We start from the raw sequence: 72,089 nt of genomic DNA on the forward strand, positions 1-72,089 counted from the left end.
TGGTAGGAGGTCACCGTGCCCATCTGATGCAGCATGCGAGGATGTCAGTGGCATCATACATACTACAGGCACACAGATGTGATTGCTACCTGACTTCAAGGGGTTAAATGAAGCATGGATCAGTGGTATAGTCTGCAGAAAGAGAGCAGACTAAGCAACTGAAGGAGTTTCAGAAGCCCCTCCTGAGAGGTCGGTCATGTCTGGGGAATCTGAACTTTCTCTCAACCAAGTGAAGGTTGAAGGAAACCAGCAGGAGTCTGTTGGCTTTGCACGCTAAATCCTGTGGAAATATTTCAGCAAACTGAAGTAACCTAGGCCATGCATTCGAACTATCCAGTGTAATAAACACAAAAACACCAGTGACCAATGAGGTCACAATCAGAATTAAGGTAGCTATTCCAAAGTGGAAAATGCTTATCTATGTTTAAGAATACTACATCAGCTGCCCCCCCCCCCCCCCACCGCATCACCCTATCCCCTCTCAAGGGATATTTCCTTCTCTGCTATCTATGCTGCATAAACAAGTTGGCTATTTAGATTCTCAGTCACTCAAAACTGTCCTCTACAAACAGTCCCTTGGTGTCGCTCATATTGATTACAGAGTCAGTGTCAAAATGAGTACGGACATGGGAATGTAAGAACACAAACTGTTTATATAAACCATAAGGGCAGCAGAGCTCTTAGAAAGGTGCTTTTTATCATTCTTGATCTAAATAAATATATCACTAATTTGGCAAAGGGAAGAAAACCGAAGCCAAGGTTTGTTTCAGTGAGGTAGTTTATTTAGTGTTGTTTTACAGACTTCTGTAAGCGATTCTCCCTTTTAGAAAATCATTTGTGCCATGTTGTGTGCTTTCAAAGCCAGACAGAATGAACCCTCTTTGCAGACCCAGCAGACAGCCAGCATGATGAATCTGTCCTTCAGTGGGAGGCGAGGCAGTCAAAGTTAACATTAAAACGATCATCCACTGCTTCTGCACTAGCATCCTATTCCAGGCACAAATTGTTTGGGCTCTCTGCAAACTCAGGAGGTTCCAGAGCCTGTCCCACTTGTGTTCGGAAAGCTTTCTTCAAAGGCTCAAAATCCAGAGATTCCCTTTAAAAAGAGACAATACGAACAATGACAGTACAAGGGCACAGAAAGCAAGCTATGCTGGCTTTTAAGATAACTGTCTTCACCTAGTAGACTTGTATCAGCCCCGTTAGACAAGCAATGTTGCATATTCTTCAAATTCCACACAGACCTTTGCAGCTTTTTCTGACAACAGAGATATTTGGGTGTCTTTGGTTGGTTTGGTTTTTAGTAAAATTTGTGTGGGTGACAACAAAATGGGGTGGGGTGAGGCAAGCACCGCAGGAGCTGTTCTGCTCTGTGCTCTTGCAGCCTGCAGGAAGAGTTCTGTGTGGGCAAGGGAAGGGAGTGGAGCTTGGCTGCAGTGTGAATGCAGAGGAGGAGGTGGGAGATGGAGCATGATGGGAACATGGGGAAAGCAGTGTGCGTCCTCAGCTGTGTGCAATGATCCCATGGTAGATGGCCTAATAAGGAATGTAGGCACATCTTTAAGTTAAGGGCAGACAGGGTCTACTCAGTGCTTTACTCAGCAGAGAGTCTTTGTTTAGCAAATCTGCAGGCATTTCATTCAGCCTGCAGTGAGTGCTCAGGGCACACAGTCACACCGTGCCTGCGTTTGACTGCATTCTGCACTGAAACATAATGAGGGATGTCTTGGGAGACCAGGAGTTTAGCTGCACTAAAAAGCAGACCAATCCTGGCCATTTGTACAAATGAGAACAGTGAAATTGTAAGAACTGAGCTCACAGAACTGCACACAGCATGCTTTTGTAGGCCTGCTGTAGCACTGTGCACAGCTCAGCCTGTGCTACGCCTTCAGTCCCTTTGTTTCAGAAGCTTCTTCTGAGTGATGTTTCTCAAACCAGGTGCAATGCTAACCTACATCTCTTTGGTACGATCTGCCTTTTGCCCTTGAACATTTTTCTTCCTTGTGCCACCCTTTCTTTCTGCTTTTCTTTTTACATGACCAAGTAAAAATAAGGAGAGCTGGAGTGTGAGTAGATGAGACAAACCCTTCTCTCTCCCAGCTGCCCCTCAGCTCTTCTCGACAAAGGTTTAATAGCAATGACGCTGTGTCACAGTGCTGCTGTCACCTGCCATAGCTCCAGCCTGCAAAGAACAGGAAGGAGCACCGGGAAAGGCTGCAGGCTGCGTTGCAGAGCAGCAGCAGAAGAGCCTGGGAGCAGCTGGGTGAGGACAGGAGCATGCTGAGGGGACAGCGGGCCCTGTGCTCTGTGACTGTGTGCTCCCAGCACAGCAAGGTGTGCTCAAGGACATCTGTGCCTCCACAGCATAAATTCCTCCTAAAGCTCCATCTGGGGCCTTTGCAAAATGGCAGCAAGCCATTTTTGTACAGCGCGAGGAGCAGAGCAAGCAATCCAGTCAGGGCTTCTCATCCCCTCAAACGCTGCTCAGGGAAAGAACTCAGCCTTAACCCTCCGCTTTGTCCGCTTCACCCTGTAAGGATTTAGGAGCAGAACACATTTGCGAGAGAGGAGCGGCTGTAGATGGAGGAGCCTGACTGCCCCCAGGGCTGCTTGCAGCTACGGGAAGCCTCCCAGAGTCACCGGGCTGCTGCTTGGGGAGAGGGGGAAGCGGAGCCGGAGCCCTGGGGAGGAGGCGAGGCGGAGGGCGGGGCTGCGTCGGGAGCGACCGTTACAGCACCGGGCCGAGGCGGGGGGGCAGAGCTGCGGTGAGGGAGGAGGAGGAGGAGGAGGAGGAGGAGGAGGACTGGAGGGATGTGACGCCAGGCAGCGCTCGGCATTGTGGGAGCGCGCCGCCAGCCCGTCCAGCCGTTCCCGTTGGCCCCGCGGGCGGAGCGCAGGCAGCGGGAGCGGGGCCGCCGCCGCCGGGAGACATCTTGGTGCCGCCGCCGGGAGACGCGCTGTAAGTGGGCGCCGCCCGCCTTCCGCAGCGGCCGTTCCCCGTGCTGAGAGCTGAGCGGGGCGGGGGGCGCTGAGGGGAGAGGGGTCCCGGCTGCCGCCTGGCTGAGGGAAAGGCGGAGCGGAGGGAGCTGTCTGCCTTTTTATTTTATTTTTTTATTTTTTTGTCGTAGTGGCAGCGGGGTGTTGTTTGTGCTCGGAGTGTGCGGCGAGGGGTTGGAAGGAAGCCCGAGAGCGGCCGGCTCCTGCAGCCAGCCTGCCTGCCTTCCTCCTGGCGGGGAGCAGCGGGGTGCGCTGTCAGCGCGGCGCCCAAGTTCGTGCCAGACGGTAAACGGCTCCGGGAAACAAAGCCCGACGGCGGGTTGAGAGCCGTTGGCAGAGCTGTCCGAAGCATCCTGGGATGGTGGAGATGAGCTTTTAAAAAAAAGAAAAGAAAAGAAAAGGGAGGGGAGGGGGTCTTGGTTGTGGCAGAGCTGTCAGCCTGCGGTGTGTCTGCCTGCAGGGCCGGGGACAGCCGTAGTGCAGGGCGGGGGATGCGGTGTCCTCCAGCTGTGGGCAGGCAAACACGGCTGTGCCGGCAGGAGAGGCGCTAAGGGAGCCTCTGCTTCTGTAACTCGTCCCGTCTGGAGTCCTTGGGATCCCGTGTATCTTCAGGAGCCAGGGGCAGAAGGCTGCATCTGGAGTTGGCGTGGTAGCAGAGGTGCTTTGCTGGTGTTGGTGGAAGGAGACGCTGCTGTGAGGTGTCTGCAAGAGGCTTGTTTATTTCTTGACTGCAGAAGTGAATGATCGTCTTTCCCCCAGAACTGTGAGGCTGTGACTTAGCAACAGGTCTGTGGGGAACTTTGCGGATCCGCCACCTCTCCCCCAGTCCTAAGAGTCAAAAGAAATAAATAAACTGAGGAGTAGGGAGGCAATTATTGAAAGCAGAACCTGGGATTGTAAGCACAACAGGGAGCAGAAAGAATTAGGCATAAGCAAGACCGCTACAATTGCTTTGACAAACATGAGTGCTGTTGATTGATGTATTTTGTATCGAGCAGCCTTTAGCCAAGCCCTGGTTGTATCTTTAGAAGTTGTCTGAAAGAGTTATACTGTGTTTTTCCCAGGCAGCAGCTTCAGGTTGTTCTGATGCAGTGTTGTTGTTTTTGTTTGTTGTTTTTTTTCCAGGTAGTGTTGGAGGCTGTTTTGCTGTGTTATGTGTCATAATCTATCACACCAATGTTTTCTTGACCCATTATGGTCCTACAGAGTAACTCTGTTTTGTTACTGAGAGTTGTTTTGTTGCAGAACTGAGGCATACACTTCTGATCACCCGTGAAACCAGTGCATAACTCTTGATACCCATAAATGATTTAAATTCATAGCTAAGACTAGAATTTGGCTTAATGACAGTAAGACAGGAAGAGTACTTAAGCACTGCTTATTTCATAAATCAGCATTAACGGAAAGAAAAACCCCAACTGCAAACTCGCAAGGTAGGGATAAAGGAGCAGGAAGATGTAATTGATGCCACGGGAGAAAAAGGAGCCTCTAGAGAGAGCCTCCCTTGGGAGAAAGGTTATTGACCCAGCAGCCAGTTCAGGGAGCATCAGTTTTGTCAGCTCCTTGCTTCCTTGAGGTAGATTTGGGGCAAAAGTGTGCTAGATGCAGTATATGTAGGAAAGTGCACAGAGGGGATGCATGCAGAGAGGCTTGGGTGCCTTACCTAGAAGAGATGATGTTCAGGATTCAGCTTGTACTACTTTACTTGTTCCTAAAACAGCAATGCAGTGATGCTCAAAGCACATCATTCAAGGCAGCGGGCTGAGTTCTTGCACTCTCTTCCATCAGCAGTACAACATCCATACTACACTTCTGAATTTTCCATTGGAAACATCTGCCTGAATTCTTTGTATTTTTGCTGTTGTCCAAAATGTCAAGCAGAAAACAAGTTCTCAAAGTGTTCTTTGAAACAGTTTTTCTTCTGAATTTATAAAACAGGCTAGTGGCTTGTATCGAATCCTGTGCTTCCTACCTAACGTACAGAAAGCTGCAACACACAAATGTGTTATTTTCATGCTAGTGCTCCCAACTGATCAGCAAAGACAACTGTATTTACATTTTCCTGTCTATTGGTGGCAGGGTGCCCAGCTAAAACTTTTGTCATCTCCCATCACTGTTCATAGTGGGGGCTTGCACATTAAGGAGGTATTTGTTTCAGAGTTTTGGTCCCATTGTGGGAGGAAGGGACTTCTGCCAGCTGAATAAAATTGGGCAATAGTATCCTCTTCTGCACATGGGTTTGATGAAAATATTATTTCTCTTTTCACATTGCCATGATGGGAGTTCTAGTCTCCCTCACCTTCACTAAAAAGGACATCTGTAAGGCATTTGTAGATGAGGAATATTCTTTGATTTGTTGGAGTGAAAATAAATGTATACTGCTGCCTTTCCAGATAAGAAATCAATGCAGTGCCAGAGCAGCTGGTTTGCAACCAGTTTCACTCCTCTTTTTCAGACCACAAAGAATTACTGCCTTGATAAAGTGCTTAAGCTAAAACTTGAAATCACACCAGACCAAATGATTGCTGAGTTGCTCTTCTTGTATTACTGTAATACCTGGAAACCACGGTCACAGACTGAGACACTGTTGTGTTGGACAGGCGTTAATAAAGACCGTTTTATGCTGACTCTGTAAGCAGTGCACTCTATAAATATGTCAAACTAGTTTCTGATCGGCCAAGAAGAGAGCAAATGAGTTGTCAAAGCAAATTCAAGCGCATCTTTTCAAAATGAGTTCAGTGAGCAGCTATTATTATGGTACATAAATAGATTTTAGATGGAGTGGCAGCTCTTGCTTGTTAATCTTTTGGAGCAGTGAAAAGAAAATAGCATTGCTGGTAAGCTCCTGTGATACAAAAGTGAACTTTTCAGCTTAGTCTTCCTCCTGGAAAGAGGAGGAAAGGAATTGCTCAGTGTTAGCATTTTTCCTATTGTAGTAATGGTGTACTGCATTCCACTGTACTTACAGATGTGATCTTGTAGATCTAAGTGCAGTTAATGCACTCAGGTAACCGTGGTGAGAGCAACCCCTACCTGACAGCAGTAGAACTTTCAGTAATTTGTTGAGTCGTTAAGAATCGGTACCTGAAAGCTGTTAGTATTGTTGTTTTTAATTATTACTACTGTTTGATAAGAGTCACACTGACTGAGCTAATGAAGTGCTGGCATTTGAGCTATTGGAGATGAGATATTTTACCAGGATGTGTGGTCAAGGACTCCAGAGCTATATGATGTTAAGCTTTTCAGAAGAGCAGATGCCTATGATCACTTTAGGAAAATGGCATTTGAAAGTAGAGTATCTATCTTTGTACAGAAAACTGTGGCCAACAGCCAATTTCAACCAGGAAAATATCAATTATGTTGATTTCGTTGCTATACCTGATCATTATTTTGTTTCTTGGAATACCTATTTCTGGCTTGCAAAGATCTGACAGCAGGCCTTGTAGTTTGAATCTTCACTGTGAGTGAATATACCATGGCATTCTCATTTCTGTGAATCTGGGAGCGTCAGAAAGCAGTGTGAATCTTGCTGCAGTCCTGGAGGGCTTTTCAAAAGGCCACGAATCTGGTGCTGCAGATAGGGCAATCTGTGGCCCAGCACATACATATGCAAAGTGTGTGTGTGTGTGTATATATATATATACACACATACATATGCACTTTTAAATACACTGAGAGTATTTTTCAGTAATTTTCTTGCCAAGGCAAGAGAGGAGTAAGAAAGAAAAAGACGGACTGTGATTTTCTTTTTGTTTTGTTTTACCTCCTGCCCGAATCCAGTCTGAACTATGGTAGATGTGATAAAGTTCCCTTTGGTGAGCACTGCCTTCCTCATCTGCAGGCTTGCAGTGACTCAGCAGACAGCTCTGGTTCATTAACATTGGCCGTGATCCAGAGTTTCTGGTGTTACAAAGATAAACCATTCGAGAACATGTAAGGCACACAGTTTTCTTTGGGTTTTGATCTGTTGCCATGCTCTTTACATCTAACTTCAATACATTTCTTTGTGTCTGCTGCAAGTGACATCTATGTTCTTTCTGTACTTTTTGCCGTGTAGAGAACCAGAACTAAAGAAGACACTGAGAGCTCCTTGGGCCATCCAACCCTTTCTCAAAGGCAGGACAGGCAGGTTCTCTAAAGTAATGATCCTGAATCCATAGTTAAACCCCAAGAACTCCCATTCCAGGTTTTCTTTGCCCCTTCTCAGTAAGGTGATCAGCAAAATGAAAAGCGATACTTAAAACCTAATTAGACTTCCCTCCTTCCCCCCAGCATCTAAATTTCTGTGTGTTATAAGAATGGGATCCTCGAGACAGGAAGCCCTGAAACACATTTTATCACATTTACTCGTTGCGTTAAAGTTGCAGAAGTGCTTGCTTTGTTCAACATTTGAGACTCCACCTTTCTGGTTTAGATAAGTTTTCCCTCATAAATAAGATAAACGTGACAAGCAGTACGAAATAAAGGGGGGAAATGGACCTCTTAGACATTGCAGAAGTGGTAAAGTAAGCTTATGTGAAAATCCACCCTTCTATATACAGTGGTGTGAGATAATTCCAGATGACAGAAGGTTTGAAGTTATCCATTGGAAGGCAGTATGTTAAAGGGAAGAACATCTCCCGAGCGCCAAATCAAAGATGCTGCAAAGGAACAGCCAAGTTTGTGCTGATAAGGGAGGATGGTTGGTTGAGCAAGGCCACAGCAATAGGCAGCGTGTCAACAGCAGAGCTAGCACTGCTTTGTGATACAAAGCCAGAGACAGTGATACACAGTACCTGTTTGTTTCTGCAGATGAAGGAACCATTTCCCTTACTGCACTGTGAACAGCCGCTTCCTTGGGACTAAAAATAAAAGGGCAATGCTCTTTCGTCTCTTTCTGTTATCAGCTACAGCACGGCCATTCCATTTGGGCCTTTAGATTGGCAAGCTGTATTTACTTTTCAAAGCTTCTTTGGTAATGATTCTGCATTGCCACATATTTTACTCATGCTTTGATCCAAATGCTGTAGCAGAATACGGCTTTCCTGGAGGGGAATAAAAACAGTCAGGAGATAAGAACTTCCATATTCTCTTCCATCTGTTCTGACCATTCCATATTCAGTGACCTGGATTTCATGGGTGATGACCACAGCTATCTGCAGAGGTGTTTTGTGGGAGCTCAGAGCTGCACTGCTCCCAAGGAGAGCTTGATCCAGCAAGGTGTTCCATGGGCTCTCTTCCCCCTTCCCTTTGACTGCGTTGCCCAGCATGGGGAAGCAGGGATGGGCTTAGAACTTTTCCAGGGAATTTCAAAGTTATTTACTTCCCTTTCCTACTCTACTCTTATCTTCCTTTGACGTGGAATGTGCAACTTTGTGTTCTGACTTTGTAGAAAAATGCAGCCCAGAATGAATACAGTCCCATTTGAACAGTTCTCCTGAATATAATCATTTCTTCCCTTTTTTTTTCTTTCTTCCTTTTTGCTGGGAGTGCAGGTAGTCTGTTGAATTGCTCCCATCCCAATGATTAGACTCAAACCAGTTAGAAGGTAAGATCTGTAATTAACACAGAGCATCCAGTTTCAACTTTTGGTTCCCCACACCATCCTGCTCAGCATCAGTATCCTTGCTACAGCTGCGGAAAGTAAATTGATTTTCATGGGGAATTAATTACCTGCTTTTGGAAGTGTTGTGTATTACAAAATGCACCTTATTGTGACAGTTAAAATCCAGTTTTTGTCTTATAGAAACACTTCATTATGAAATGCTTAATTTAGCATTCATTGTAACGCACTTGATATGAGGATTACTAAGATTTCTCCGTATCAATAAAGAACCTGATTTTTTTTTTTTTCCTATTAATGAAGTTTGCAAGCTACCTGAGATTCTCACAAGTTGCTATTTATATATGCTAGCATAGAGCAATGAAGGTGTATCTGAATGTGACTTGCATTCTGGCTTACATGGCATCCAAAAAGAGAGCCTTGACCATTTAGGCAAACAGTTCATACAATTCTACCATTTAAGTGTTGCAGGTTTTCCATGGAAAAAAATCTGGTTTTCGTCATTCTGATCAGTTACACAACAGAGGAATGAAGGGGGAAGCTAGAAGCATGGATATTTCTTGTGTGTGCTCTCGTGCTTAAATTCAGTGAACTTCTTAATGAGATTAAACATCTGTGGCAATGATGACAATGGAGTGCAGCCTATGAGAATATTTGCAGGCAGAAAGCCCATAGCCAATTGAAAACCACACCCAGCCATCTTCCTAACGGTGACAGAGCTCAGATGGAAGGCTGGAGCTAAATTGGAGGGTTTTAAAATCAGTTGTGCCTTTCATTTCCTCAAGGGAGGAAAGTGGGCATTTGTCTTCTTCACAGTGTGGCTGCAGAGCTGAGCTCACAGCGAGGAGAGGGAAAGCAGTGCTTTCAGTGGCTCCCCTTCCAATTTCCTGTCTGTTTGTTGATATCACTTTCATAAACGTGGTCTGACTTTTGTCTGGCTAAAAAAAAACTGGGATTGTTTTGTTTACCTGTAACAATCAATAAGCCAGCTGACATTCTTTCACTTAACGAGTTATGCACTTACAGAATGTTTGATGAGCAGAGAATGGAAGTGGAAAGGAAAAGAAATGGCTGTTTTTTGAGTTTCTTTAGTTATCCTGTATGGTCCTCATTTGATAGTTACATAGTCTGTATCTCAGTGACTCATTGGGGTTTAAAAGATGTCAGGACACGTCGGTGCAGATCAGAAGTTAGAGCAGAAGTTGTAAAAGTAGAGTTGGTGAACCTGTTTGGCCTAATTCTGAGCTCACTCAGTCATAGAATCAGGTGTTAATAAACACAGTCAAGTTCATAAGGAGAAGGAGAGAATTCAGTATGGACATGAGAGAAAGATAAAAGTGAAACGGAGAACTGGTATGATGGGAAATGAAGCTTAAAGAGCTTCTGTTGAGGAGTGTATAATCACATTAATGACTTTGCATTCTCCTCAGTTAGGGTTTAGACATGTAGAAAAGTGCTAGGATGTACCAGTGATGCATACCTCTGGTTTCTCTGGAGCTCAGACATGATGAAGGGAGGGAAGGGAACATTTGGACAGTCTCCTTTCCCCCAAGTTAATTTCAAAACCCAGTGCATGATGCTGAAAGCCTGCAAACTCTCTTCCTCTTTGGATTTGCCAGCTTGTATTTACAGCCTAAGTAGAAATCAAAGAGAAAAAAATCTATTTAACAGCTGAATTAGCAGGAGGTTTTTTCACGGAGATGAACAGAGATACAATCATCTGAGGGCTGCAGGATGTTTAGACCACTGTTATGTCATGGAAGGGTTGAAGGCTTCTGATGGGCTTCAGTGTGAGCAGAGCTGGCTGCTGGCAGGTTCAAATTGCAGGGGGTTCATTTCGCTTCCTTTTGAAAGACACATTTAGTGTACAGGAGATGTAGTTTACCTTACGTAGGTCTGTGTTCTGTAAATTCATTCACACTTGAAAATCCAGATGCTTAAGGGAGAGTAATGTACAAAAGCTCTAGTGACTTCAGTGCAGAAAGCAGGCTCTGCTTTCATGCTGAAACTCTTGTTTTACGTGTTAAGTAGTTACCACACTTGACTCCACTAATGGTGCCAGTTTTAACATGTTAGGAATTCCAGATTAGTAATTTCAAAGCAGATCTATATAAAATTACTTCCCCTATTACCACTTGAAATTATTTAAATGCTGTACTCCTTACTGATTAAATTTTTGTCTTTGTTTTTCTCCCTAATATACAGAGTGCTGTTCCAGACCCAATACAGACAAAATGTCCAGTAGGGGAGGGAAGAAGAAGTCAACCAAGACTTCACGCTCTGCAAAAGCTGGGGTTATATTCCCTGTTGGAAGAATGCTCCGTTACATTAAGAAAGGCCATCCGAAGTACAGAATTGGTGTTGGTGCTCCAGTGTACATGGCTGCTGTACTGGAATATCTGACTGGTAGGTATTGCAGAACAACATGAAACAGCAACAGCAATAGAAATAAGACAAACTGAATTTGCACAGTGGAAAAGCTGTAGAACGTCCTTTGATTTATAGGAGGCTTTTGAATGAATAAAGAAGTTATGGCTTAAGTAACTGCTGTTGTTGACACATCTGAGCCAAAAGTAATATGCAGCCATCTCCACTCTTGCCTCAGATAGCTTTTGTGTAGTTCAGTATTTGATTTGCTCTGACTCTTTCCATATAGGCAGTCAGAAGGATTCTTACATCAGTGAGTATGGCTGGATCTCACATCACTGAGCAGTAGGTTTTTTTACCGTGCGTTTGTTATGTCGGTGTTCGGTTGCAGCAGATGCAAATGTGCCCAGGGAACAGTGATCTTTAAGCCGTGATCCTGAGCTGATTCTCTGAGGAAGAATTGAAGTTCAGTCTTCTATTTTCTCAATTTGAGGACAAAGTAGCAAAGCACGTGGTTTAACAAGTGCCCTGATTGACAACTATGATTATAGGCATTGAAGGCTATTTTAGATACAACTCATAATAGATATTGACAAGGAAGGACAGAAATAGGCTGTTCTATTTTTTTTTTTTTTTTTTTTTTCCTATAAACCTTCCACCCCTAAAAATGAAGATTGGTAACAGAGAATAATTAAGTGCTTAATTTCTGTGAGGTACTCCTATTACATAGCTGAATTTTCTGAGCCATTAAACTTCATTATTTTCATTTGTTCATATTCACAGTTTTCCTTATTTGAACCTTTTCTTTAAAAGAATGCTTTTAAACTTCATAGATGGCCTTAAAAATTAACATTTCCTTCAGCTGGGTTTCCTGCTTAGAGCAATAACAACTCAAATAAAATGCCTCTTGACTGAATGGGGCTTTGAATGCTGCCCTTTTCAAGAAACAGAACAATACAGGTGAGCTCAAGATGCTGCTAATGAGCAGCACGTGTTGTTGGTTTACTGACTTAAAGGTTTTCTGAGGTAGTGACAGTTTAGGCACAAAGTATAGGCTTGGGAAATAAGTGCTCCTTTAACTAACATGGATCCAAATGTACTGGTTCAGATATATTTTTTTTTAATGAATAATTGCACACACTGCTACTTTAAGAAATAGTAAAAGAGGTGCAAAGGGGAGAAGGATGAAGGAGAGCTTAGGAGGAAAAGCATCTTTACCTCTCAGAATACCTGTAAAGCTTTTGTGTTGTTTTTTTTTCCCCCTCTGTATGTTGGTTAGCCCTCATGACGTGTAAGTCAAGATTATCTTTATGAAGATAAATATGTCCCAAAAACAAAGATACTCTTTTCCTTCCCTTACTTAGTTTTGTTCTATGACTTTTTCAGCCTGATGACTTTTTTCTCCACTTTTCTGTAAGTTTTCTTGCACTCTCTATAGCAGAGGTTTTTTTAATAATTAATGATTAATATATTTTCTCAACTTCAAGTTTCTTTGTTTTTCAGTATGATTCAGAAATCTCCTGGAATGGGAAGCAGAGAGATTTTTGTTCTGTGTGGGTTTTTTTTTATCCTGTTGGCAGTTATTACATTACAAAATTGAAGTCCTGATTTATTTCTTGAGGCTCTTAAATATGTTCACATCTGAGACTAAGTGAAGTTTGAGCCATCTGAAAAAGCAAAGCAGGAACATGACATAATGGAGATATGATGATGATAAACTGCATAAGTCAGAAAGCATCCAGGGAGGGGAGGAGAAAAGTAAAATACGAAACACAGTTACAGGAAAGAAAGTCTTCAGAAAAAAAACTGAGATGAAATGGCAGAAATGTGAGCTAATGGGAAGGAACCTACTAAGGTTTGAAAACTAGTTCATGTGTGTGCAGTCCTTTGGAAGATGAAGTGCTAAATTTTGCTGGCCTTTGTGAAAGTTCAACTCTGGATGTAAATCTGAAATTAGGCCATAACGTGATCAGATCTGGGATTTTTGATTTAGCTTGGGATTTAAACTTGCATAATGCTTCCAGCTGTTCAGACTTGCAATTCAGTTTTGGGTCCATCTGTAGTTATGACTTTATCTGCTTTTACTTTGAAGGTACCTGTTAAGATGTATGTGCTCATCAAAAAGTGAAAATTCTCTAACTACTTACAAATGGGCACATATGCTATAATTTAAGCTCTTCTTCAGTCCGTGCTCAACAAAGTTCTTTTCAATTTACATTTGTGTTCTTCCCATGCTTTTCTATTGGGTTGTGTATCTGCTCTTAGCTCCAAGAGCAGGAACATAGGTGGTTTTAGCACACAGGTTACTCTGGCTGCTTCAGTTGCTGTGAACTAAATGCTGTGTGCATTTGCTGTGCTGATTTTCGTTCTCTTGGCTTCTGATGGCTTCTTCTGTAGGAGCCAGAATACATCTTCCCTGTGCTCTTTATTGTAATGACTCTAAAAGTAATAATAAAACTTCCCATAATATTAGCAGCCAATAAAGTGATTTTCCTTATCTCACATTTCATCCTATTTTGGTACTAAAGAGTTGCAAATTTCTGTTATTACCTGTAAAAATATTGTAATTCTCTCAACAGCACACCAAGTGTTCACAATTTGCTTTCTTTAGGCATATCACCTGCTTATTCTTTCCTTCTTTTTATCTAAGGAAATCATATGCATCATCCACTGTAAACAGGGTGCAAGTGTTTGTGCAGAAGATATCACTGTGTTTTACCAATAATGAAGCAGTGGGTATACTTTCTGCTCTCTGGAGGAATAGCGTGGATGAGGAAGAACTGTAATTTATGGGTCTTATTTCTCTTGATTAATATCTGTTTAGCTGCAGAACTAATTTTAGGCATTATTAACTAGTTGGAGCTGTCAAGAAGTTTGATGTTACTAATTCCTTCTGTCATCTTTCCTTATTGTGGCTCTTTTGTTACAGTAATTTATTGCTTGTCTTCACGTGAGTGGAAAGCTACCCTCCTCATTTCGTCTGCAACAATGTGCATCAGGATCAGTTTGTATCAAATAAAATACAAAGTCAGGCAACAAGGTTGCCTTTGGCTGGGGCATTGCAGCCACTCGGATGGCCTTGCGTGGTTTGCATTTGTCCAAACCCATCCAGCTGTATTTGTAAACAGTTGTTGTCTCTTTTGATCTGCAGCTTGCATAGGTTACAGTATGGTCCTTTGGTTACAGTGTTTGCCCTTGGAAAACACTTGCCTTTGGAAAGCCCTTGCCTTCATATATACATAAAAATCTCCTGAAGTGTGTTTAGAGGCAGCAAGAACCAGGCCTGCAAGCAATATCTGTTCCCCCTGCCCCCGTCATCTTCTCTGTGTTGTAAACCAGTTTCAATTGCTAAAATGTCATAGCAAATGAGGGAAATGGGAAGTTTACAGAACAGGAATATGGAAGAAATAAGGCTTTGATTTATTCTTGTTCTGTACTTACTGAAGTAAGGTAGGAAAAAAAATGTCTGTTTTCTCCATTAGGGTTTTTCTTTTCCCCCAGTGAGATTTTATTGCCCATTGTGTACTGTTGACCATGTATTTTGTTAAAATGTGCAGTAAGCACCTCTTCAATCCTAGGGCTAGAACTGCACTTGGGGCACTCTGCTGCTCACCTTAGGTTTTGTTCTCAGGCTTTCTGATGTCACCAGAATCCCTTAATGGAGGTTCACGTGCCAGAGTTCAGTTCATTGCGTTTTCACCTTGATTAATTTTCGATGTGGAAAACTTTCTCAAGCCAGCTGCTGATTGGCTGCAAAAGAGAAGTCCTTCCTGAAGGCGCTGCGTTTAACCGCTCGCTTCAGATGCTCACTTTCCAAAGTGCAAACTGATCAACTTGAACTGCTGCTCACCTCTCGTGTTCTGCCTGCTGCTGAAAAATTTTACAGGGTCACAGAGGAAAACAATGATTTGCCCTGTTTGTAGAAGCAGAAGTACTGCTGAGCTTCTGCTTTGAGGCAGAGGGGTAGCTGAGAGGTCCACAATAAAAAAAGCATTAGGTTAAAAGCAGATTGAAGTTCCAGGCGTTCTGAGACTGCCATAAATAATGATCCTCGGGGAATAATGAAATTTAAGAAGAGAATTAATTGATAGTATCTTTTTGATACAGTTGAGACGTATTCACTACTGTGATACGTTCCTTCTATTTAAGCAGACAGCTTCAGAAACACTAATCCCTATTACAGTGTTATGCCACAAACTGTGTCCCAGAAGAGGTTTAAGGTAAATTAAAGGGCTTGTAGGGCCCATGCCTTATTAAAGCAAGCATGAAACTACCTCTTCAGCTCCAGTGTGCTTTTAAAATGGATTAATACCGGGCCTAAAACACATCACAGTTGTTTATGCAGTAGCCTTGCAGGCAGAAGCCTTTAAAAAATAGCATCATAGCAAAGCACTTTTGTAACGTTCTTCTTTTACATAAGGCTTCAGTCTTTTCCTTAACAGAAGTGAGATTGTCACAGCTAGAAATTGCAACTCTTTAAGAAGTGGCAACTTAGATTTGAAACTTGGCATCATTATAAGTTGAGTGGCTAACATTCTTTGCGAATTAACACCGGCATGAATCAGTGTGCTTCAAATGTATGTAAATGAAGAGCTCTCTTTCATCGATTAGCCCTTCCTTGGCTCCTACCCTGTAAACCCTTAAGTGTGTTCCTGTCTTAACTTGTTGTCCCATGAACTTCAGTGCAGCCCTCCTAGTTACAAACGCTAAGCTAATCAAAGCAACTTGCCAGATTGGCGCTCTGCTGTATTCTGCAAGCCACGCAGATCAGGTCTGATGAAAAACAGTAGAAGTGAAAGCATTTTCACATGATAAAAGCCCTCACAACACATACTGGTTGGTCTTTATCGATACCTACTTCAGAGGGGTACTTTTGTATCAAAATTTGCATTTGTGCCATTCTGAGATAATGTACAAAATGAGACGTTAGGGTTGTTGGTGCTTATTTGATTTTTGTTTTTACATCTTGATTATCAAATTATTGTCTCCCACTGACAGCTGCTAAATTCAAGTTATATTTTAATACTTTTAATATAGAATTGTGTTTCCTCTTTATTCTGGTAACGTTCCATCTCTGCTTGCCTAATTTACAAGTAAGCAACGACTTCTGTTATAAGTTGCTGTTCAATTTAATAGTCTTGAAAGTTTGGCTTAAAGGTCAATAATTATTAAGGGGAACAGCATTTCAGTAAATACACGATAGAGTGAAGGATAGAGTAGCAGTTCTTTGTGAGGGCTGCTATTCAGGTATTAGGTTCATAAAATATCTTAGGGCTGTGCTTCATCACTGAATATCGTAGGCAATTTAAGCATCTGTTGGACTTTTTTCTCTGAGAAATATGTATTGTTGTTTAGGTGAAAATCACTTGGGTTAAATCCCATGGTCCCATTAGATGAGAGAGCTGCTAGCATGATGGGTCACTGCTACAGGCCTTACTGCTCTCTCATAATAACCCTATTATCCCTGCCTTGCAGAACATGTGAAAGAATGCAGGACATCACTGGGGTAAGTTAGCAGTAATGGCACACTGTGGAAATATCAAACGTGGTGTTTTTAACATTTCAGACACTGCAGCCCATGCGTGTAAATGCTTTCATTACTTCAAATTATCAAATATTTTATCCTGTCCTCGGACTGAGGGCTGCATTTGTATTGTGTTCTTAAATGTCCATGGCCTGTAATAGTGTTTCAATTGCAAGCAGGCCTGGTCTGCTTGCATGGGATTTGTATGGGGGGTTCTCCAGCAATTTGAAGTGATCCTGGCTCAGTGCTGCCAAAACAAATTTTCCACAATGTGTAGCAACAGGCTTTTATGAATTTTGATGGAGAGTTTAAAAGAGTAATATTAATTCTCACTTTAATATGTCAGATCTGTGCTTTGGGGAGGTTGTGTTTTTTTATGACATCACTGATAAGAGCCAGTTTCTTTCCTCACATTTTGTCTGACATGAAGGGAAGAAAGCATTCTAACAGTGCTTTCCTTTATGCCATAAGGTTTGCTTAGGAATGCTTGAATTCTGGTTATGCAGTGTGTTTGCATTGGATCTTCAGTCTTTTTTTTTTTTTTTTTTTTTTTTTTTTTTTCGCACTCTACATTTATCCCTGATTTTCTTTCAAGGGTGAAATTCCACACGGATTTTTAGGTGCAGCAGGATGAAATGCTTCATCCTCAATGTAAACTTCAATGGGGAAGAAATAAATTGAGGGGACATGCAGTGAAACACAATATTCTTAAAATAAATAGGCAGTACTTTTCCTCCATTACAAAAATGTCTGGGTTGCAGTGACACTTGTTGCAAGATACGGGTTCCAGAAATTAGAGTAACTTCAGAAAACTATTTTGCGCATCCACAGAAATAAAATCCATTGGGAGGCTAAATGGAAAGATGGCATTTCTAGCTTCAAAAGCCAGTCCGTAAGTTTCAAGTGGCTGGAATCGGAGGGAGTACTCTGGAAAAGCAGCATTTTAAGTACTAGGAAGAGTATTTCAAGCAGTAATCCTCTGGAATGCTTGTTGTTGGGCATCGGTTGGGGACAGAATATCAGTTAAAACGTGGTTTTTTGCTCTGATGAAATTGTAGCTACTCTTTAAATTAGACTACTGCTGAATACCCAAAATAATAGAACTTCTTGCACGGTGTGTTCTGCAGACAGATTTTAAACTAAAGCAAAAAGTGCTGAATGTCTACTAGCCTCTCCATAACTGCCTCTGTAAAGTAGCAGTTTGTATTTGTAAATACATTTACAAAATTCTTTGTAAAAATGTTTCTAAATGTTTTTCTTCTAAACAATAACAATTGTGTTTGCCTACAGACACCTGTATTTATTATGGCTTCCGTTGCAATCTTTGTGCTAAAAAGGACTCGGAGTTGTAGAAAGACTTAAAGACAACAGTAATTTAATGAGTCATGATGTTTTCAGCAATAAATTCGGAATCCTGCTTGCTTTGCTGTCAGAGGTGGTAGCTAATAAAACCATTATTGCCATCTGCCAGATCTTTAGAAATGAGCGTGCTACAAAAACGAGAGCACAGCGTGCATGGATTGTGCATGGATTGCATCAGGTCATTGTTCAGCAAAGGCTGTGCTGTAACCTGTGTGCTTTGCTTCTCTCTACATGGGCATGGCTGCAATGTCCTTGAGATACACCTCTATTTCCTCTTTCTGCCCAAGGTTTGGAGTCACTTCAGCAAACTGTAGAATTTCAGTACGAAGTCATCTCCTCGTTTTCCTTGGTTAATGATGTTATGAATGTTTACTGAGTTTCAGTAGATGATTGGCATCTGCCACTTGACTTGTTTGATGTTTGGACATGCAAGTTTCTAACGTGCCTACAGAGGTCAAAGACTGAGTAGGACAAGTCAAAGGACATCAGCAGTCTCCTGCCCTCTGTAACAGCCAGACCAAAGCACACATGCTGCACTTGATCAAGTAATGTCTGGCAGCAGTTAAATTAATCATGTCAGAGTGTATTTCTAAAGCATATGTAAACTGTTAGGAGTAAGAGCAGAGTGTAAACTGCTGGGTAGGGAAAGCTCCAAAGGAAGAGAAGAAAACAGGCAGAGTTAGATGGGAGTCTTTAAGTCAGTGGAGGAGAAATAGGGGATCACTTTTGAAATTAGTACTCACAGTGTGACTGTGGTAATAAGTAACATTTTAGATTTCAGAAAGTTCCCTCTTAAGTGTCACCATGAAGTGAATTCATATACATTTTATTGACAACATTTAACCTGAAAATTTACCCAAAAAATAGTACGTTAAATAGCATTGCATCTCCTACAAGGAAAGGAGAAACAAAAAAAGCAAAAAGTTTCGTATGAAGTGTGGAAATATAAAAGGAGGAAATGAAAAAAGAGCTGAAGAGCAGTGTGAGTCAGATCAGAAGGCTCTAAGTGGAAGTGGCTTTTGTGGCCTGAACTCGAATTCTATGTAAACAGCAGTCTGTCATCTGCCTCACAGAAACACAAAACTTAGAATAACTTGGCAAAGCCCGCAGTTTCTCCTCTAAGGGGCCTAGTTTTGATACAGCTCAGAGACTGAAGCCTGAAAGTTTTTTATCGCATCCTAAGAGAATGATTGCCCTGCTGAGAGTTGAGGTTTCACCAAAGCTTGTTCATGGCAGTAAAATATCTTGAATTGATTTTCACTGCATCGAATTTCCATGACTTTGAACCAGGGCTGAGAACTGTTTTACTGGAATGCATAAGAGGGAAAGTGCTGTTAAATGATTCTGCTTCCACTGCTGGGACGGTGGATTCCGGGGGGATTGGGTGGAATACACAGAAAGAAGAATGCAGGAAGCTCGTAATAATCTTTGATGATTGGGGTTGATTGGGTTAAAACCTTCCGGAATGGTGCAAGATGATTCTGAAGTCAATAAATTGCTGATGGAAGGTTGATTAATTTAAAATACAATGAATAGACTCCTTGTCATATAGCTGGCTCTGTAGCCAATACGCTTTTTCTCAATGGAATTGTGTCAGCATTCATTTTTCTTTCATTTCTGGATATTGTTCTCCAATATTTTATTGTGAGGAGAGGCTTTGAAATTTCTTTTGGGAAAAGTTCCTTGTTGGAGCTCCAGCCTTCAGAAGTTGGCTTCATGTCAACGCATCACCTGTTAGTTGTTAAGAGTTTAATTTTCAAAGCTATGATTTCATCTCCCTGAAGAGAAGGCAGACAAAAGGATTCAATGCAACAGCAGATTTTTAGTTTGAGACATAAACAACAAGAAAAAAAAACAAAACCAAACTCAAAGCACTTTTGGGATGAACTCAGCCATGATTAAATCGAATATTTACATTTAGAAAGTACGACAGCCTGAATGCATGCTAAGCTAAAGGCTTTGTCATTTAAGCTCTAAAGGAGTTTTAGTCAATAATGACCGGTAATACTTCGTTAGGGTAAATGAGCTGGTGGGAGTGGGAGAAACACACACTTAATTTTGTTTATATCCAGGTCTATAGTTACTACTGTGCCTGATTTGCTTATGTCCAATAGTGATTTGTTTTATTTGAACCTCGGTGCTGAGTTCTTGTTTCAAAATCTGCAAGTGTTATGAAATACCCAAGGCCTGGTACTCAATGAGCAGCAGTGAAATAAATGCAAGTAATGGAACTGGGAACTTTGTAGGGTGTCCAAGAGAGGATCAGAGCAGAGAGGTCTCTGCAAGTGAAGGATGAGGAACTTACTCTGGCAGCTTGCTCCAGGATGAGGTTTCTGTAGAGGCTTCTAACAATTTTTGATAGTGTTTGAATAGGAAAAGCCTCGAGAGCAGCCTTTCCTGTGGTCTTATCTCAGGCTTAAGTACAAAGATATACAACCTGTTTTCTCTTTTTAAAATGTTGAACTGAACTTTAGAAACCTCAAGAGGGACAAAAAATAAAAACTAACCAAAAAAAAAAAAAAACCCTGGTGCTTTTCTTTGAGCGCTGAGAACAGGCTTAGACCAGTTTTCATTACCAATATCCATTTGCCTAGTTGCAAGCATTGCAAAGGATTTTTTCACTTGTATAAATTCAATGAAACTGTTAAGAAAAGTTAAGAAAAAATTTCCCAACTTAAGACTTTCTTAAATTGTGTATTTTGAAATCAATGTGTTCTTGCTGTAGTCTGACTCCTAACACACCCACTGCTACAGAAAGTAGTTCATACATCAGTGTATCACATGCAGGCATTCCTATTTAGTTTTTTCTTTCACAATTGTTTGCTTTCTTCCACTTTTTACTGGTAATGTGTGTTGTTCTTGTTTTTTGTTTGTTTGTTTGGTTGGTTGGTTTTTTGTCATTTGAAATGCATTTAAAAGCACGGGGAAAATCATAAGCCAACCAGAAAGAGCATCTCTTCCTGGTAACCTAAATTCCAATATACAAAAATTGAAGAATTATGTCTTTGAAAGCTTGTCATGATGAACAACTTGTATACTTCCCTCATGTTCAAAAAAAAAAAAAAAAACATTAAAAAAGCTCCTTTTATAAAGTATGTCTCATAGTTGCCTTTGCCTGAGTGGTGGCCATGGAATTATTCTCTAGGGTGGAAATAACTTGGGTAAATATATGGCAGAAGCGGAGCAGGCATTATGCAACCTACTTTCCTCCTTTCTGTGAGCCCTCATTTTTGCAAAGTGATCTTGCTTTGTTCTTCTGGCTGGATATATGTGCCTGGTGAGTCTGATATGGAAGCTCATAGGACTTTATTTATTTTGCCTCAGCCAAAGTGAAGCTTTACATCTTGATTCTGTTGAATTGCATGGATATTCCTGAACATTCATTTGATGAGAGCTCTCATAGATGATCGTTATTTATTTACTTGTTCACATACTCAGGCAGACTTTGATTGCTTTGTGTTCATAAATGAAAAATTTAGATATAATTAAATCATCAAACCTTTTACAGTATTAAAAAACAAAAAAAGTATGTATCTGTGCATTAGGCCCTTCATTTGGTTGCCTGTGTTCCAGCTCCTTGGTGCTCTCTGTAGGGATGCTGCACATCATTAGAACGTTACCTTTAATGAAGCAGAGCTTTTCGGTGACTCAGCCCCTTGAAGCTGATAGATGGGTGCTTCCAACATTGCCCCAAAGAAGGATCTGACTGCAGAATGGGGATCAAACCACAGTTTTAATTACCTTTTCCCACCTACTGCTCTTTCACCACGTGCCTAAATTCGGAGAGATTGTTCTGGAAGTGTGAATCGGCTCCCTTACTGACAAGGCTGGATTTTGCCTTTAAGATCAGCTTAAAACATGGGATGAAACACTCTTTAAATCTTGTAGATTCAGGGTAGGATAAAACAGCTATGAAAGGGAAGATGGCTGCAAGCAGAATCCAGCCACGTATTTTGGATCCCATCCGGATCCAGAAGGTCTCCATTTCCAGGAAGATATGTAAGGGCTCTGATCTGCTGGCTTTGGATTGGGTTTGTCTCTGTCAGTTCTAAATCAAGAAGTTGTTCTCTGTATTGGCCCCATCCCCTTTGAGGGTCCCCTCTTTCTGGCCCTGTGCGCACAGCAGGGTTGTGCAGCTCCCTGTGCTGCAGGCTCTCTGCATGCACAAGCAATGCCCCATTATGGCTGGAGCTGTTAGGAGAAGGTCAAAAGAAAAAACCCACCCTCCATGCCCTCCTCCTCTCCCTGAGCTCCTCTTTTGAGGTCCTCAGCAGCAGTGCAAAGCGTTCTGTTCCCAAAAAGGAAGCGGGGTACCTCAACTTCCCTAAAGGACCATTAGAAAACTGTAATTTCAAAATGAGTTTCCTGTCCAAGGAAGAGGGCTTAGCACTTGCAAGAACAGTTCTCCACTGTACAGGGCAGACATTTGAGTTTTATGAGGAACAAATAAAACATTCCTCTGTGCTTTACAGGCATAACACTTTCTTAGACTCTTTAGTTACAAAATGACCTGCCTGCATAGCTATGCCGATGGGTTGCAGAGAATAACACGGCCCAACTGTTCAGCAGTGCCTGACGCAGTAAAGGAGCGGAGGTGGGGGAAGTTTGTTTTTTTGGCAAACCAAAAAGCAGCCTGCTGCTTGCAGCCGTGCTTTTCAGCCAGTAGTAAACTCTGAGATACAAACCAAATGATTCCTGCTCTGGAGAGGTGGAGGTGGTGGCATTGCAGTGCCGAAGAATCTTATTGAGGTCAGTGGGAATGCGCAGGGTGTAACCAAGAGCACAGCTTGCCCTTTGGAATGTGATACAGGTCCTCTGTCACAACAGGCAAGGCAGGCTAAACCACAAATGTCTGAGCTGTGGCTTATGAGAAGTATGTGGAATGGATTATGCCAGCTTAATTCTGTTCTTTGGAGGTGTGGAAAGCATAGCCAGGTTGACCTTACCCCGCTAATCCTGCTTTAAAAATAAATTAATTGTTGTCAGCATGAGATGTTATAAGAATTCCTTTCCAGGGCTTAAACTTTGTGTTCTGTCTTGCCCTATAAAAAAGTAAATTGCCCACTTTAAAGAACACAAAAGTGGTGAAAGTCCACCAAAATCCTTGATGAAACTTCACTGCGGAAGCAGCTGTACGTTTTCCTGTGGATGTCATTGTTAGCTCCTTATGGGGCTTGTGATGAAAAATGATGGAGAATCACGTTCAGTCTAATGAAAAGCCAGTCTGTGCTATGTGATATTGCTTAACAGTTACTGTGTGCTACAGTAAAGGCATGTGGTCACGCGACCCTTGATTTTGATCTTTTTCATGTTAGGATTACAATCTTAATTTACTTCTATTTGCCTCTAAAGCAAGTTTATGGGAGGGCTTTCTTGATATAGTTTCTCATTAAATAGGAAAGTACTCTGATACACAGGTTCTAATGTTAAATTTTAGCATGTTTTCTTGTTCTAGGTGTATAAAAGGCAATTTTTTTTGTTTCCCTCCTAACACTTCCAGGTTTTAGAGAAGGTAGTGTTCCAAAAGCAGTATGAAACAGTCTGTGCACAGGGAGCTGAAAGTTTGGATAATGAAAGTATGGATAATGAAGACAGTCATAGCTTGTAACTGCAAAATCAGATAAACATATTATGTCTTTTTTTCTTGTTCCCCTGGCATTGTTTTAATTTATGATGTTCTTTGCCTAAGGCTTGTTGAGAGGAAGACAGAGAAGTTAGCAGGTAATGCTCCTGCCCTGCACTTCATGGATGTTTATAGGAAAGCAAGTTAATCTTTCCTAATTCCAATAAAGGTCATCATAGGCACAGCTGTTAAGTGTAATTTGTAAGGGCTGGAAATTTCTTTCAAGAGGATGATCTACCAGGAGCAAACAAACATCATTTATCAGTTACCTTTTCTGGCCAACTTCTTAAAGAGACAAAAAAAAAAAATCATTAAGTGTAGCATCTGCATAGCTTGTATTTGCAGAATCCTAACTTGGATGTGTGCTTATATGCTTCCATAGCATTACAGGTAAGGAACTGAGAACAGCAGTTTCTCTAGTAATTAAAAAAGTGGAAGCCATGCAAACCAGAAATAGTATTTGTGACAGGTTTTAGAAAAATCTACCTTTGTGCATCTGGTCCTGTGCCACCTTATAGAAAAGGGAACTGGGGGAAATAAACAGACAATAAACTTGAGAAGGACACAGAAAAGTTGAGAACTTTATAAGGACGACAAAGTAAATATAGTTTAGACCGCAGGTCTTCAAATGTGCATTCTGCCTTTAGTGACTGCACCTAGGAAAGCATATAGTGATTTTAGGCATAGATGTTGAGGTTGTATGACAACAGTCAGGAATAACATCGTAGTGTTCACATTTATTTATTTATATATATTTTAATGGATGCTAAATAATACGTTGTGGTCATTAAGAACAATCACTATGTAATTAAAAGGGGCTTACTTTTTTTTCCCAGCGGAAATTCTGGAGCTGGCTGGAAATGCAGCAAGGGACAACAAGAAGGGTCGAGTCACTCCGAGACACATCCTGTTGGCTGTAGCAAATGATGAGGAATTAAATCAGGTAAGAAAAAACCCCACGGTGTGAGGGCCAGGATTTCCTTCAGGACTTTTAAAATTGTCTTTCCATATAGCTGAACTGTAATTCAAGACCTCTGCTTCTTGAACAGCCCACCACGAAACAACCAATTCGCTCACCAGCACACTGGCTGTGTAACAAAAAGCACTCAGCTTAATTATGTATTTCAGGATACTTCCAATGTGTGAAAATACACAGGAAATGTGGTGTGACATTTGCTTGCACTGTTGCAGTCACTTCTGTTGAAGACAAGAGCATTATCACAAACTCTCAGAGGGCTTTTTTGTTTTTTGTCTTCCCCCTTAACCAGCTTAGGACTCCATGGGACTTATCCTGTTCCCATCAAAGTCTGTCTTGGCAACCCCAGCATGAAGAGCTCTGGAACTCTTGCAAGTCTGTGTCCTTTACAGATTTCAAGATGTCTAATTTAGCAAAAAAATAATTGGGCATTGTTATTACAGTGTTGTGGTTGTCAGCCAGAGGCACTGGCCACAGTTAACGTCCCTTTTTTGGAGGTGCTGTAAAACAACATCTGATAAGATATTGTTCCAACCCTGTGTGTTGTGATAGAGCCGAAAAGAAATCATCCTCCTGTTTTTGTGTGGAAGTAAATAATGCTTTCCTTTTTAATAATATCTCCTTTTGTAAGCTGAGAGTCCCGCTGGGTTGTGGTTGGGGAGCAGTAAATGTGAATCAGAAGGTGGGAAATACCTGAGAGACTTTGATGTCACTGTTTCTATCTTCCCTAATACTTAATTAGTCCCAGTAAGATGTTAGGAAAAAATAAAAGGTTTAAGTGGCTTTAAATACAGACCACAATTTTTTTCACCTCTGCTTTTAAAGGCTTGAATGAACTGCACACTTTTGAATATTGATCTGCTTTTCTTCAACTACATACAGATTTTTCTGAAGAAAGACTTCCAGGTATAGAGATTTGTACAGATGTTACCCTCCATTTGAAGTTCCTTTTTCTAAGAAATAATTTCTGTTTAAAAAAATGCCTGCCGATGGAAATTCAGCAATGGAGACGCAAGTTGTGTCTCACATAGGTGGTAATTATTGCAGTCCTGTATCATAGACTTTAGGGTCCCGTTCCTCGAAAAACAAAGAATCCCCAGCCACAGACATGAGGGCTTTGCAGGGCAGCCTGGTTTCTGGCAGCTGGGTAGCAGCCTTCATTGCATGGCTTCACAGCTCAATGAAGAAACAGCTCTTGTGAGAGCTCAAGTGACATTCACAGTAAAAACGTATGTGCAAGAAGAATACGTACTCCCTTTACACTCACACCTCAGTATATGATTAACTTCAGATCTTTCTTGTGCTTCGTGTTGTCTTATTCAAGATAGATGTTGAAAAACATAGCAGAATCAGTTAAAACTCAAGACAGTGTATGAAGTTTGCATTTTCAGTGTATGAAGAAGCATTTTCTATTGTTGGTGTGTAAATGCTGGAATTTGTCATCTGCAACTTTTATTTTTCTTATTAGCTGTTGAAAGGGGTCACCATAGCCAGTGGTGGAGTGTTGCCCAATATTCACCCAGAGCTGTTGGCAAAGAAGCGGGGCTCAAAAGGAAAACTGGAAGCCATCATCACTCCACCTCCAGCAAAGAAGGCAAAGTCTCCATCACAGAAAAAAACTGTATCAAAGAAAACAGGTGGAAAGAAAGGAGCAAGGAAATCCAAGGTAGAGTAATCCATTTATTTTCAACCCAAACAAGCTGTAGGGAACATCACCTAGGGAAGTTTAGCATGTGGTTAAAGATAGTGATTTCAGTACAAGCACGAGCAAATTCTGAGGGAAGAGTGCTGCCCAGTCCCTGCAGTATGTGAAAGAAGTGGCAGGTAGGCAAGTGATGAGTGCTTTAGTCTTCATCAGATTGTTGGGTGAGCACTGCTGGAGGCACCAGCAGGCAGAAGTGGGATCTCACATAGCAACTGTAGGGATCCCTTTGCTGTGATTGCACAAGTGTCTGCATTGCATTAGACAGAGTCAACTTGGTTGGACTTTGAGTATATTCTACAGTTGTAAATGCTGAAGAAAAACAGTACTCTAGGTCACTTGCCTTGTAATAATGTCAGCAGCCATTAACGTGTCCGTCGGGTTTTCAGATGTTGTTTTTTTGTGTGGTTTCTGGATTAATCTTTTTGCTCCAGGTTAATATAAGACTCCTCTTACTGCAGTTCATTTGCTGAAATTCAGACAGGGTGAAATAGTCTTTCTGAAGTAGGATGCAATTCTCCTGGAGCAGGTAGTTCAGGCTTCTGCAGCATCAGAGAAATTGCATTAATTGTGGTCACACACGGTTTCTTTGGCTCAGCTGAAGACTCACAGTGTCCACCTGTTAGTATGTTATAAATGAGATTCTTCCATGTTTACACTTAGTGTTTTACCAATGAATTTAATTTAAGAAATTAACTCAAAAGGAAGGTGGAGGAAGGTTGAGGGGAAGAACAAGAGGTCCAAAATATGATTTTCTTATGCTAGGAAGCCAAGAAAAACATTTAGCTGCCTTTTTTCCAAGTTTAGTTTCAGTTTGCAGGAGCAGGGAGTCTTTCTAATGTGTGCGTGTGCAACCAAGGAAGTTTTTTTCTGCAAAATAACCATTGTAAATCAATAGATAATGGAAGTAGGAGGAAAAGTACGCACACACATTTTCCTGAAATAGACAGTGCATTTGAAAATGTTCCTTTCTGAGTCAAACAGAGCTTCTGTATTCATCCTGTGTGTCTCTCTTGTTTACTTGGTCACTGTCTTTACCATTTCACTGTGTTTTGAACTGCTGAATTTAATTCTCCCTATTAGAACACCTACTAGCTGACATTTCAAGTGCAATGCTTCTTATAACTGTGCACTAATAATTTTTCTAAATCTGGGTTGTTTTTTCTGCTTGATTACAAAAGCAGGAAGTCTGTTGCAGGTTTCTGTTTTTCTTCCACACAATAAATTGTATGGTCTCCTTTCTATATTGGTATTCAGTTAACAGTAAACTCTAGGGGAACTGAAATGGGACCCATGAAAATGTAATTTTCAAAACATTTGTGTAAAGAAAAGCATGGCAACAGCTTCTGGAAGCACAAATACACCTTTGTATCAGTCGTCTTAGTTGTTCAGCTGCAGATTTAGTTTATATGCTTTGGGAAGGAGTGATAGGAGAAAGGTGGCTGCCTAGTGTTCCACGTGTGCTTTCAGCTTCAGCATTTGTAGTGCTGAGGCAACAAAGATTTAAATGAGCTCACAAGTAGTAATTCAGTTACAATATGAAATGATTCTTGGTACCAGTTGAGTCGATAGCTGCAGCAGTCAATTCACTGTCCTCATGAAGCATCCTTTTCAAAGTGTTCTTAATTCTCTTTTTTTATTCAGTAAGTCAATTATGTCCTGCAACTTATCCTTTTACTTCAGTCATATAATTGAAAGGAAGGAATAGTGACTGAGGAAACTGCCCCTCCACAGTTTTACTGGAGCTGAAAAAAAATGACCAGACAAAGACAAGTTCAGCCTATTCCTTATGGGTATGCAGGCAGAAAGCACGATGCATTTCTCTGCACTGTCCCTAAGGGAAGATGCATTTCAAAACAGTATTTCTAAAAGGTCTCCTGAAACCTTTGATGACAGTCCTTCACAGAGACAAAATGTGCTCTCTGACAAGCCAGTTTTTACCTTAAAATGAATGTCTGCCTACACATCAATAGAAACAGAATTTTTGCACACAAACCATTAGAAAGCTATTAAAAGTTCATTTTATCTTTCATCATTTAATGCATTCGTCCCCTCAATTGTGTGCAATCATAGGCAAAAGAAGAACATAAAGATATGCAGACATTGAGGTCATTTTTGCTGTGATTCTTTCAGCTTTTATCAGCCACTGCAGACTCACAGATAAAATCCAAACGCCAATGTTTGTAGTAGCTGGGAAGCATTTGTGTGTGTCATATTTGTTAGTGTTATTAAACGCTGTTTTACCCTGAGTCTTGAGTTAATTAATTAACTTTGTTTTTGGAAGAAGAAGCAGGGAGAAGTGAGCAAATCAGCCAGTGCTGACAGCACAACAGAGGGAACTCCTGCAGATGGCTTCACGGTCCTGTCTACAAAAAGTCTGTTTCTTGGCCAGAAGGTATGCTCATGCATTTGTGTAGATGAATTCTTATTTGTCTGTGCTGCTTAGGGAACAGCCCTCCCACCACCCCCTACCCCCAGAACATCCAGGTACAATTGACATTTCTCCACTGTGCGTGTGGAGGTGTATGAAATCAGTTTACAAACACAGAAATTCTCTGAAACAACTTCTAGAACGTTTTAAAAATACATAAACGAGTCTTCATAAGCCTACACAATTAAATATTCAAATAGAAAGAAAGCCTGTGTGCTTGTAATCTATCATGCCTTACCCACAGACAGCACAATTGCCACAGCTAAGCTTTTGCCAAAGACAAAATTACTGTCAGAATAAAATGGCTTTTCTGAAGGGCATCCCACCTCATTGCTGATGTGGAGGATGTGCAGTTCTTAATCAAAACCTCTTTTAGACCTTTGTTTATAATAGATGCCTCATGTTCTGTTCTATTTTTTTTTATTTTTTGCGATAGTTAATGCTGTGTAATAATGAATGATGCTTTTATGAAAAGCTGGAAGTCCATGATCTTTTTTTCTCTGTGAATATGCTTTGGGACATGGGGTGGTTTGATACAAACACATCTGTTTAAAAAGACAATTCATTTGAAGAGACAGTTGAATAAGTTAATTTGGTCTTTTATCTTGGAACCTGCCTTTAGTTTGCAATACTAAATTTTATTAAGTAAAACTGCATCTTTCTTCTATCATTCAGTAATCAGATCATTGTGTTGTAAGTCATAAAAGATGAACCATTATTGTCCATTGTGGGATGTATCCTCTGACCCGTTTTTATTTCATGTTGAGGATGTTCTCCATTTATCCTTCCACAATTTGTTCGCTAATTTTAACGTGCATGAAAGTAACATTATTTCTTGTAAGACTTGTTTTCCACTGTTAATTGTACACTGAGAGCCAGATTATGAGATCAGTAGGGTTTTTTTTGTTAGGTTTTTTGTTCTTTGACTACCTCTAGGGGAGTGGTTTACAGTGTAATTTTAAAGACTTGCAGATGACTGAATTAGAACCCAAAACTTACAGACTAAGTTGCTGTATGAAGAAGGCTAAGAGTGTAAGGCTTTTGGGTCTGACTCTGAGCTCCTTGTAGTTACCATCAGAAATCTGTAATAGGAAGTGATGTCGTGTTCTAACAAGACTGGCCCTGCAGATCAAGGGGGCTTTGTGACTGGGCTCAGAGGAAGAGAGTTGTGAACTCCAGAACTGCTTTAAAGCAGTGATGAGCAAAGCCTCTGTCTGTTGTGGACTTTCCAGCAGTACCTTGTATGGGAAATGGGCTTTTTGGCTTGCTCGTACTCTTGTGAATGCAGCTCCAGATCACTGGTGCTTTGTATCCATCCTCACACTGGTTCTTCACCTGTTAGTGCTGCATTTTTTACCATTGACACTTCTAACAAATATAAGAATGGTCAGTATCTTGTTATGTGTCACTGCAGAATGAAGCTCTTTGATGCTCTGATGTACCCCCAAAATAGCACGTTTAGACCAACCTGAATTCTTTCAAACACTCTTGTTAAGAATGAAAAAGAGAGAGCCTAGAATACAAAATCTTTGCCCTGTGGTGATCAGACATCTTATTTAGCACACAAACCAAAAGACATTCCTATTACGCTGGCTTATTCCTAGAAATATTTTCAAAGTATTCTACAGAATACTGTGCACGACAATAATAATTTGGAAAATTATTCTCCACAGATGCATTTTCCATATGATCAAAATATTTGTTTTCTAGTGATTTTAAAAAAGAGCAAAGATAAAATATTCAGCCATGGAATCAGTGGGACTTCAGTGCTCCCTGTCCCCTAAACTTGGGCTGGGCCAGAGCATCTGCTGCCATGCAGGTCTGGCGGCCTGGGGTCTCACTGCCAGTTGTGGGGCTTTATAATTATTTCTGAAGTGGAAATCCCAGATAATTGCTTATTTATTTTGGAAATTTAGAAATGAAATGTAGCAATTATCTTTAAAAACAGCCGTGACATTGAATCAATTAAATGCTTCTATGTAGCCACTGCTATATGCAGCTGATGTTTAAAAAGATAACATTGACTTTAAAATGCCTTCAATTAATGCCACATGATATTCATAAGCGTAACGACAAGAATTTTCCTCAATAGCTGTTGTAGACAACAGTGCTGTGGTTTGATTCCTTAGGCTCCTGCATGGTGCTTATTTTGGGAGCGTGTGAGGACAACAGGTGACTGCCTGGTTGCAGGATGACCTTTCTTCCACTCAACATAACCTCACTGCTAAAAAGCATTTTGAGGGAGGGAAAAGCTTCTGGCCTCTCTGGGGTCCAGAAGACACCAGGTGGTTCAGATCAAGGCCTGGGATATAGGAGTCCTGGCTTCTGGATTTGGTCAGCTAAGAGACACAGTGAATCACCTCTTCTCTCCCTGTTGCTTTCCCCATTTATGGAATGGAGATACACCTACACTCCTGACACGGATGGTAGAAAAGCTTAATGTGTTAAAACATTTTGAGCTGTTCAATTTGAAAGTAAAAATATTCCTACTGATCATAGCTGGTTAATTAGTCTTGTATTTCTGTTCTGTGTGTTCTTAATGGAAAAGTGAGCTACAGCGCGAAGTGTCAGACCTCAAGCCTGAGCATCAGAGCTTGGGCTTTCAGAAAAACAGCAGCATGTTGGGCTGCAAAATCCATCCTCACTTTGCACTATGAAACTCATCCTAGGAAAACTTCCAGTCATTTGAAAGTTGCACATGGATGTGCAAGTAGGTTTTTTTCAGGGTGGCCCTTTAGAGATTCGTTTCTTCTGTCTCAAATAAATGCTTCATACTGTTAAAAAGTAAAATTAAGCAATTGCTCTGTTTAGTTCTATGGGAAAAGTTTAATTTGTGCTGTACTGTTTGACAATCAGCTAACATTGCATTGAACAGCACGTGCAGAATTGAAGAAATAACACTTAGCTGCCGACACGAGTCATCAATAATGGGCAGCTTTGTAAGCATTTCATTGTTCCTGTTAAGTTGAAACTTTAAGTAGCAGCTGGTTGCTCTGTAAATCCCTTCTGTAAGTAGGTGCAGAGATAATTTAAGGTCTGAAACCAGCACACTGCACAGCTGATAAACCTGGGGTACAAAAATTTGTAGAACTTGATTAGGGATCAAAAAGATTCACCTATAAAATGGATGAAATGTGCTTAGGAACATACTAAAATCTCCACAAAACAGTCTTTTGGTGTGTGCATGTATTTTGTTTTTGGATATTTTTTATTATTACGATTTCAAAATTCATAGTTTATTTAATATTTTGGTTTGGTTTTATTTGACTTCCTTTTCTTTTTTTTTTTTTTTCTAAACAGCAGTTGCTTGTAGTCAAACTCAAGACTCAAACTCCAGTATGAATAACTCACCAGGTGTGAAGTATTAAAGGACTCTCAGCTATTTGGAAAGCAAGCTTGCTTCGATTTTTATTACAGACTCCCAGACAGACCCATACTTAAAACAGGGCTGAATTACACTCATTTTTAACCAGAATCACCCTATTTTGAGGGAATGCAGTTTACTCAGCGAACATATGCAAATTATATCAAATTGCTGACTTTTAAAAAGAGAAAGAAGGTCAATTCATACAATCACATGAATGAAACGGAAATGTTTTCTTCAGAAAACTTAAATGGATGAATGTTGGCCTCCTTGAACGACCCATTCATTTGTATTGGTTTCATGAATTGATTCGTGTTCCCTATTAATAAAATCACAGACGTGGAGAAGACACAAAGAGTTAAGTTTACAGAATGAGGGTTACAAACCAAGAGATGAAATTTGGTTTTTGATGAGATTAATTGCCATGTTTGACTGTATGTCTTATGTTTCATATGTTGAGGATGTGGGCTTTGGGTTAGAAGGAAAGCCTCCCTTAATTTCAGTTGGCTTGAAGAGTTGCATAAATGAATGAGAACTTATTTTTCGTAATTGCTTTCCATATGCCCCAATTAGCTGGCAAAGCAATCATTTTAAAGGTGTATACATATTGTAGACATAAGTTATGATGCAGTTGTTCTATTTGACGTAACAGTGCCTGTTTACAGTACTGGATCAGGATGGCACCAGCAGAACTGTGTGTGAAAGCCAAAGTGAGTGCAAGGCAGGAGATGGTGACAGGAGCATGGAAAGAAAAAAGAAGTGCAGCCTTTTATTAGGGTGGAGCTGTCTCTAAAGACAAGTGCCTCCTTTCCTAAAGACGTGCTCAGGCTCACTGGCTTCAGTAAAGAGAAGCTGTGCCTTTCATCCAGTTTGAGTGCTGAACAGCCATGGCACATCCCTGCAATGGGTGCATGAGAGATGATCAGGGTGTCTTTCATCTGTCCTCCAAGAAGAGACAAATACCTTTTTTATGATGCTGAAATAAGAACCTCCAATAGAACTCAGCACAAAGCCAAAATAGGGCCTTGTTGGTAGGTACATTTATTTCCTTACAGTGTCAACAGTGTTTGAGTCTTGGGCTTGATGTTTTCAATTGTTTAATTATTTTTTTTTATAACAGCCCTCCTTTATGACTTGCCTTTTATTTTGCATATTTGTTTGCAGTGATGCTATCTCCATCTGTGTTGCAAAGCTCACTTTTCTGCAGCTTCTCTGTGATTTCCCAGCTGTCCTGTTATTTCCCACCTCATGCTTTTCTTTTCAGCTGAACCTTATTCACAGTGAAATCAGTAATTTAGCCGGCTTCGAGGTGGAGGCCATTATCAATCCTACCAATGCTGACATTGACCTTAAAGATGACCTAGGTAAATGGGGCATGGGTTGACACAACTAATGGTCACATGGAAATTATGGAACCCAGAATTTACTCTCTAGGGCTTCGTTCATGAAATAAGAGCCAAAATTCTAATCTTCCAGGTTCTTTCTTGCTGAAGAACTGTATTCAAAAGACATTTTCACCAAATCTGAAAACTTGCAACAACTGCTAGCCTTCAAGTTGAATTCAATTTAAAAAATCATTTAAATTCTTTTCCATAATGATCATATGTGACTGTTAGCTATTCTGGGGGGTTTTTATGTGGCTTCTTTGAGGACTAAGATACTTTTTTTGTCAGGTTGTTTTCAAAATAAGCAGTTTCTCCATTCTGACTGCAATCTCTGGTGTTATTTCTTTTTCTGATACTCAGAGTAGGCATAACGCTTCTCAAAGAGGAATGATTAAACTAGACCCAAATTTTCTGTATCTTAATTTCATGTGTGATTCAGTCAAATTATTTGTTTCAATTCTGTTTAGGTTGCTCCCCATCACAATCACATTCAGCTGAAAACAAAAACTGATAGTATACCAGTGCTGAACTTGCAGATACTATCACTGATGTTGTATTGCTTTTAAACCTCCTCCTGTTCCAGATTCATCAACTGTCTGTTCTTCAGCAAGCATAAAAGAAAAATTGACTTTCCACACATTATGTACTGCACTCTACTGTTATTTGATTATACCTGCTGTTGTTTTTTAAATGGAATGCAACCCATAATTCTGCTGCTGCATTTCCTGTATGTAATTTAACAAGAAAAAGATTCAAGAAGGGTCATTTAAAACCAGTCTTTCTCAGGTACATGTATGTTTTCACACCTGTGTCTCATCCTTTGCAACACATAATTCGAAAATAGGCTTTACCTTTAAAACATAAACTCAATCATTTACACATTTTAAATCAAATTCAGTAAAATCCTGCCATACATTGCTTCCTACATATGAAGGAAAACGTCGGTTTTAGCAACCAAGTAATGAATTGCTATGCATATGAAGATGAGTTCCTGTCAGCTTATTGATGCTGACAAAATGGAGAAACTAGTTATTTTGTTTGGCTTGACAATCATGAATTTCTTTTTTTAAACAGATTCCATATTTTAGTGTCATGCTCTGTGGGGAACTAGTTGTTCTAGGATGCTGCCAAGTGAAATGGGGTGTTAGCTGATCTTAAATCTTTGGAAATGATCTCGTGTGATTGCTCTGACTTGTCATTTTAACATCTATTTGATCATGTCGTACTCAATATTCCTCCTCCTGTTCCCTACACCCCTTTCTCTACACACACCTGCACACACCACTCAGCATTACTCCTTTGGCGCAAGGTTTGGAGATGTGAAGGTAGGAAAATAATGGACGTTGGTACATGTGTAAATGTAGAGCCTGTGCTGGGTCTCTGTCCAACGTGGTTGATATACATCTGTTTACCTGTTGTAGTTGCAAGTTGTACAGGCTGACATTGCCACGATCGACAGTGATGCTGTCGTTCACCCGACAAACTCTGACTTCTACACCGGTGGTGAAGTAGGTAATGGAAAGTTCAGTGCTGCGGAGTTTGTATGTGTGTGCATGGTCAATCAGCAGCCACAAGCTTGTTGTAGCTATGCAGATTTGCATTTATTTCTCACTTCCAGCAGTCCTGACTGATAACAAAAAGCAATGAGTTGTTGCAAACTCAGTAGGCATTCCTGATTTTTATCACCAAATCAGACTTTCAAAAGTAACGATAGAACGCACTGCCAAAATTTGAAGTGCAAGAACAGCATATGTACAATGCAGGCATGCGACCAAGGAAAATGAACTACAACACTGTATGACATGGAATACAGCTTATGCTTTGATCTTTAGAATTCTGGCCAGTTCCAGTACACTCTCTCCATGCCAAGTTTCAGATGTTCACATCTGACATGCTGGATCTAGCCCACCTTATTTTCTGAGCACTTTTATGATGGATTTGCTTTTTCATGTTTTAACTCGTGGACCAATTAGCTTGTAGCCCTGCTCAGTGGTTGCCTGTGTCACCGGCATGTGGATAGGCACACCAGACACATTTTTCATAGTTAGTCATCTAAGCTGCACTGATGAGTTAAGGTGTTACATATTACAGACGTCTTCAGTAGTTATCTCTGCTTTGCCCTGAGTAACTCCTCTCTTGGTTATACCTTTAACTGAAGGATGTTACAAACAGGTAGCCATGCTTTACCTGATCTGCCTTAGTAATTTGAGAAGGCAAAATCAGAATTGGGCTGAATGTGGAAGTTGCTGATTAGGGCGATGACACCATACTTAAATAAATCAACTGCACGATCCCAGCCTCTTACATTTCCATCAGCCTCATCATCACTGCACAAAGGGTCTCCCCTGTGGAGGCCCCTTGTCCCACTGCAGGTCAGCAAGCCTTGCAACACCCACTGTTTCTTAAGGAGCTCCGTTCTGAGTAAGGCACAGAAGAACGCAGCCCTTTGTGGCCTGTTAGAGCGGGAACAGCTGCGACTTGGCTGGCTAAACGTTATGCAGAGACATGAAAAGAAGAGTGTCATAACTCCCTTTATCTGAAGAATACGCTTCTAAAGCCTGTCAGGCTCATTTAGACAAGGTGCTCGTGTCCTGCCCTTTGGCAGAGAAACGCTCAAGAAGCTGCTCTACAAAGACAATTTTCTCTCAGAGCTGCGCTGCTCGTACCTTAGCGTAGGTTCCTGTTGCCTCTGACTGCTGTAAGAAAGAATAGAAGTGCACAAATGCCTAGCTTCCAGTGATTAACTTTTACCCATCTAAATTCATTTATTTTTTAATTATTTTTTTTGTTGTTGTTGTTTTTTTTCCCCTAACAATGTAAGTGTACTGGGGGCTTACCCTGAGAATTTTAGAGCCTAAATTTCTGCTAACGCTGTTTTCAACACTGATACCAATGCCTGCTTCAAAAGCATGAGATAATGACCTTATTCTCATGGGAGTGGCACATATTTATGCCTGTGAGCAAATAAGCTACTAACCTTGAAGCTCTGAAGCGAGACTTCCGTTCCAGAAAGTTGCTAATGTAGTGGAAAATGATTCAAGGCAGTGTATTCTTTCCCATTGACAACATAGTCCTGAAATATCATTTCAATATAGAATGAAAGATGATTTCAGTATAAATCCTCACTATTAATCGGAAGCACGTAACTGAGAAGTAAGTGCAGAAAACACCACTGATAGCACATATGTTCTTCTTTCAACCATATCTGCAGGAGCTCAGTGAGATGAGCTGACAGGGTTGTTCGTTGCTTTTAATTATAAATTAATTCCCAGTAGAAGGGAAAAAGCTGATCCTTTTAGATTGAATTAGGAAAAACTAGGCTAAATTCCATTAAATGTACAACAGCTTTGCAATGGCAAAGAGATGACCCAGTTAATAGATCTTTTCTGTTCCTAGGTTCTGTTCAAGGCTTAATTATGTTTCCCCTTGAAACAAGAAAATCTAAGGATTATGAATGTCATGGGTTTAAGGACTGATCTGAGTTCATGGACTCGAGGGGAATATAACTGGAATGCATATACAGATCTGAGCAGAAGGGATGAAATACATACAGCAGAAATGCAACTAGAATGGAAAACTCTTTCCCTCCCTATCCCTTCCCTGTCAGAGGGGTTTTACAGATCGCTCATGTCAGCCACATCAGGTAAATGGGTTCAGCCACGGCTGCTGTAAAGGCAGTGCTCCTCTGAGCCACCAGTCCTGGCCACAGCTCTCTTCATAGCCTGCTCTCCTAGGACACCTTGCTGCTGCAGAGGAGCCATTGCTGTCTCATCTAAGAGATTTGCTAGATGGTGCCTTGTACACAATTGCACAGCTAACTGAATTTCATAAAAGTCTTAGTATGGAGTTTGTCTAAAGCTTAGACCAAAGTATTTACATAAAAAAGCTTAACTGAGTCCAAGGAGCAAAATTACACTCTGACTTACCCAGTCTGATCTTGCAATTCTGAATTAGTTATGAAAAAAGCAAAACATGAGACGTACACTTCTAAATTATGCTCAGCTTTTGTATCCCAAAAGCAACAAACCAATAGGAAAATAGAGGCAGGGTCAGTTTTTGAATGAGCAAACAAACGCCTTCTTGTTTTCAAGAAACTTCTAATAGTCATTTTGGAAGAAATTTAGCAATGGGGTCGAAACGAAAGCATCTGGCAGTCCTCTTAGTTCTCAGAGCTGTAACTCTTATTTATTAAGCTGAACCTTGGAGGAGGGGCTCTGCTTCATGGAGCATACAGTATGTGCACTTCCATCAGAAAAATGAGTTTTTTTCTTTCTCCATCAGTGAAAGTAAGGGGCTTCACTAAATAAAAGCCTAAATCTTTAGAGATCCTAGTTCTGAATTTTTGGAAATCAGTTTTGGAAGTAATATGTGAAATCAGAGCCTTTATGATACCACTGCTTTTTACTTACCTGCCTTAATAATTAATATGCACAGCGCAGAATTATTTGGGATGCTTATGTAGTTAGGAAACTGCTTTCTTGGGCTGTTATTTTCTTATACATATATTTATACCTAAAACTAGAGCTGCAAAATAAGATCTAAACCATTTAGTGATGGACTGCCTTTGGTAAAAGCATACCTTTTGGTTGCCTTGAAACACTGCACAGCTCTTCTCCTCCCAAAATGACTTTGTCCAGCTCCTTAGCTGTAGTCAGAGAAGTTCATTGGAGGAATATGTTCCTTAGAGATTCTCCTTATTTCTGAGGCTCTTCCTCTTGGTTAAAGGTGGCTCAACAAGCTGGGCAGTTACCAAGTAAAGCAGCCCGCTGCACTCACGAGACTGTTTCATTCCTGGTGCCACCTGTTGGGGTCAGGGACCAAGATCAGGTGAGTTTCAAATTCTTATTGTGGCAAATGGCTCTTTAAAAACATTTATAAGAGAGAGGGGAAATGAATCTTAAGGGAAGGAATTATGGAACTTCAATCACTTTTGAGCTAGCACATTCTTCTGCAGCATTTCACATTGACAGATGCTCATGATAAGGAAGGAGACAGGGATGTCATGTCAGATGTTTTGACATTAAAATCAGTCTGAGGATGTTAGCAAGGGATACAGATGGAAGGTTTTGGGGTTCTTAGGATTGTCTTTTTGTTGTTGTTTTTTTTTCGTTGTTGTTGTTGTTATCATTGTTGTTTTTAATGAATAGCTAACTCTGAAGTCCCAAAAGGTTTAGATCTTACTTTGCAGTCCCCAAAAAAAATGTTTGGGCAGAAATACGTAGAGCGATGTAATCACAAATAATGATAAGTCTTCTCTGCTGTGGGAACCTGAGATGAGAGGAATAAAATAACAATTCTCTGTTCAGGAAGCACTTTGGAAAAGAAAGGTGGCAAGGAGTTTGTGGAAGCTGTCATTGAGCTTCGGAAAAAGAACGGGCCCTTGGACATAGCTGGAGGTGAGGCTCTGCGCTTCGGAACCACATGGCTCCACCAGCCACACATCCTGCACTCTGCTTGGGTTCCTGCTGTCCCCAGGCATCACTGCTGGTTGCACTGTGAGCTGTGCTCTCCAGAGTTATAATGCACACGTTGCATCTTAAGTAGCCATCACCAAAGTAACCAGAAAACGGCACAGTGATGTAATATTACAACCAACAGCAGGCTGTTCACAGATGCACACATACATGAGGAAAGTTGATTGTCAAGGGTAAGCTTCATAAAAGCAATTAATTGGATACTTATTAATCAGAGTGGTTGAATTCAACTCTATTAAATGTCTGCTTTGCCAAGATGCCACTGACTTTCACTTTAAGCACCCGCTTAATACTTCATTTCATCAGTGCCAACATCATCACTGTAGAAGCTTATGATTTTTTGATGTGTAGTTATCAAATTTTAAGCAATATTTGAGAAAAATCTACCATGAGAGTGCTAACATTTGGTAATGGCAATTTGACACCATCTGTGATGTTGCTGATAGGTGCTGGTTCATATAGAATGTTGGTTCTGCCATCTGTGTTTATGCTATAAAAATAAATACAGTACCCGCAGTTTTGTAAGCCAGTTTTGACTAAAGCTGAGGGAGAGATGAAAGACTTCAGCTATGACAGAAGGAGTTGTGACTGTTTGCTTCTGGTACTTCACACAGATTTCTTCCTTGCTTTTTAAAAACATTACTCAGTTTTTCCTTGGAATTTTTGTTTTGCTAAAATATTTGGAATCTCTCTTTTTTTCCCCCTTCTCTGCATTACTCCTTATCTGCTCACCAATGAACAAGACAAACTGTGCTCACAAACAGATTGCAATTTGGAGGGAAAAAAAAAAAGATGTTTCTCTCAGACAGCAGTGCACCCCTCAGATCTGAGCATTGCATGGCAGTCTCACCCTGTGGAGAGACACATTCTACCCCAGAGAACCTGACTGCTAGAAAAGATTGGACACAAGTCAACTTCCCATTAATGGATATGCAGTTTTCAGATATCTCAGTAATATGGGTTTCCCTTTTCATAAAATAACCAGGACCCTTACCTGGACCATGACTGTAACTAGCACAGAACGATGCAGTGGTTCTCTTTGTTTGTTTCTATAGCAAAACTTATTTCCCCTTTCAGAACATTTGCATTTAAAGAAAGGGACAGCTGCTCTGGGTAATTAACAGCTGTCTTCAACAGAATCCTAATTGAGTTAATGACTACTCTCTGTCACTCCCTGTCTGAGGAACACTAAAGTTGGTGATGTATATCAATACAGCATTTTATCCTTTCAGTGTGAAGGAATTACCAGCATTTCACATCTGACTAGAGATATGTCAGCTGCTTTGATGAGATTTCTCTTGGATTTATGATGTAGTCTGGAGCTGCCAACATTTTAGTTGCCTTTAAGGACAAGTTAAAGTTGCCTGGAGTTGAAGCTATGGATTCGTAGATTCTCAACACATTGAATAAGAGCATCAGCCCTTGTGCTTCCATTGTCCTTTCAAATGTATTCTTTTGATGAGTCACTCAGAATGTCACATGGCAAAGTCTATTTTATGTGATAGTAGCACCCAAAGTTCTCTACTGTATTTAAATTAAAAAAAAACACTTCATAAAGATTCCAGAATGAAGTAGAGGATGCCTGGCCTCTCAGCACCTTTACAAATCTGATTTTTGTCAAGGTTCCTGGTATTTTTCCTACTGTTTTGGAAGATGCAAGCTTTGGTTTTTAACCTGTGTTTTTGCAGTCTTATATTTTTGTATCCCATAGTCTGTTAGAAGGCTGACTCTTGGCGAAGGTTCAATGCATGATCCTGTAAGACAGTGACAAGTTTCTAATTGCAGCTGCAGACCTGCGAGTTCAGCTGCCATTTCTGATGCTCTTATCCAGCTTTCTGGAGACTCACTGGCTGTCAGTGGGCAGCAGGCAGTGCTCCTTTGCCTTGGTAATCCTTCTGTGTCCCTGCCAGCATCCTGGTGATAGCATGCAGCTGGTGTGGTTAAAGTTCCCTGTACATACAAGGCTTCACCTGTTGGTGTATAAACAGTGTGAATCCAACTGTGTAAAGCTATTACTGCATCCTGTCCAACTGTCTGTCAAAACTGTGGAAAAAAGAGTCACTTCAAAGTGGCGTTGTGTAAGCAGTCTCAGATGAGCCATTCACAAAAAACTTGAATAGAGTTGGGCCCAAAGTTACGAAATGGCACAAAATATCTTCTCTACAATTACTCAGAAACAAAGCTGGAAGGAAAAGCTTTAATTTACCTTTTTTTCCAGCCTTCCTTACCAATTTGTGGAACACTACAAGCTCCAAACTGATCCAATTTGGGTTTCATTATTGTCAGAGGCTAGCTGGAAAAAGAAAAGTTTAGCAAGAGTAGCTGAAGGTCACACAAGTCATAATTCCAGCTGGGCAGCATCCTAATACTTATTGTAGCTCTGCTTTAAACTCTGAACCAAAGCAAGATCATCCCTAGAACGGATTTACATTCTAAGAGATTACTGCCTTTCTTCTCAGACATTACACAGATTTCCACAGTCCCCAGTATAAATGCATTTCCTTTGATGTCAGTCATGAATTCTTGCTCTCCAAAATAAGCTCTATTATAGTTATGATGTATAAATTACCGTGGCAAAGTACAGCTGGAAATAGGAAAGTCTCTGTAATCATGTTGTTATATTTTAAAAATGTGTGATTTCTAATCTGAAACACTCAGAGGGGATAAAGGAATATCTGTCAATTGTTTCTTATTTTAATCACATATGCATTCTTTGAATGCTATGAGAGGAAAGAGTTATGTTTCACTTTCGTTTCTTACTAGCTGTTGTCAGTGCTGGCCATGGATTGCCTGCAAAATTTGTGATCCACTGTAACAGCCCAGGCTGGGGCTCAGACAAATGTGAGGAGCTGCTGGAAAAGACGGTGAAGAACTGTTTGGCTCTGGCTGATGAAAAGAAGCTGAAATCAATTGCGTTTCCTTCAATTGGCAGTGGCAGGTAAGGCTGTTACACAAGCCTGATGCTTGATACTGACCACGTTTTCTAAGTGTTATCATTCCTGTCTCTTCTTACATACAAAACTCATTTCTACCATGCTAGCTTCATTTTTGTTCATTCATTTGAGTTCCCCAAATTAAATGTTTCTTCTAGGTTCCTTCAAGCTGCACGTGGAGCCTGTAGTATTTTCCCAACTGTGGCACATCTAGCATAATCCCTGCAGTCTTAAAGCACACAAACAGATTAAAGAGCAAAAGTGCCTTTTAACAGTGTATCAATTTGAGATACAGAGGAGAGCATGAAGAAATGAAGTCTATTTTACCTGGTTTTAGCACGTAACTAAACCTACTACAGTTTTGGGATGGCTAAAAGACATCTTAGCATTTGTGTAAGCAGCAGACCTGAGGAGTCTTGATTCTCAGGATTTGCAGAGTCACTTCAAGCTTTCACCCCAAATCCATAAACTAAACTCCACAAAGTTTACATCATGGGGCTCTTCCAGAAAAAAAAGTTATCTTAAAAGTCGTTGCCAAGATTTTTAAAGCCTAAGTCTAAAGTTCAGTTCTGTAGTTCTGTGCAGGATGCTCAGTGCCATTAGGAAGTTGAACAACGTCCTTAAGAATCTAAACGTAGACTAGAATTCTGATGAACTTGGATTTGAGAAGGGAGGTTTGAATCATATGGCCTTTGCTGGCTCACTGTGAAGACCTAATCTATGCTGAATTACACAGCAGTATATTTAACCCTAAACAACTGCCACTTTCAAAGTTGCCATGAAAGAAGTTGGCTGATCTTCTGCAAGAATGTCCTTCCCATCTTGTAATGCTGGATTCACCTGTGCTGTTCTTTGTAGAGCAGAAAACACCGCTTGAGCTTTAGGGTGAAGAGCTATGGAGAAGCAGAAGTTTCACTAGGATGGTTAATACAAGTGTCTTGCATCAGAAAAAGCTGCAAATAAGGCTGTTTTGAGTGGGTGTCATTTTACAAAGTTTGCTTCTGTTACTTCCTTAAAACCGTGCTACAGTGGAGCATCCATACTGACCCATTGAACTGATAGCTGTTGGTTGAAAGGCTACTCAGTGAAATGAAAAGTTTTCTGCAGAATAATCCAAAATCCACAAGCTAGGCTGTTCTGTGAACTGCCCTTCTGGAGAAACTGTGCTGTCCCACAGACTGTAGAGTAGCTAAGGAATTCAGTATGTAGGTGCCTAAAAGCAAGGCTATGAGAAGTGTGTTCCACAGAGCTCTCTTTTCTGGAGAGCTCCCATTTCAGACTGCTGTTGCAAAGCAGTTAATTGATAGTGGGAGATGATGAAACCCTGAATAATCGTAAGATCCACGTTCTGTTATGAAATCCAGTTACTGACAGGCAAGATCCGCAGCTGTGTTAACTTGGCGTATGCATGTTGCTCTCACTCAAGCCAATTGAAGTGGTGCTTTTAAAACATGGAGAGAAATCAACTGGCATGGAGAAACATATGTTGTTTATTTTCCCTTTTTTCTTTAATTAGAAATATTCAAGCATAAATTAGTTTTTGAGAAAACAGAGTATATTCTGCCAGTACTCTTTACTTGTTTTTTTATGAAGTCAGAAGTGTTAAAAAAGTAAAGCTTTCAAAGACAGCAAATACCAAAGACACCACATGTATGCAGCTGTTCTAGTACAGACATCTGTCAAGCAGACATCACCCAATAAATCCACATAAACAGTTTCATTCTCTTTTATAGTTGAGGAATGGGATTACATGAGGGCAGTTCAAATAAATCATGGGGGAAAATAAAATAGCATACTTGTAGCATTCAGTGGGCCAGATGCACAGAAACAGCCAACTCGTGGCAAGCACAAACTGAGTGCTCTACAAAGGTAGCCTGGAGTTCAGTCTGGTAGGGCCAGCAGTAGAACAGAGAAAGAAGAGTTTGAAATTGAAAATAAAATAATCCTGAAAGTGGGGATTTCATTCTGAGGCTCTAATTTTGGACAGAATTGACACCAGCTTGGCTGAATTCTCAAACAGCCTTTTCACAACACCATAACTCAGACCAGGAGGTCATTGTAAGAGGCTTCTGTTTCACCTTGCAGCCCATACTTGGCCACTGGTCAGCATCCTACTTCTAATTTCACCCCCCTCCATCTGTTTATTTCCCCTACAGTGGTCCTGAACAACTCATTTTATTCAGCTCCCCTGTGTGCATGCCTCCCTTTGAGGAGTCTCCTCTCTTTCACCTGTTGCGACCACTTTGCAGGAGCATCAAGAAGCTGTGTGACTTCAGAATCCACTTTAAACAATTCAGAAACAGGGTATACCTTGATTTTTGTGTTCTCCTTCATGACTGGTCCTTCTTAGGAGCAGAATTCCTCAGATGTCTGCTCTCTATATATGCCAGGATGCAGCATTCATAATTAACTAGCAGACACTCAGATGTGGAGGCATACTGACTCCATGCCCTTTTCTCTGAGTAAGCCAACAGTAGGAAGTAGCTCTGGTGTCAAAACTGCTGTCAGATCACACAACTTATTCTCACCAGCCAACTCAGTCAGCTTTGGAAATGTACAAATGTTTTCAGAATGTTTTTTTTTTCCCCTCTTCTGCTCCAATAAGGAAAAAAAAAAAAAAAAGTGTTCTTTTTCAGAAAAGAAAGAAGCAGATGTACTATTCCATGTAATCATTCCTGAAATATCACATGTACTGTCTTCAGGTGGCATGAATAGCATCACATTATAGGCAGCAGTACTACAGAACTCCTCATGGAGTGTATTTTGTGGTAAGGTAATGTGCAGTGAACTGTCCATGACGTAGGCAATTGCCTTTCTCATTTTATGTCCTACTGCATATAATGTTTTATTATCAGTTTGGTGCTTCAGTGGGCAAATACTAAGTCACGATGCACCTGTTATTGGCAGAGGTGAATTGAACCCAGCTTCTATTCTATGTTTCTTTAAGGTTTTGAGGAAACTGAGAAATCCATCTGTGTGATCTGTATGTTATTAATATTGCCCTATGTTATGTGTCAGTATAACACACTTCAGTTGGCTCAAACGAAAGACTGCATTAAAGGTCATCAGCATTCTCTATTTTATTTAACTTTCTAAAGCTTCCTTCAATAGAGAAATGTGATTTTTTAAAAATTTTTTTGCTGTTTGTTCTCCCTTGGAGACTCCTCACACACTGCTTGAATTCAGCAGCAGAGCTTCTGCTGACAGAAGAGTTTAAATTCTGGAATTCTCTTAAGTTGTACCATTCCTATCATTACCACATTCCAATAGCATGATGAGTGCTGAAAGAAAGATACATCTCTGAAAGCTGCTAATCGTTTTAATGCATGTAACGTGATAAAAATCACAGCAGTGACAGCAGAGCAACAAGATCCCTAACTGCAAGTGAGGATTCACTCCAACACAACAGCAGTAAGCACAGAAAGAAGAGAAAGCAGCTGCTTGCTTTCAGAAGGACTCAGGCACACAGGGACCTCCAGAGAGATACCCTTACTTCCAGTGCCAGCACTTAAATGAGATCTGGGAAGGGGTGGATCCTGGCTCCAGCTCTTCCATCACTCAGGTACACTGCATGCACCTCAGCTCCCCTGTGTTGGCCCTGCCTTCCCACCAGGTGCTCCACCTCTGCTTCAAGACATGACGTAGCATTTCCACTACAGATGTAGCTATATGGTTATGTCTCTTTAGAGATAGGCTGAGTTGATGAGGCTGTGGGACTTGTACAGAAGTAGTTTCTGTGAAGATATTGTTCTTAATTATAATGAAGAAAGGAGAAAGATGTGATTTGTAGTAAGGCAAAAGATTGGTAGTGATCTGTAGAGAAACAAAAGAGGGTGATGTGCTTGGAAAGTACACTCTTCACAATTGAGGAAAACGTGTAATTTCTTCATCCCTTCCTCTGCTCCTTGCACGCCTCTTTTTGATTGCATCATTAAATTAATTCTGTTGCTGTATTGTTTGTGTACATAACTCTCAGAAAAATGAATCACGCTTATCAAACCTGTCACAGACATGTTTGCACTGTGATCTCAAGCATCCATAGCATCCAGTGCTATGCTGCTGCTGCTCTCCACGGCTCCCCTCGTGGCAGCACTAATTTCATGATGTCTTCCAGTTTGAGCTTCCATGAGGATGCTGGCTCATACTGTTTCCAGGTAACCAGTAGCACAGTGGGGTCACTGGATAAGCCTGATAGTACTTCCATAGGGCTTGCTCTGCCCCCTGTCACTGATGCTGACTGAGCCCTCTCTCTTCGTCTTTCTAAGCATGTGCAGCAGGAATTTTCCCTTGCCGTGTGTAATTGTAAGCAACACACACACTTGGAAGAAATAATACAAAGAAAATAATTAGTTCCATAGGCTGCCATACTGTGACACCAGCTGCATTCTGCTGACTTCCAGGTGGCTGTGGTTCTAGTCAGAAACAGCTATTGGTTTTTTCTTCGTCAAAAAATAACGACAATAAATTTGGAAAGAAAAAACCACACACACTGACTTATGGAATTACAAGGAATAAAAAGGAAAAAAATCTCGCTGTTATCAAAATTACAACTGTTACCACCCACCTCCATTTCTGTATTGAAAATTCATCTGAGAATGGTTTTAGTACATCCTTATCACTGTTTGCCTAAGAAAGATTTGAGTAAATACACACTTTCTAGCAGTATTGACTGTCATACCTGTAAGTGCATGGTTTAGCTGCCCGCTGGATGAGAACAATGCAGCCAGCAGATATTGAAGGGTTCGACCCATTAAGTGTGGACTCTGCATTCCTATTTTGGGAATGCTTTCTTCTGTTTGAGCATTTAAGTCTTGCCTAAACAAACAACTTTGTAGCTTCTAATTCAGATGGTAAACACTGGCTTTGTAGCTTTATTTACTGTGGTGCCTTAGGAAAAAGCCTGAGATTCCGTGCAAGTTTACACTATCAAAGTCTTATTCAGCAGGGCTTGATTTTCTGTCTTCTCTTTTTTTGTCTCTCCTACCAGAAACGGTTTCCCAAAGCAAACGGCTGCGCAGCTGATCCTGAAAGCCATCTCCAGCTACTTTGTGTCAACAATGTCCTCTTCAATCAAGACGGTGTACTTTGTGCTCTTTGACAGTGAGAGTATAGGGATATACGTGCAGGAAATGGCCAAACTAGATGCCAACTGAGCACAGAAAGCTGCAGTACCAGCCCCTTCCTACCCTTCCTCTTCTCCAAAACCTTAACTCATTGTGAAGCAGAGCATCCCTTATTTTAAATTTTGCTCATCTAGGGAAATAAAGGTGGTTTTTTGGATTTATTTTAGTTTTGTTTTTTTACTTTCTAAGATGTTTTATGTTGGCACTGATAGTTGGCATTACTGCTGTTAATGCACTGTATCCCAGGCATTGTCTGAACTTAGTGTAATCTAGGAGATTTTATAGTTTTATTTTAATGAAGTATGGATCGAAGCAGGAAGCTGTTAGGAAAATGTAGTCTTTTACTTGTGAAAGAAACAGGCCGACCCTATTTTGTAACTGTGTTGTGGTGCTTTATCAATACATCGAGTGGCGTTCCGTTCATTTTTTAAAAGAACAGATGCTATAAACCTAATTTGTGTTTGTTTATTGTCTTAATGATAAATCTGGAAAAAAAAAAGATACAGAGACCCTCTTGTCCTTAATTATATTTACAATTTTGAAATCGTGTGAATTGATTTAGTAAAATGTTCGAACTGTTGCTGTTGGTGTAGTGGAATTTTTCTCTTAAGTCTTCATTTTTTAAATTCAGGGAAGTTAGCTGTGAGAATTGCAGCAGATTTCAATTAGCAGCCTGGAATCTGGTCTGGAGACGCTGGGCATCTTGTATGCACTGAGTGGATGTCTGCACACTCCCACTCTCACAACTGACCCTTTCTTCTGTGAGCATTCAGACTTTCCAGTTGCTGCTTCAGATCTCCGGTAGAAGAAGCTGACTTAATTGGCTGCTTAGTGTGAGAGGTCCCAGCCTTTTAAATCAAGTAAGGCCTAGGGTTTTTTTTTTTGAACTAGTTCCAGTCGTTGAATATTGGGTCGTTTGAAGCCATTCTGTATGATTTCCACATCTTTATGAGCCCAGTTTGCACTGGTTGCCATATCGCTTGCACAGCTGAAATCCATACCAACAAAAACCTTACGGAAGCCACTTGTTTTTGTACTTTGAGAAAGGAAAGGTTACACATTCAAAAGCATATGAATGCTCTCTGAAGAGGAAGCCCTTCCTTTGAAGTCTTTAGCCTGCTTTCTAGATAGTAGGCATACGTTTTCCATTGCTATTAAAAACTTCATTTGCTGATGAAAGAGTGCTGCGCATCCCTTCTGAGTTGATCCAGGGCAATGAATGGAGCATATCTGGCTGCTTTCAGTAAACTCAGTACCAGGTATTAAAAGCAGGTAAGCTTAAGCTCTGTCAAGGGTTTGGGGTTTTTTTGTTGTCTTTTTTTTTGCATAGGATTGTGAATACTTTCACCATTTGAGTGCTGTAGAAGATCAACAGTGACAACTCTGGAAGGCAAAATTTAAATAATGGTGCTGCTCCAAACAAGCAGACAGAGTTAGGAGCAGGGGGTGAATTAATTCTGTGCATCAAACACATAGGGCGTCTGGCCACACTGTGAAATCGAAGTGAAATGTGTTGAATTATAGTGTCAATCTTTAACAATAGCAGCTTCAGCAGCAGTAAGCAAGGTACCGTACCTTAGCACTGCGTTGTGAATGGCACATTCCTGCCCTCGTGTTGGTCCTCGTACAGGCAACAGCAAGCTGCGCTTTCCACAAATATCACTAGGTGTCACTGAAAGGATTGAAAAGCAGAGAAAAGCACAGCCAAGCGTGTGGGAGAGAGTCCTGAGACACCTGAGAAGGAGCCTTCCTTTTTCACTGCAGAAGGAACGAGCACATCCCAACAAGTGTGTCCCCAGCAGATCCCAGCTCCTTGGTCTCTTTACACCTTATAGTACATTCTAAAGTGCAGTCTTTTTTCTTCCCTCCAAATCACATCAACAACAGAAAAAAAATGTATTTAAATACCGCTGGTGCTTTCAGAGGGGTTAAAAATACAGCCTGCAGTCGTAGTTAACACATCTTTTTCACTGCTATACAAGAGGAACAGATGTCAACTTTGAACTGAGACGTTCTCAAAGCAAACTGTGCCATAATTCAAATGACACGGGCTTGTTTCTTGTGGCCGCAGATCTCATCCACTTCTTCAGCCTCTGTGAGTAGCTCACATCATTGCTTGTAATGTGCAAGATTTGCTTTGTGTGAATTCAGCCCTTAATTCGCTACGTATCCATGAACATCTCCCACCTGATGAGGATCTGAGCTCTCAGCATCATGTTCCAGAGTAAACAGAAACAGTTATCAGTGCTTCTCACGTGGCTTTGAGCAGAGGAATGCCTTGCTTCTCACAGCAGGCAGAGCCCCAGCCTGAGAGCTGTAAGGTCTCCATCCTCGTTGTAACCCAGCTGTGGAACATCACTTGCAGCGAGCATCACTGTATTTTCCTTTTGTACCAATTCCAGAGCATCCTTCTCCTTCCTGGCACTCATACAGAAGCTCCTAAACCCTCGGTGTTTCCACTGACTCCTTGGATCACCCACCTTCCCCACAGCCTGGAGAATGTAGCTCTCAAGTCCTGCAACCCAGCAGGCTGTGAGAGGAAAGCAGAAGCCAGAGATCCCAGAACAAGCCTGAACTCAGCCACGTGGTGCAGCCCCAGCAAGTTGTGGCATAGATTCAAAAACCTGAAAAGAAACATATCTGGTTACATGTATAACAAGAAAAACAGAAGAAATTGCTGCTAATGTGTACTGGGACCAAAACAACATCGCTTTGGGAGTTGTCTTCCCAGCATTTTTAACAGCTAAACGTACTAGTACCATATGTAAAAATAAATTTATCATTTAAGGAAGGCCGTACACTGAAAGTCTCAGTGAACTGGTCTTTGCTGCTTGTTCTTTCATTGCTGCAGTCCATTAGGACTCCATCATCTGAAAACAGTGGTTAAAATGAATGTTCTCTGAATACTTTAAGGCGTTAAAAACGTTGCAGCCAGCAGCATTTTCCATCCACTGCCTCAAGTCTTGCTTTCCACTGCTCTTCTGCTTTTACTCCCCTGACTTTCTCTCCTGTAGGTAATTCACTGTAATACTGTCCTTTGGGTGAATCAAAAATTGTGTTACTTTAGCAGTTCCCCCTAATTCTGTAGGCTATCATCCTGCCAAAGCTTTTTTCATCCCAAGTTGTCAGCCACTATGATTAGTTGAGCAGGTATAATTATCCTACCACAGTCATGGTCAGGTTGCCAGGCTGGGTTTCAGACGCAATTAGCTGCTGACAGAAGTGTTACTTTGCCCCAGAGAGGAAGTAAGCAAAAATGCAAATTTGGGGTCTCTCTCTTTTCCCCACAGAAGGGGAAGAATTCATAATCGCGCTGCAGCTCATCTGCCTCTTTGAATCCTTCCTTCCTGAAGTCCTTCTTCCCCCTGAGAAATGGAAGCAATGAATAACAACATTTGTGCAACCTTTACTTTCCCAAAACGGTTGGAGGAGGGCAGAGTATTTGGTAACCGCAGTGCAGATGTGTCCTGTGGATGATTAGTGCTGTGATGGACAGGTTAGACTTTCAGTCTCACGTTACATTCCACTGGAATCAGCCCTCCATCCTTCACGATTAATTTAAGATTCAGTAACAAATCTTGCTGCATCTCCTTCAGCTCTCTTCTAGATCTCGACTTATTGGAAGTTTGGATTTAGCATTTTGGCAGATGCTGAGGTACAAGCAGGCTCCTAACATCCACATCTGTCCTGCAACCCTGACTGAGATCTGCACCCTGTTCTTAGACGTGCCCTGGGCAGAAGTATGGGAACAAGCCTGTCTGCTTCAACTCTTCCTGCTTCTCTGCCTCCTTGGGAATCCAGCGCTGTGCAGAGATTGAGGCATCTGGGAAAGTAAAGCATCCATAACCACAGGTGCCAGGAGGCACAGAAATACGGTAGGGGCTGTCCCTATTCTGATCCCTGCTTTCAATCCGAGGGTACAAATATCTCTGAGTGGTATTATAACCACAAATATCTGCTACAGAACACACAGCGTCGCTTTTCAATCCCACATTCTGGTTCTCCTGCGGTGCTTTTCCCCAGATACTGCTCATCCTTTCCACAGCTTCGTAGATCGTTAACATTCTGATCATCCATTAGATGATATCTCTTCTCTGCTACAGACTGTGAGGGCATTGCACAGGCTCCATCTTTAACTGTCACACAGTAGAAGGACAACATGCAGCAAAGTGATGAATGCACCTGATGGGACAGCACCTGAACGTCTGCTCTCCAGAGGTTTGTCATGAACAAATGCTTCCATGTTACAAGATTTCCTAACTGTAAAATATCATTTTATGATTCGTTAGGAGAAGCATCGTGATTGTAATTACTGTATGAAAACATGAAGAGATGGATATCGACAGCAAGATGTGAGGGCTTCTGATCTTTCAGGCTGCACCTTGCTGCAGTGAAGGCAGTAAAACAGCCAAGTGTTTGTACAAGTGCGAGGAGGCTGGAATCTGACTCACCAAGCATGAGCAAAGCACTCTTAGAAATGCTTGCTTTCCAGTAAAAAGGAATCAAGAACTCTTTGGTCTGTGAACTCTCCAAAGCCAAAATACATACATCCAATGAATCTGAGAAATTAAGAATTCAGTGAAAGCACACCAGAAGGTAAAAAACACAGATGGAATGTAGGTAGCACGTATGGGCTGACAAGGTGAGAGCATTCCTCGTTAGCCAAACAAGCAGAAGTCTGCAGTGAAATCAGGCTCTAATTTCCTTATGTTTGTTAACCTCAAGTTTTTGTGAGCTTGTTTCCCCTTGATCCCAGCTAAAATTGGCTTTCTAGCCTGAAAAACAGCGCTGACAGGAGCTGCAGTTGCCTGGCCACTCGAAGATCAGGTCTGCAGCCAGTGGTAAATAGTCACATTCTCTGCTCTGTGATGGTTTTGCAGAGGACAGTAATGCCTACAGTTGTAACAGCAACTCAGAGGGAGCAGCATAATTGATAGGCCTGAAGAGCGCAGGTAAGTAGAAAGATTGTATTTATATCCCTGGTGTGAAACCCAATGGGAACCAGACTATTGCACACTGGCTAAAGTGCTTGAAAATTGCCACCAATTCCTTTTTGTGTTGAGTTCTACAGAGATTTAGTTCATTCCTCCATAGAATCCCACTTAATGCCTCCACAACTCATGTTTAACCATTATCACTAGCACCCAGCTCATAAATGCTTCTTCCTTGTCAGACTCCACGCACAGGAATCAAGGGGAGATGATGCTGCTGTTTCCTAATGCAAAGCCAGGACAACATTTCACAACATACATAGCCTACAAAATCCCAACTCTTCCTTTTTCCTTTTTTTTTTTTTTCCTTTTACCAGCCTGGTTAACAGGAGAAATGTGATATTTCTGTACCTTGAAATGACCAGCCTCCTTCGGCTTCAGAGAATAAATTAAAGTGGAGCCAAAGTATACCTCAGCTGCAGCGATGGGCAGATTGATTTGCTTTCCATCTGGGAGATTAAATTCCACTGCCAAAAAAAAAAAAAAAATGGCACCAGCATAATTAGCTGTCAGTCAAGTTGCAAAGAGACAGACTATGTGGGATAATTGAAAGCCCTGCAGCTTCTCATTACATACTACAGTAGCCCTATTTGCAAATTTCCACCTTGAGGAGGTTCCCCTAACATTGTCAGGTTTGTACTTACTGCTCCTGGCACATTCTTCTGAAGTGAAACAGGAACACTGGGCAGGGATGGATTAATTTTAAGTAATTTTTGCTTAACATAAGTTGCTGATAATATATTTGTCAACAGCCCCTGACAGCTCCACTAGGCTTTAATTGCACACAGATCCGAACCACCAGAAGGACGTGGTAGGTCTTCACACTGCTTATGCCCAGGAGATGCTTTTATAGGCATAGAAATCACCTTCCTGCCTTTTTCTTTCTTTGCTCTCCATGCAGCATCCCTCCCTAGTGGATTCTCTTATTCAGCGAATTGTAACTCATAATGAACCTATCAGCATTAGGTATTAGAAATATAAATTTCATATAAAAATAACCAACCTTCCCCCTCCCCCGTTTCTTGCATTTTGAGCATGGTTTGGCAATTGCTGAGTGTACATAAAGCATTGGGAGAGCCCAGCAGTGCTGTAGTGATCACAGCAAAGACTGAGGGCTCTTCTTGGTCCTCCTAAAAGCATAGGAGTACACAAAACATCCTACTTCTGAGCATAGCGGGGGCCAGCATGGACCAAAGTCTTCCTTTTGGCTGGGTGTGTGTACTTTCTGTCACCCTTCCCCAGTAACTTCCATGTTCACCAATAAAACAAGGAGGATCAGGTCCATCATACTCGCCGGTACTCCACTTTTTAACAGGGAACAATGACAGCCAGCTCTGGCTGAGGGCTTCAGCCATCCTTCACTCCCGCAGGGAAGAGGCAGGGCTGCATCACCTGCCTTACAGCTGGCCGTTCTCTCGTCACGTCTGCACTGATACACTTTCATGCCCGTTGAAGCAGATTCGTTGTGGGAGGGGATGGGAGAGCTGTGGGCTTTGCCTGCCTTTGGCAGCTTCTGAGTTCTCCGATCCAGGGAGGTTACTGCTTCCCACAGAAGAGGGAGCCAGCGTCACACCTCCCACACGGCTCCGAAACCTCTGAGCTAATAAAGCCTGGTCTAATACACTAATAACTCTTAAACCAGAGCTTTCATTATAAAGAGTAATTTATGTTCACCTTTAAGAGCGCCACAAACCTGAGCTCTCTTACAAGCACAGCTTTGCCTCTTCGCTCCCAGCTTTGAGGGAGTGCTGCAGGGAGGCTTTCCAGACCTGCTGGGGACTCATTGGTGGGAAGTGGGAGCCAGGCTGGGAACAGAACAGGTGCTCATAAACCACTAACACTCGGGCCACTATCTCACTGCCGTGATGTGGGAGACTGGCTTGGCACAGAACAACGAGAGAGAAACTACAGAAAATGGTGTGAAACTATTTCTGATGATTCCAGCTCTATCAGAAACATAAATGCACCAATCTACCCCATGTCCAGAGGGAGCAAGTTAGGATTTGGCTTATCCTCACCTATGGTGGGAAAGGAAAAATTGCCCCTCTTGTCTGTGTACAATGGCCCTTTATGATTTATGAGACAGTCCTCCTTTTTGCCTCAATTACTCACTTCAAAAGGGGGTGGAAATGGGACATTCCTAGCCCTAATACTAAATGCATGTAGTCAATAAAAAAGCAAAAACTCTGAAAAATATTTAAAGGGAGGGTGCTTAAGTTATTGCAGCCCTTGGGAGCATTAATGTATGTGCCAACAAGTTACTGTATGGGGCTTTAACATGCTTATTTATTCTGCTGTGCTATAAAACTCTGTCTTAAATATTGCCAAAACCTGTTTGCCATGGCAACCCCTCATCACACATGTGTTCCAGTACTACTTACAAGCACCTTCTTAAAGAGAAATACACAGCAGGATGAATGGCTCGTGACCTCCAGGGCATTTTACAAAGTTTTAAGCACCCAAGTAAATATTACTTTGGGCTGAAATATTTCTCCCATGTATTTCCTTCCCCTTCACATCCCTTTTTGAGTAGCTCCTTAAGCAGTAACACAAAGCCCGTTCTCCTGCTCACTTCTCTCCAAATGGAGCTCTAATGACCTGGACAAAGCACGTATCCTGATTTTTACCTTGCAGTGCTCAGGTGTTGCCAGAAGGCTGGGGAAGCATGGCACAAATCAGCTGGTCTTCTGTCTTTTTAGGGGCACCGCAGCTGTTCCTGATGTAATTAGTCATCCTTTGTATTAGCTAAAGAAAATAGATGTTTTCCCTCCTCCCATTCCCAATAAATTTTTGCACAGCCAACCCACTGGCCTTTAAATTCAAGTATGCACATGTTCGTTATAAAGCCACGTAATGTTAATGTTGCACCAGCAGTGCTGCAAGCACTCAGCCCAAGGAAGAGTTGGACTCAGGGTCCTTTATCCACTGCTTACTTCGTGCTGTGACTTAAGCTGCAGAGAAAAGCTCATTTCCCACAGCACAGAGAAGATGCATCTCAGCAGCAAGTTCTGTCGAGTAGCTGCAGGATAGGCTGCTAGATCATCCTCCAGATACAGCACTCTGCTGTGTGGGAATCCCAGCAGGAAACTGGGCCTCTCGGATTGCTTTTTCCAATGTGTGTCACCACTGTATCTCAGTTACGTGTAGCTCTGCGTGAAGAACAACTTCCCCAGCCTTTCTGGGTACAAATCCCATCGGCTCAGCACACAAAGCTTGACTGATAGTGGACTTTAAAGAAAAACTGTTACTGTTAGTTGTTCCACCAATGCCTGTGCTGTAGCTCAGGAACAAGTCCATGAGGCTCCAGGCAGGTTCTGCCCTGAGCAGGGCTGCCTTTGGGTAGGCCTGCCTAGAAAGGGTTCCCTGCTTGCTCTTCCACCTGCCTTTCTTATCACCCACTTCTTCTGGAAGTGTTTGTGCTCCTTCTCTTCCCATTTGAAAGAGTCTTATTTCCTATTTCCTAATCTCACTGCAGCTCAGTACACCTGTGCTGGATGCTGCACCTTTACTCTCCCTGTTTGGAGAGGGCAGAGCTGGGGGTGCAGCCCACTGCTCCACTTGGCCACATACCACTGGAGGAGTCTCACCAGGGGCTGTGAGGACCCCCCTCATCTGCACAGCCCCCAGAGGGGATTCCCAGGAGAGCCTCACCATCACCAAAATACCACATAGGTGGAAGCCCATGCTTGGGGCATCCACAGACCTGCTGAACTCACTGGACTCTGTTCAGAAGATCTGTAGGAGGATCATAGAATAGAACCATAGAATATCAAATCGGAAGGGACACACAACAATCCTCCAATCTAACTCCTGGCTCCACAAAGTACTAACCTAAAAAATGACTACTTTAGGAAGGTTTGGGAGATATCTTAGTCCTCCGTCACAGTGCCAAGAATTTCACCACAAGAAAGCTGTTTAATCCTTACAGAAAAGAATAGCTCTGAAGGCAAAGTGAACATGACCAGAACCGATCATACTGACATCTCCTCTCATAGTCAGCTCCAGGGGGATCCTAGATCCTTCCAGCACCCGGGGGTGAAATCCTAGAAAGTACCAAAATGCAGTTGTTTGAAAAATAAATAGATGTATATAAAGCCAGAAAAGAAAACAGTGTATTCTTAATGCTCCATTATTAACGGTACTCAGTAAGGGATTTTCTGCTTTGCTGGAGCATGTAACAGGCTTAAATAAGAATCCCTATCAGAACATAACTTTGTAATTATGCAGATAACATTTTGCTACTGTAATGGCGGCACAAATGCTCACAAACGGTGCTGGTTACACCTTTCTCTGAAAGGCAGAGATGTCTCTCAGCTTGCACTTCATTGAAGACCACAGGCGCGTCACCTCGACAAGCACTTCAGTCTCCAGGCATTTCGTTGTGTTGTCCTTTGCTTTTGGTGAGAAGTTCAGCTCCTGGTTCCTGGCACACATCCCCACAGGAGTTGTGCCAGGGATGGATGCTGATTTCCCAGCCCCATGCTATTTGTTAACCATTTCCAGCCTGCATCAATAGCACATCCCAGCAAGAGCTCAGGTGCACCTGGTGCTCAGCAGGCACTTCTCAGAGGGAAAACCCTCAGGAGCTCCCAGTAAACACAGTGGTATTTTTGAGCTACGCTTTCCTGTTTTCACCACGTTTGTTTGTACAAAGTCTCTCCAAAGAGAGCTATCCAAACACTCCACTGTTGCTCTGCATCTCCCCAGAATAACGATACCCTTCCGGGGGGGGGGGGGTAGCAGATGAAACATTCTGTTGGTTTCCTTTTCTCAGTGACTGCTCGTGTTTGTGATCTCAGTGACCATCATGGAATACAAACACAGCACTGAGATGCCTGCAAGTGTAAGTGACAGAATGCAACTCAAAATTTCCACTGTGTGGAAATGAAATGTAATAGTTACGTGCAGTAAACAATTCCTTCTGGTAAGCCACAACCTGCTTCTGTTCTATTGCAATGAGTGTGTTTTATTGCTCTGGCAGTGGGACCGAACCCTTCCAAAGCCAGTCTTGTAAACAGATACATCCCTTGCTGGAGAGCTGAAACATCCTGATTACCAACACTTCTGCCATGTCTCACAGCTTCCTAAACCCCAACTGGAAACCATCTTGGTATTATACTGTGTCATCACAGTGTAAGAACGTATAAAGCCAAGTTTATTGAGTTGCCGAATTGCAGTGCATTTGCAAAATTCAGAAAATATGTTAATGTGCCATTTCTCCTAGAAGCAGACACTGAAAACACACACTGATCTACTCGTGCACGTGTTTACTGTTATTTCTGCCCATGACAGTGTCTAAATAGCTGTTAGAAAGATTTCCACTCTAGAGCATATATGTTCAGTTTTACTAAAATTCCCATAAATGCATATGAAATCTCTGCTGCCTGGAGACTTCTGAAAACACAGTTTTAACAGGAATCAAGTATCATGAGTGATGCCTATTACAGCATCCTACCCACCTCCTCCATTAGAACTTGGAGACTTCGCACTATTTGCTGTCATTACATAGTGTTGGAGGCATGAAAACTCCCCAGGCTGATTAGCATCTTCATATTTCTCACAGCAAAGCACCTAATCCACCAGGAAGGACTGTTGGGTCTCGGCTGATCATTCATTTGTCTCATTGAAACCCTATGACTCCATTTTAAGAGCTTTTTTATAGACTCGTATAAAGGAGAAAGTGAACTTTTTAACATGTTTGCACTCCACTAAGTCAATACACATAAAAAGAAGTACAACTGGGGTTCTTACATGGATATATGGCCCAGAAGTGCTAAGCTGGTAAAGAGATACAGCTACCAGTTAGGCAAGAGATTAGCATTTGATTGCCTTTTCTTCACATTGCTAACCAATTCCTGGAAGCACCGGGCATCCAGAAACCCAGTGGCAGCATGAGCCAGATCCCAAACTCCCCACACAGAGGTTCTGCCCAGAAAACTCCTATGTGTAATTTTCCCCTACATTATTCTCCCAGAACAGCACATCTTACTCTGGTTATTGGTTTGCTGTTGCCTACCTGTCCTTTCAGTGTCAGTCCAAAGCCAATGGAGCATGAAGGCCTCATGGCAGGAGTTAGAAAATAATCTCTGTTTGGACATACGCAGGAGTCCCATAGTACTCTTTCTAATGGACCTTACTGCTCAAGAAAAGATGCAACTTGAGAATAACAAATAGCTTCTGTCCCAGTTCTGGTGCTTGTCTGTATCTTTCCCACGTTGATTAAAAAAAAGCTGAGTCAAGGGAGAGAGAAAGGAAAAGCAGCTTCTCTCCATTGGTGCTTTTGAAGACACCTGGCTCCTCTCTCTGATGCCTGGAAGATGGCGAGAGAAACATAGAGGAAGCAAGACAGAACGCTCTCAGCAGCTGCAAGATGCAGCAAATGAAAGGAACATGTTTTTAAATAGAAACCACCAGTACCAGTACATCTGTCAACTGTGCTTTGCCCCAAAAGTGAATTTTTATTAAGCTCTGTAAAAACTTCTAAATCTAGAACATTAAAAGCATTTTTTCCATATAAAACAAGAGTTGAAGATGGCAGATCTTTATTGAAAGTCGATGTTAAAGCAAGAGTTTTGCCAAGAGAATAGCTGAGATGAATGCTGCTATGAATTTCCATTTAACCATCTACTTCTTAGGCAACCTATCGCAAACTGTCTGAAGCTAATCAGGATCTCCCATCCAGATGGCTAATTAAATAGCAGGAAATAAACACGTACACACCAAGAGAAAAATGTTCATTGGTGAGCCTAAAATTTGCAAGAACCCAGCTGCATTGCCCTGCTCCAACACAGACTGTGCAAGTCACTTATTTTCATACTCATAACTGCATTAAGAGCCTAACTGCTGGAGCTTCAGTTATGATAGGCAATTTGACAACAATCTGAAATATGCCATACCCAAAATAAACTCTGACTCAAGCAGCACATACAGCGTTTGTCCATGCATTATGAGCTCGAACGTGTGGAGTAACATAAAATGAGAATTTGAAATGCTTCAAAACTTCATTACCTCAACCATCGCCATGTTAATTATGCCTAATTTTAATCCACCAACTACCCTAATTTATTTGGGGCAGGTATGTCCTAACAAACCAGCGCAGAGTTACCTGCTAGGGAATGGTGGGAACTACATGGCACAGCCACACTGCGTTTATCCAAGGAGCAGCATTCCTGCTGTGCTTCTCATTCTGAACAGCTTTGTTGAAGATATGACAGGCAGTACAGTTTTGCCTGGCCCTGCTGGCAGTCCTGGGATCAGTTTCACCGTGTTTCTCGCAATGATGGGTTCCTCAAAGATCCTCCAGCTTTTTAAGCTGCTCATTTCAGAAAGCTAGATCACAATCCTACTCAGATCTTGCAGAAAGGCCTTAACAGACTGGCCCTCCTGAACGCAACTCTTGGGCCAAAATACATGGATCTGTCCATATTGGTACAGTCCATCAAAAGACCAGCATCTCCCCTTAATTCTAAATGGCAACACTTCCAAGCAGCTATTTCCCTTTTTCCCTTTCTGTGTTCAGACAACCTGCTTTTCTTTAATTAAAAAAAGGCAGTACCCTCCTGAGAGATAAACAAAAGGGAGGGAGAACCACGGCCAAGTGAACAGGATCCACTCTCTGATATGCAGTTTGTGCGTGGTAATGGATGGTGGGCATTAATATTTCTTACCCTTTTGTCTGTGTTCACTGTAATAGAAACCCCTGTCTAGACTGAGTGGCTACTACAAGTAATCCCAGTAATATCCAGTAAAATCACTCTGAAATGTGATAGCTACAGTTATCAAGGAGCACCAGGATTAACTTGATTGATTGAACAATGGACTTCTGGTTTTTAACATGATCTATATATGTCCCAAAATAAAAAAATATACATACAGTTGTAAATCCTTCTATGCAAGGCAACTTATCATGGTCTGTAAATGTACCGACGCACCCTAAAAGGAGAAAGACTAGTAATGCTCCAAAACCAAAGGGTAAATAGCAGTGGCCATAAAGGAATACTTTCACTGAGCAGCCATCGCTTCTGCAAGGACGGGACACATCAGCTGCCCTGCTGACAGCTAGGGAACAAACTACACAAAATTGGCTCAGCCTTTCCTTAAGAGGCCCACTCTTGAACACAAATCACAGACAAAGATGTCGGTACTACGTTCAACCAGGAGAGACATCTCTATCCAGAGCAGCCTTTACAGGGACTCAGTAAACTGGCATTTCATTGGATAAGGAGGGCTGGCTTCTACCCAGAGGTATAAAATTACTTGCAGTGCACTTGATGAACTTCAGTGGGTGGTAAAACTTCTGGGCCCAGGCGTAGAGTGTCATCCACTTCCACTATGAAATGGTGCTCTTGCTATCCTAGGCCTGCAAGGGTGCACCTGATACCTTTGCTTTGAGCTGAGATAATCTGGGGCGCTTAAGACTGACCTTTCCAAAGAGTGATTCACATCCACAAATAATTAATTAGTCAGAGATATAAGACCTGGAACCAGAACTTCTGCATCCATTTCTAGCTTGGTCCACAATCCTCTTAATGAATGTGGTCAAATATGTGAGTTCTTTTTATGGATCTTTATGAGCCTAGACTCAAGAAAAACTGTGTCTAGCAAAGTAAAGAGTGGATTATTTCTCATACCAGGAAAACATCAGTGTTTAGAAAAGCCATACCTTGGATCCCTTTCATCCAAGGAACGACCACTTAAAAACAGTTCTGTATCTCCAATCCAAAAATCAATTCCTAGTAACTTAAAAGGGAACCATGTCGATATATTTGCAACAGTGCCTTGTTATAAGAAAGGCACCTACAATTAAACACATGGATGATGAAGTTCTGGTACAGTAATATTCCCTTTAATAACACATTTTGAAAGTGAAATGGGCTTTTCCTCTCATCTGTAACACACAGACAGGCAACATAATCACATAAAAATGGAAAACTATAAACCATAGTGAATTCTTCAGATGCTCGTATTAATGATCCCAGTGATGTAATAAGGCAGTATGTTTAGCCATCACGTTTTCTACCCCCACCACATACTGTAGCAAAGAGACAAGTTTCCTTCCCAAGCATCTCTACCTTCCTGTTGGTAACACACCTGTGCATCATAGTGCCTTTTGTTTCTGCATTAAAATGGCAGAACAGGTGGCTCACAAATTAAAGAACTCTCACTCTATTGCTAATTGTTCAGTAGCTCTCACTTATTTACCTGAGCCGAGTCTCCTGTAACAAGGTTGCTTGTTCTCTCTGTTTCTGTAAGTAATCCAGTCTGAATAGAGCAGAACAGGAAGGGAGTTTCACAGCAAGTCTCCAGTTTATTTAGCTTTAATTTTTCTGGTGGAAGTGCTTTCACTTGCAGAATGTGTTGCTGTAACCACTGCCCAGCCTTTCTCAAATGGTGGTAGAATCCAGCGTCTAAAGTGAGCAAGAGGTGCTTGACTTAAATTCTATCCACTCCATCAGCCTCTATGGGAGATTTGACAGCCGAGGTGAGGGTATGTTCCATGTCTAACAAAACATGGTTAGAGAGCTCCCAGCACTGACCTGACGTTGAACCTTCTGCTGAGCCATTCTCACTGAAGGAAAATATTTATTATAGCCCTGCAGAACTCATCCAAGCCCAGATATTCAGATTAAGACCAAATGCGGTAAGCTTGCATTAGGTGAAGCCATGAGAAATTTGTATTTGGGATTTTATCTGTAGTTCTTTTGTAGATGTTAGTGATTTGAAAGGGCACAAAACAAAAGAACCGCTTCAGAATAGTTCACGCGACACCTTGTAGGTTCTTCTGGGGACTTTATGAAGGGGATCGCCCTTATCCCGTTTCAAATGTTGTTTTCAAAGGATTAGGTAACTAGTCTCCCTGAATCCAGAGAAATTCCTTTTACAAGAAAATTCATGAGGCTCTCCTGGCCGGCTGAGAAACGTCAAGTCTGAAGTGCTGGCTTACATCCATTCTCTGCACATCACAGCCTGAAGGCATCTCCAGACCCTGCTCAGTAACGGCTCCAACCATCCCAACAGCAACAAGGAGGTGAAGGAAGGAACGGCTCCCCAGCACCAACTGGGAAGGCGTCAAGCAATAGAGAGCTCTTAGTGGATGCGTGTCACCAGGCTTTGCCCAGATTTGATCTTGGGAATTCTGAAAAATGACAGAAGGGACCTGGGAAAATGACAGAAGGGATCTGACCTGCGCTGAGACTTCAGCCTGGGATGAACGGTGAGACACTCAAGAAACACAAGTTCCTGATTTTCACTGCATTAATGGCTGTTCTGATGGCAGTGAAAGAACTGAAATCTCCTTGGGTTAGACACTGATGAAACCTTTAAAGAGTTTTCTCACCAGAGTTTGTAAGTAATCCACGTTCTCATGGTAACAGCAAAATTCCTGTTAAAATATAGTTGCAAATATCCTGTTTCTTTTTATGGCTGAGCTGATATATCAGACCTGGGATATGAGATATATGATATTTCCATTACAACCATAATGTCTCCTTGGGACCTATATGGTGTCACCAGACTTCAAAAGTGATCTTGAATACGAGGATTTTATTTACTAAAATATCACATGCATCAGTTCCTCATTCATCTATTGTAATACAAGGATAATGAAAAATAATGGAAAATAAAAGCATATTCCAATATTTTAAAGCCCAAAAGAAACTTTCAGATTTAGATGGTGTGGTAGGCAGAGAAAAATAATGTGAAATATTACAAAAGTTCTGTTCGTGACCATGAGAGAAACACCAAACAAATGCCATGAGCTTTTATTAGTGTCTCTGGACTTGTTTCTGTGACTGTGTGAAAGAAACCTTTATAAAGGAAGTGTTATTAGAAGACACCCTCCTCCCCCTCCCAGGTTTTAATACTACTTGCTGAAAATGTAACGATATATATCACTAATACTGAAACTGAGATCAGCCACAGTGTGATCTATCTGAGCTATTTGGAAGTAGCTTGAGACACAAGGAAGGGTGGTGAGATGCAGATGTTATCAATTAGCCAAAGAAGTTAGCAAAACAACTTCCAACTGCAACAGTTGTTCCAGTTGAGAAGTCTGAGGTATGAAATGGGTGTTTAGCTGTTGCTGTGTGCTCACTTCTGTATGCACTGATAGGAAGTCAGTCAGACCACAGCTGTGAAATCCCAGCTTTGGGAACCAGATCCTTCCCATCAAATTCAAGAGGCAGCAGGCAAGTCTGGCATCACAAAAGATGCCCAGTCCCAAGGCACAAGCCACAACTGAAACGCAGCAGGTCTTGTAAAATAGCATTTGATAGACAGTAAGTGATAAAAGTAAAGCCTCTTCTGTCAGAGGCAAAGCTGGCAGTAACACAAAGGTTATGAGAATTGCTGTTAAAAGGCATTCGCCCAGGTCACGGTAAATAAGGAAAATATTTGGGAACCAATGATCAAGGCTAGGAATAAACTGGAATTTTGTTTGTTCTTTGCCTTGAAGTGCTATCACCTGACTGAGCTGCAGTAGAACAGGAGCATGCGGGGTTTTGCACGTACTTCATCTCACAAAGAAGAAAGCACAAACTGAAAACAGTTTGAATGCAAAGCTGAGTTGTCCTAGCCTTGATTGTGACAAGACCTTTGAAAATGTCCGTGGCCCAAGGTCTTGGGTGAGAGATAGAAATATGCCACATGCAAATAAGGCTCGCTGGTGACCAACCAGGCAGCAACCATGGGTAATGGTGTTGGGAGCATAAGGAGACCAAAATGATGGAGAACAGCTGAGTAATTGCACTTAGCACATTTGATTAAAGAGCCATGTGATTGAAAAGAGTGCAGCCAGAGGTTTATAAGACAAAATGTGCTGTGGTTTACTAGAAATAACAGCAAGAATTGTTACACACTCTGATGTTGAAGTGACAAGAGAGAAACGGTAAAAAGTGGAGAGGGAAGAGATTTCTGCCTTGGAGCAGAAATTTCCCTTTCCTACCATGAGTCCTGCACGACATGGCCACTAGCCCAGAGCTGTTGCTATTTGTGGTGTGTCATTTGGATTGCATCTGCTGTAGTCTTGTCTAAAGCAAAGCACTAACATCACTGATTTTGTTTCCAAGTCCTTGCCCCAGCTCACAGGCGGTTTGAGCAGGGTCTGAGTCATGCATCTGTGGCACCTGGTACGCCAGTCCTTACATAAAAAAGGACTGAGAGAGGCCTCTTGGGCCACTGCGCCTTGTCTCCTGCTATCACAGGCACTGTGTAGTATAATCCCCTTCATAAACACAGCAGCAGCTGTGGGAGAAAAGCCTGGAATGGCTCAGGATGCTGAATGTGAGGTGTGAGAGGGTCCTGAGTCAGGGGGATTTGAAGTATGCAAAGAATGCAGCTTTGTGCTGTTTAGAAGAGCAAAATAATATTTTATTAACAAAACTGGAGAGTCATACATCCAGGGAAACACCCAAGACCTTAATTATGCCGGAGAGGCATGTTGGTAATGAAGTATTTGCTTTCTACCTCTGGCCCTGAGTTCAGAGAATTCTTTCTTTTCTGTTTCAACATTTGGCTGAGCACAACACACCAGCGAGAGAGGAAAAAACCCAACGCACTGGTTTCCACTCCTGTAAGCACCATGTCTGTATTAAATCATGAGAGAGACTTCTAACGAGGCTGATTCATATCATGATGTATTTTACAAGCTATTCTCAGCAGATTCGCTGCAATATGTCATCCTTTATGTACCATGAGAGATATATGAGCACACAAGCTTGCGAAGGGTGGGGAAGTCTCTCTGAGAAACAGGCGAGTTTTGCACCTCGTGCTGAGGAAGGAAAGAATTGGAAGTTCACATATTGCTTCCAAGTCCTCCAGACCTCAGGTCAGCTGTGAGCTCCACTCCAATAAACGTGAGCCTTACAAGAGCTGTGTCTTAAAACTGATTTCCAAGGAAGTGTCTCATTTTATTGCAGCACGAAAAAGAGACTCTAAGGTAATATTTACTTTCTTTTACATTTCATAAAAAAAAAAGAAGACTGTAATTTCATGGAGGCTCTAACAGGAATTCCTCTTTCCATCCAAGCGGAAGAAATTGTGTTCAGGACCTTTCCCCAAGGGCACGAGGAAAGCACTTGAACATGGAAACTCCCACTCCACTTTATTTGTGAGTCAGTCTTGCAGGAGGATGAGGCTGGAATTGAGACGCTATAACTGGACTAAGTGGCCAAAGCCTGTGACATTAAGGAGTAGGCAAGGATGCTGAGAGGATAATCTCAGAGATGCAGCTCTGCAGCTGATGAAAATCAGAAGAGCCAGATAATCACTGAGAGGGATTCCCACTTAGAAAGAAGGCAATTGCAGAGGCTTTAAGAAAAAGGGTGCAGTAGTGACTCCAGTTCTGCCTGTCACTCCGGCATCGCTGCCTTTCCCAGCACTGTCTCTTAAGATGCTGGAGGAGGGGCTGAGGCCCTTTTAATGAAGTGAAAGGATGAGTGGGAGGCCTGTCCAGAACAGCAGTGGAAAGAGCAAAGACACATGCCGAGAGCCCTGTGCACGGGGAAACCTGAGCCACAGTTTGTTCCAGACCCCGGAGCCTCTGAAGCACAGATGTCTCCAGGAAATCTCCAAGCTTCACCCCAGCAGAGCTCTGGCCAGGTGAGAGAGTGAGTCACAGGCACACGTGGCTGTGGGCAAGGCAGTGTGGGACCTGGGGCTCTGCTAAACTCCAGCCAGCAATGTCTGCCCTGCAGCGCCTGGCCCCTGGGGCTGCTCACTGAAGGATGGGCAGCCTTGGACCGCTGAGTCCCACCTGGTCTGAGCTTCTCCATTGCATCTCCTTGCAAGCTTGATGTCTGTGCTACATTGAAGGGGCCTGCTTTCACCTTTTTCTTGCTGCAACTTGATTTCTGGCTAGCAGAGCTGGCAGCTATTCCCCTGCATTGCTGCCAATATACCTTCTCTTTCTGGCCCAAGGGGCCACCAGAGAGCAATACAGGCTGTTGCCAACTCTGTCTGCCTGGGAACAAGGGACCCGGCGTGGAGCCCAGATCTTAGTGCTTCCCTGCTGCTAGCCCCCAGACCAGCCATGCTGGATTTCTTGAAGGCAGGCTGACTTTACTTACTAATAATCTTAATTTTTTGTGGCCTTGTCAGTGACTTTGCCATAACACCGGGGTCAGCTGCCAGCTGCTGTCTATTCCCACGGTATAACCTGCCCACTTCACTGTCTTTCCTTAAATGTAATACGTGGTGCATTTGTGTCTGGTACTTTCTCTTGTTTCTGCAACTGAAATTTTATCCGTTCATGGAGTGCCCGAAATTCTGCAGAGACACTTGGCCTGAATGCTCATTTCGTTGTTGAAAGCCAATACTGCTTTAACAGATGCAATAAAACGGTGAGAATCTAAAGTTCACTTTTCTGCTTTAACTACCACAGACGTAAGAAGTTCACTCCACACAGCCAAATGCCTCTCCTGCTTGCTGGCACATTAGCTTTAAAGGTGTTCTGGTAGTTTTCAGTCCTCTGTGTTTCCTAAATACTTTAGTCCAGATTCTCAGCTGGAGTAGATGGATGCAGTTATGCTGCAGTCAGCAGAACTATGCTGATTTATAGCACCTGGCTTGTTTTTTATATGTAGATATCCTTAGAAAGCAATCATCAAGCTCCCTCAAGCTGATTCCACATGACTTGCAACTGCAGTTTTGAGAGCAATGGCGTTACCAAAGCATCAGCACTCCTTGCATCATGTTCTCTTTTTGTGTAGGCATCTGTCTAGAGTACAGCAGAGTCCAGACCAACACCAGTGGCAAGCTCCCAGCCTCCACTTCAAGTATCATTCATCCCTAGACATGGTTAACTTACAATTATTCTATCACCCTGGACAGTTGCAAACAATGATATAATGCTACAGAAATCTCCAGACCAACCTGTCAAATCATTTTCGTTGAAAAAAAAAAAAAACTTTTAAAATTATAGATCTTGTCAGTTCTTCACCTTTGGGAAACAGGGATACAACAGCCCAAAGCAGTGGCAGGGCACGCTCTGTCTAAACCCAGTGTCTTTAGCTTCTCTTTCAGAATCAGTTCTGCCCTGTGAGTTAAACCAGTGCCTACGAGTTCCCTTCTGCATCCGTGGCCTCTGAACATCCTGCGGAGATGTTAGGCTCTGTTTAGTGTACAGGACTCACAGACCTGAGCTGCATGGCTATCTGCATTCAGCAACACAGCTCCTCTGTTCTCCGCCGACCTTGCAGGTTTGTCACCATTTGAAAACAATTATTTTCCTCTGACTTGGCATTTTTGGCTGCTGCCCAACTGCTTGCAGGCACTTTGAGATTTAAAGTTACAGCCCCTCAAAGGAATACTTATCTTCAAAGTTGAAACTGTTTCCGAGTGGCTAGAATGTATCTTTCAGCTGAGTTTTGTTTCAGAGTCGCTTCCTCCGGGCCTAACCAATTGCTTCTAATGCAATGGATTGACCGCAGGAATAGCAAGAGCCTGTGCAGAGGGAAGAGGCTGATGGACTTTAAAATAGTTGTATCATTTGCTTCTCTTTTGAGATGTTTCATCTTGTGGACAATATGAATCAGATCTGATTAGAATGACTTCTTTTGAAGAAATTATATAGAATAGAGTAACTTGGCAAGTAAGCAAAACTAATAAGAATTTTAAATATTAACTCGAGAAGGAGGGAGGAAGATTCAAGGATAACAACTAGACCCAGCCTCCAGCAGAGTGCTTAGTGCCTAAAAGGAGTCTTTACACACCTGGACACAAAGGTTCTAACAGTGGCAGCCATGCACTGTGCCACTGCATCACCAGTTGGGAACACTGGGTATGGGAGCTTAGAGTTACTTTATCTGTATTTGCCCCCCAGATTGCAAGTGGGGAATCTCAGCATCCCCATGTGCTGCACAGTAACGGCAGTAACGGTGTGTAATCCAAACAGGCATTTGGATCTCAACTTTCCTAGCTAGCTTCAGCCACAGGGCAGCGCAAGCAAGCGCCTAACTCTGAATAGTAAAGAGTCTAACTCTGAGCAGGCAGAGCAGTATGTGCAAGAGAAATGAGATTCCAGACCCAGAATTGGCACCATTTCCCTAGCAGAAATTTTCCAAAATAGAAATAAAGCAAAAGATCTCAGAGAGTTTTCTGTCTCGCTGTTGGCTCTTAGTCTTGGTTATGAGCCACTCGCAAGCACGTTAACCTAAGTAGGTAGATGGGTAGGTCCATGTTTCTGCTGTAAGGAATTCTTCTTTCCTGGGGCTTTTCTCTAGCAATTCATGCAGTTCATTCTTTTGGTAACCTTGGAAGGAAAGATGTTAAATTGGGTTTTGAAACTGTGCTTTGATCCCTAACTATGCAATACGAGAGGATACAGCATGTGGAATTTCCTACGGTCATCCTGGCAAACGCTACAGGTAACAGAAAGATTTGGATAGCCTCGGTCTGGCACACTTCAGACTTGCTGATTTCTGTAGTCACTAAAATAAAAATGAGAGATGCCACTACCAGCACTTTTAGAAGTGTCTGATACATCAGTCTGCACTGCTTGTTCATGGTGCAGTAAACTGGAGCAGTAAACTCATTCGTGACTCCAAGTAATGCTCCAACTCACATTTCTGCGCTCTGTTACTCGTCACTTATTTAAAGAGGCACAAGGATTTTAGTCATCATCCAAGCCTCGGTTCTGCAGCTGCAATATCTTCCAGAAAAGTAGGCTTTCACCTGCTTACTAATTAAAGATGCAGATGGCTGCAGTAAATAAATGAAGTGAATCCATGCAGCTTTATGATGTTGGGAGAATGTCAGTTTTTGAGCATTGCTTCAGTACAAGATGGATTAACTGGAGTGCCAGTGCTATTTGTGCCATTTATTGTGAGGACAACAGTCATGAGTGATGCTGAGGAGCAACATCATGATGATGATCTCTGGAGGTCCCTTCCAACTCCTACAATTCTGTGATTCTGTGATCACTTCATCAGCAGAAGGACATAACAGGAAACCTACACAAGCTCCTGTATGGGCAGAAATTGAGTATTTACAGTATTATTTCCAATGTAAATAAAATAAATGAGCAACCATACTGAGTCAAAAAAGGATGAAGAAGAAAGTCAGCACTGCTGGATTATAAGCTCCCTACTGCTTGCCAGCCTCCCACACATCCGTTATCTCAGAAAAAACTCACTTAAAATCAATCAGGAGAAGACATGGACATGACATAATGATGCGTCTGCTTTCTGCAAAGTACACAAACTTACACAGCATGCATCAAGTGGTAGAGCTGAGGCTGCCCATTTTACAAAGAAGCATCCTACCTTCATGGTAGTTTTGGCCATTCTTCATTCTCAGGAATAATTCCTGGCACTCCTTTTGGCTCTTTTTCAGTATACCAGTGCTCTACTGGAAGGTTCTTCTCACAGGCTGTGCTGCCCTTCCAGAATTTGGCTTCTGCCAGTGCTACCTGCATGCACTAATTTATTGGGAGCATCTGCAGTTCCTCAGGATTCCCTTCCCATCTGAGAGACCATCATGAAAAGCTGTTAGCAAACTCCATTTGCAAGTGGTTAAACCCGCTCCTTTAAAGAGAGGTGAAACCATGAGCAGGATAAGAGTCACGAGGAAAATTCTGAGCACCTGGAGTCTCACACACATTAGAATAAAATGCAATGAATTTGCTTAGAGTGACAGCAGCACTTGGTAGGAATACACTACTTATCAAATACACTATTTATCAAAGCTGCACTTTGCCTCGTAGCTTTATCAACCAGATTTCTTTGCAGAGCTTGACATCACCCTCTGAAAAGCTCATACATAAAGGTGAAGTTCAGTGTTACCTGCCTTCTCCCACCATGCATGCCCTCAATTTGCTCTGGATTTCTGATGCCTTCATTCCTGGCAGAAAACAGCAAAATTTAGCTCTGAGTTTAGGAGATGCTCAAATTGCTTTCAACATCCAAAAAAGCTTAATTATTCAGGCTGTCTGGAATACATCAGCATCAATAGTGAATAGAATCTCCAAAGTCATCACATCAGGCCTGTTTTAGTAAATTTTTCACTTATTAAGAACAACATAAACCACCGAAATGTACTTTTTTTTTTTAATAAGGAGTTCTTTAAAACAGTTCATAAATTCATAAGCCAGCATATGCTGCAAAAATACAATAAAAAAGGAAAAAGCTCAGTGACACATTTTTGCAGTTTATCTATCAGCTGAATCCACCCATCTCACAAAAACCATTTCACATAAAGGCAGTCAATGAAGTCCTGCTAGGGTTAGGAAGCGATGCTTCATCTGCTTTATTAGCCCATGGCTGAACTGTTATCCCTGTTCTTGCCAAGGCAGATGATATTTAGAGTACAAATGCAGACCCAACGAATCCACACTTCTGGAGGTTGGAATTGTTCTCCTCTGGACACAGGTGAATACAGAAAGCTGTTGTATGAACTCCCTGTACCCTTGTATCCTGTGCCATCCAGCATCAGGAAGAACCTCACTCAGAGCAGATGCCCTCTGACTTCTACTGGGGCCTACCCTCACTTGGAGGTGTGCAGGAAGACATGCAGGTCCAAACTCAGGCATTACCATCCTCTCCCCCAGAGAAGTGCAAATTGAAGTGGTTTGGTCAGTGTGTTCTTAACTTGCTCCTCGTTCCAAAGAAACAGGCAGCAAATGGATGGTGAGTTCATTGTTATTGCAGGAGTGTCTTTTAGATGCTCCCCAGAGGCTGCCTTGAAGCTTCTGCTTGACAGCTGTATGTAACGCACCAAGATCCAGGGAGAAATCCTGTCTTGTCAGCTGAAGTGAAAGTCAATGAACAGAAATGAGTTATGTTCATGAGAGAAGAGAGAGAACAATGAGAACACAGCTGGGGGTTTCACACGTGGATTAATTTACAACATCTCTAAGCGTTTGCCATTTCAGTACTTGGAAATCCTGTCACATTCTTTAAGAAAGCATGGATTATAAATTCTCACTAAATGCCTCACATATACAGCTGTTCTGGAAGTTAGTAGCCCACTTATTTCTCTTTCCATGTGTAACCAGAAAGAGAAAAGGAGTTGCAGCACAGCCCAGTTAACCCATTGCCTATAGTGGCAGTACTGAGGGTAGATGTTCTATTTACTACGCAGGAAGGTGTTCTCCTGTACTTAAATACAACTAAACAGAAAGAATTTTGATTTTTTTTACTATCATTTGGGCAGATCAACCTGTTGAATAAAGCCCATACCTCAGAATGCAGGCAATATAAAGAAATTCAAAACAGAATGCGATGTCATTTAAATTCACAGGCTGACATCTGAGAGGATCTTACTTTTCTTTCCACCAAAACAGAGTAACACCAACTGCACACTTCATAATAATGCTACAGAAAACAAGCACGATCACGCTGATGAGGTTTTATTAAATCAGAAGTATGTTTTTATGCAGCCCATAGAAATGTGCTGAGCTATCCAAGGAAGATTAGGTTTTCTCGTTGCCACACTGCCCTCTGGGCTTAAAAACAGCACTTCTGCTGCACAGCACTGCAGGTCTGTCCCAGGTTTTCAGCTGAAACTTTTGATAGGAAGAAAAGCAGAACAGGGATGTGCCTTAAGCTGAAGATTCCGTACAGATTCCTTCAAAATTGCTGTCTGAAAATCATATGTGCTTGAGAAAATATTAATATTTTAATATGTTAATCAACTGTTTACTTTTGAAATAACCTGCACTACTCCAGTCTATGTCTTACATTGCTCACCATTTCTTCCACCTTGTGATAATTCAAGATGCTCTGTATTAATTTGGTATGAGTACTTTTTGTAAATTTGGCTGCATACAAGCACATATGGCACTGCAGCTTGTTTGGAAATACTTTTCCTTATAGTTCTGTGTTTCTGTGGAGAGCCGCACTCCTTGTGCTGTCATTTTATCCTCCATGCACTGCACCCAGATATACAGAAGGGTAAGTAGAGGGATACGACATTCTGCATCAGCAGCTGTCACAAGCCTCAGTAATATTCATCAAGCTCAACATATTTATTGCTGCTGCATATGGTGTTGCAGTATTGCAATACGGGAGACAGACCTGACACAGTAAAGCCAATTTTTATTTAATTCCTAGAGGTACATTCCTCAGTCTGATTTCCTCCTGCCATCCCAGCCTCAGCCAGGCTGTGATAATGGAGAACAACTCTTATAAAATCTGTTCCATGCCGAACTGTCTGACTTCAGGATCCATTTTTTCCTCTTGCTGACTGCATCAGTAAGCAGTGATAACAGCTCTTTTCTCCTGGGCCACATTAAGCAGCTTCAGGGCAGACTTTTTTATGTTCTCTTTCTCATGCCATTATACGCAGGCTTCATGTCCAAAA

General features: G+C 41.7%; 1 protein-coding gene across 4 annotated transcripts; it reads left to right on the forward strand.

Annotated features, from left to right (window-relative positions):
• Positions 1–2,862: 2,862 nt before the first annotated feature.
• LOC122164273 (core histone macro-H2A.1) lies at positions 2,863–47,383 on the forward strand. 4 transcript variants are annotated; one of them, XM_042826129.1, is made up of 9 exons: positions 2,863–2,959; positions 10,745–10,945; positions 24,252–24,358; positions 25,860–26,057; positions 28,378–28,488; positions 33,153–33,252; positions 38,580–38,669; positions 41,511–41,685; positions 46,668–47,383. In XM_042826129.1, exons 2-9 carry the CDS (start codon positions 10,774–10,776, stop codon positions 46,831–46,833), a joined length of 1,119 nt encoding a protein of 372 aa, XP_042682063.1. In that variant the 5' UTR covers positions 2,863–2,959; positions 10,745–10,773; the 3' UTR covers positions 46,834–47,383. The 4 variants fall into 4 exon arrangements, with proteins under 4 accessions (XP_042682063.1, XP_042682066.1, XP_042682064.1 ...); XM_042826132.1 differs by lacking the exon at positions 33,153–33,252 and adding an exon at positions 34,695–34,785; XM_042826130.1 differs by having other exon boundaries at positions 28,381–28,488.
• The last annotated feature ends 24,706 nt before the right edge of the window (positions 47,384–72,089 follow it).

Source organism: Centrocercus urophasianus, unplaced genomic scaffold (genome assembly GCF_019232065.1).
Source record: "Centrocercus urophasianus isolate 14NV4802_14NV808 unplaced genomic scaffold, USGS_Curo_1.0 seq_26, whole genome shotgun sequence".
Lineage (NCBI taxonomy): Eukaryota > Metazoa > Chordata > Aves > Galliformes > Phasianidae > Centrocercus > Centrocercus urophasianus.

Bases quoted from the DNA above. Each gene is read 5' to 3' on its own strand.
- LOC122164273 (XM_042826129.1), top strand. From the start codon at position 10,774: ATGTCCAGTAGGGGAGGGAAGAAGAAGTCAACCAAGACTTCACGCTCT. The intron at 24,359-25,859 runs GTAAGAAAAAAC...TTTTCTTATTAG, and splicing joins ATGATGAGGAATTAAATCAG to CTGTTGAAAGGGGTCACCAT. The intron at 28,489-33,152 runs GTATGCTCATGC...TTTTCTTTTCAG, and splicing joins GTCTGTTTCTTGGCCAGAAG to CTGAACCTTATTCACAGTGA.